The 72,089-nt window shown below is 41.8% G+C and overlaps 4 protein-coding genes across 4 annotated transcripts; 2 read left to right on the forward strand and 2 right to left on the reverse strand.

Annotated features, from left to right (window-relative positions):
• The first annotated feature begins 3,525 nt into the window (after positions 1–3,525).
• LOC124257366 (testicular haploid expressed gene protein-like) lies at positions 3,526–17,141 on the forward strand. Its single transcript, XM_046691410.1, is given in 6 exon segments — positions 3,526–3,610; positions 9,538–9,590; positions 9,592–9,605; positions 11,263–11,345; positions 13,524–13,590; positions 15,714–17,141. Coding segments are annotated over 6 exon segments (864 nt in total). The 3' UTR covers positions 16,276–17,141.
• Positions 17,142–17,709: 568 nt separating this feature from the next.
• LOC124257397 lies at positions 17,710–18,723 on the reverse strand. The gene is made up of 2 exons (XM_046691444.1): positions 18,516–18,723; positions 17,710–18,356 (listed from the first exon to the last, which is right to left on the reverse strand). Exons 1-2 carry the CDS (start codon positions 18,677–18,679, stop codon positions 18,023–18,025), a joined length of 498 nt encoding a protein of 165 aa, XP_046547400.1. The 5' UTR covers positions 18,680–18,723; the 3' UTR covers positions 17,710–18,022.
• Positions 18,724–18,792: 69 nt separating this feature from the next.
• On the reverse strand, positions 18,793–34,158 carry LOC124257367 (TAF5-like RNA polymerase II p300/CBP-associated factor-associated factor 65 kDa subunit 5L). The gene is made up of 15 exons (XM_046691411.1): positions 33,952–34,158; positions 32,343–32,500; positions 31,996–32,114; positions 31,508–31,637; positions 30,443–30,506; positions 28,371–28,425; positions 26,259–26,460; positions 25,634–25,816; positions 25,261–25,321; positions 25,186–25,219; positions 24,617–24,698; positions 22,102–22,213; positions 21,195–21,363; positions 20,519–20,699; positions 18,793–19,304 (listed from the first exon to the last, which is right to left on the reverse strand). Exons 1-15 carry the CDS (start codon positions 34,063–34,065, stop codon positions 19,187–19,189), a joined length of 1,782 nt encoding a protein of 593 aa, XP_046547367.1. The 5' UTR covers positions 34,066–34,158; the 3' UTR covers positions 18,793–19,186.
• Positions 34,159–39,660: 5,502 nt separating this feature from the next.
• Positions 39,661–49,175, forward strand: LOC124257368 (methyltransferase-like protein 27). The gene is made up of 7 exons (XM_046691412.1): positions 39,661–39,712; positions 41,472–41,532; positions 44,239–44,392; positions 46,346–46,474; positions 47,064–47,199; positions 47,686–47,784; positions 48,994–49,175. The coding sequence occupies exons 1-7, from the start codon at positions 39,676–39,678 to the stop codon at positions 49,173–49,175; spliced, it is 798 nt and encodes a 265-aa protein (XP_046547368.1). The 5' UTR covers positions 39,661–39,675.
• Positions 49,176–72,089: the final 22,914 nt, after the last annotated feature.

Consider the following 72,089-nt stretch of genomic DNA (forward strand, 5'->3'; position numbering starts at 1 on the left):
ACTATAGAACTGTCTTCTGTGTACATCACCGTGGACTATAAAACTTCCCTCTGTGTACATCACCTTGGACTATAAAACCTACCTCTGTGTACATCACCGTGAACTATAAAACTGTCTTCTGTGTACATCACCGTGGACTATAAAACCTACCTCTGTGTACATCACCGTGGACTATAACACCTACCTCTGTGTACATCACCGTGGACTATAAAACTTATCTCTGTATACATCCCTGTGGACTATAAAACTTACCTCTGTGTACATCACCGTGGACTATAAAACTGACATCTGTGTACATCACCGTGGACTGTAAAACTTTTTTCTGTATACATCACCGTGGAATACAAAACTGACCTCTGTGTACATCACCGTGGACTATAAAACTTACCTCTGTGTACATCACCGTGGACTGTAAAACTTTTTTCTGTATACATCACCGTGGACTATAAAACTTACCTCTGTGTACATCACCGTGGACTATAAAACTTACCTCTGTGTACATCACCGTGGACTATAAAACTGACTTCTGTATACACCTCTGAGGACAGGTAACCGGTTTATGTATACATCCCTGTTTACGACAAAACCTGACAGTGTGTACATCCACTGCAGTGGATGTGAAGTATAATAAAATATTTGGTTGAACTTCAAATTTGTTTTAGTTATATTTTATAACTTTTGAATGGTTTAGTAATATAGTAAATGCGAGTGAGTGACTGTACACTGTAGCTAACAAACTATCACATGTCATATACTGACAGTTACTAATACACTTACCCATATACACACATAGACTGACTGACTGAGTTTGGTTTTACGCCGCTTTTAGCAATATTCCAGCAACATCACGGCGGGGGACACCAGAAATGGGCTTCACACATAGTACCCATGTGGGGATTCGAACCCGGGTCTTCGGCGTGATGAGCCAACGCTTTAACTGGGCCAATGTTGACGCCGTTTCATCAACGTCAACGTCTGCTGTGGGCCCAACGTCACCTCCGATGGACCCAGAGAGACTGGAATCGAGTCGTCTTTAGCGATGAATCCAGGTTTACCCTCAGATTCGCGGACGGCAGGCATAGAGTCTGGAGACGACGTCTTGAAGGGTATGTCCAATGTTGTGTACAGGAAGTCGACAGATTCGGGGGCGGAAGTTGCATGGTGTGGGGTGCTTTCTGTGGGAACAACCGTTCCCGACTTCTGGTCATCCGTGGAAACCTCACAGCTGCTGCTTACCGCGACCAGGTGCTCACCCCTGAACTCGTTCCTTTCATGGTGGCTCATGGCCCATGTCTACAGTTCCAGCATGAAAATGCTCGGCCGCATACCGCGATGTTGACACGAAATTTCCTTCAAAACGCTGGAATCAACGTCATGGACTGGCCATCGAGGTCCCCTGACCTTAATCCAATAGAGCACGTTTGGGATGCACTTGGGAGAAGGCGTCGTGGTCTTAGGACCAACCTCAGAATTTGCAGGAACTTGGCGCTGCCTTGCAAGAGCAATGGCGCAGAATCCCCAACCACGTGTTCACAAGCATCAGGCAGTCGATGAGGAGACAGTGTTTGGCAGTGGTGAATGCGCGGGGCGGCCATACACGATATTGAACTGAGAAATTTCGCATTTTTATTCTTGTGACTTGACATTCTGTATACCCATGTTTTGGAACGGCGGTGTAGCCTAATGGAACTGATTATGGCACTGTCAGTGTATCGAGTACATCACACAGATCTCAGCAATGAAATAATAACAATTTAACCATCTTACCATCTCTTGTTCTTTTATAGTGCCCTGAAGAAAGAATGTGAAGTGTTTTTGACTCAGTATATATACACATTGCCTGACAAAATGTTGCACATGTAAACACATAGACAACACATTGTTACTTATATACACACTTAGACTACATTGTTACACATTCACTGTAACATACATGTGTGTGCGAGTGTTTGTGTGTGCGAGTGTTTGTGTGTGCGAGTGTGTGTGTGTGTGTGTGTGTGTGTGTGTGTGTAAAACCACGGATTATGTATAATCGCTGAAGTTTTCAGTGATTCACCTTATTCACATAGTGATTATATATAATCATTGAATTTTTTTTACATATTCACTATTAGATATGCACACAGACATTTGACTAGCACACTGCTACACACTTACCCACAGTGACTAACATAATTACGTATACACACATAGACGAACACACGGTTACAGTATAAACACAGAGACCAGCACACTGTTACACATACGTACATAGACTAACACACTGTTACAGTATAAACACAGAGACCGGCACACTGTTACACATACGTACATAGGCGAACACACGGTTAGAGTATAAACACAGAGACCAGCACACTGTTAGACATACGTACATAGACTAACATAATTACACATACGAAGACACGTAAGCACTGTTACATATACATACAATAACTCACACGCTTTCATATGTACCCTTGACGAACACCTATTTACTAAGACAGTCTGGGGCAGGCACACATCCATATATACACTTAACTAACACGCTGTCACATATGTACACACAGACATTAAGGCACATATTCACACATAGTTGTTGTTGTTTTAGTTGATTCACGTCGCTAGCACCAATATTTCAACTCTATATATGTAAATAATCGCGTCTGGACCAGACAATCCAGTGATCAACAGCATGAGCAACAATCTACGCAGTTGGGAACCGATGACATGTGTCAACCGAGTCAGCGAACATGACCACCCGATCAAGTTAGTTGTCTCTTACGACAAGCATGGGTTGCTGAAGACCAATTCTAACAGGCATCTTCACGGGTTCATTCACACATCGTCTGACACGCTAACACATACATGAACTCTCCTACTATTTACAGATAAATGGGGCGAGGTTCTCACAGTATGTTTTGCTATGAGAAACTAAAAGGTGAGGTCAGGTGATTTGCAAGAACCAATCGAACGCAGATGGGACTGCACACATGTTCAGCCGCTGGTTTGCCTGTGCTCAACTCGAATACATACAGACCCTATTGGTGTAGCTGGAACATTGATGTCTCACACGCCGTAAAGTTTCATAGCAAGGCAAACATATAAACACAGGCCAAAGATGACACTTTCACAAGATATCAGACATTATGAATGGTTGCATTTGAGAGCATTTAAGAGCAAAGGACGTAATGAGCGTACATGTATTTCCATTCGCATAGCAACCATGTGCGTGCACAAACGCTTCCCGTGGGTGTGGATTGCGTGCAGTTGTTTCCCGCAGTTTGTAACTGTAGCTGACACAGTCGTGCTCCCATAGGTAACGCACAACACGGCCACGGCACACCAATACATGCCACGTCGTATTGGTCTCTCACAGGTTCTGGATCCACGGTAACAGGTGCACAGGGTCGTCCAGGGTGTGAAACTGCTTTAAAAAAGTGCCAAGAGAGTGTGACGTTTGAACGGACAGCCTGGTCCGGCTAGGTTCGAATCCAGTTGGGAGGGACCTGTCGGAGATCTATATGTGACGAGGGAGTTATCTTGGAGATGGATCTACTGCTGAAGGAACTATCTTTTGAGTATCCAAAAGCAATCTTCAGTCATAGAGACGCCTTCACACAGACCGAACCAAGTAGGTGCTGATTGTGTTGTCTGTACAAACACTGATCTGAATCAATTGCCATGCTACAAATGCCAGTCCCGTTCTGTTTCAATGATGATTGATTGTTGTCATAGAATTTGTTGTTATTGAAACGGAAATCATAACGTGTCCGAAATCAAACTGTGAGCAATATTTACATGACGTGCTAAAGAGACTATCGTTCCGTTGTACACAGACTGAAAGTGATGAGGAAGATCAAAATTCACATCTGGTTTTTCCGGTCCAGAATCGGTTCCTCACAGGCCACCGTCAATACCAGGAATATTACGCATCGTGCCATTGTACCACAAGCAATCAAAATCAAATAACAACATTGACGAAGTAGCCTCGGTCAGATATTGTTTTTGTTAACAACTGAAAAAATGAAGAGGTAATTTGTACATATATAGTATGACCAGGAATTATTGAGAATTTTAGGAATATGTTTAATTGTATTTCTAGTATAAACAACCTTGACCAGCTATCAAGTGCTTGGTTTCATTCAAGAGAGACAACTCTGTTAATCCTTTTTCATTAGTTTGTGAAGAGTTATCCCCCTTTGGTTACTTGCTAGCAGACGACATTTTCAGTGATCCTCAGTATGGGTGATTTAGAGAAAAGGAAGTTGATTTTAGAGTATTATAACAAGGACATCAGATCAGCTAAAGTGATTTCAAGTTGAACAGGCATCCCTTTGTCCACTGTTTATCGTGTTTTGAAAAATATTGCAAATGGATATGGCATTGAGCACCAGGGAGGCGCAGGTAGGCCCAGAACATTGACTGCCGGTGACAGGAGGCGGCTTGGTATTCTTGTTTCTAAAAACAAACGAAAGAGTTTAGAAAACTTAAGGCTGGATATGATTGATAGAGGAACTGTGGCTGTCTGTAACGGACAATTAGAACTGAGCTGCATGCAAGGGGTTGGCAGAAAAGTCGAGGAATTCCATCACCGATCATGAAACCTGAACAAAAGGAGCGAAGATTGAACTGGTGCTTAGAGCATAGAAATTTTAACTGGGACAATGTGATTTTCTCAGATGATAGTTCTGTGTTGCTGTTTCCTAATACACTGGAAATCTGGACCAAACAAAGTGAAAAACCATTGTATCAGCCCCCAAAGTACAATCCGAAATTTAACGTGTGGGGTGGCATATGTGTGTTAGGGGCAACGCCCCTCTGTGTATTTGAAGGGAATATTAACAGTGAGCGGTACACAAATCAGGACAACGACCCAAAACATCGTTCAAAGCATTCACAGGCCTGGTTTCGGACCCAAAATATGACATTATTAGATTGGCCAAAGCTATAGCCCTGACCTAAATCCAATAGAAAATGTTTGGGGACTTATGAAGGAAAGTGTCAATAAGAAAAATCTGACAAATATTGCTGAAATGAAAGAAGAGGTGGTGGGATATTGGGACAGCATGGACCACGACTTTCTAACTTGCTGCATTGCTGCCTATGGTGACTTGACAAAATACTAACTGTTCACCTGTCTTTGAATCTGGAGTTATGTTCTGCTAATATTCACATTTAATACGTGAGTAATGAGTGAAAAAAATATAAAAATTACAATCTTTAAATTCTCGATAATTTCTGGTTGTACTGTACATCGTGCAGAGGAGTTGACCTCTGTTTATCATATATGTGGTCAAACACGACACATACACGGGATACTGTCCAAAATACAACTCTAAGGAACCAAGATGTAGTGGGACGAAACAACAGTGCTGTTATGTATATGGTCAACCCAAATATATGCATATCCCCCATACTAGGGATTGCATCAGGCGTGCTAGGGTCAGTCCATTACAAAACATCCCTGCTTGGAATTATTTACAATACTCAAAAGCAATGTTAATAATGTATGATAATGTCAGCAGTTTTACATTTTTGTCAACAAATAACAAACAATATGTCTGACTTGGTCGACAGGCTGCTAATGACTTCAACAAATCAAAAAGAGGGATTTATTGCGTTTTCATAGGCAAAAGGATGCTGATGATCGCCAAAGAATGGATGGCCAAAGTTGTGGACAGCGCCATTGCTTGCCTCGGTCAGCTGCGTCATTGGAGTCACACCATGCTCAATGAGGAGTCGAAAATTTAAAGAAAGTCAAATAATACCATATCAATGTATCTCACTTGAATACAAATTTCACTAATCTCACTAACTGAATATTTTGTTGATACAGACTATGGCTCATCTGGACTAATTGTTATCAAAACTTTAACCCTAGTCAGCCAAATCCCACTCTGGCTATGTGAGAGACCTGTTTTGACAGAATCTGGCTAAGTGAGAGGACACTGTCGAGCTGACTTCTCGACCTCACAGATTGCCAAAGTGGTGTTTGGCGACATGTTCGTCTGTGCTACCAGTAGTGTTCATATAGGACCACTGACATGGCGATGGTTCAGTGATACCTTCATCTATAGCATGTAGAGGACCGACTTCGTCCCTCTTGTCCAGTAAAGCGGATATTGTCGTGGTTTAATGTCAGTGGAGGTAGATTTTGCTGTTTTGCGAGTATAAAACAGATTGAACCCAACAGATTGACGTCCTGTGGTCCTGTGGTGCCTCGCAGTCTGGACCGGCGCCTTGCTGTCCGGCAACAGGAGTGGCTCAGGCACTGTAGACTACCATCAGGACCCTCATTCAGAACATGCCCTGCCTATGTGGGGCTGGTGGTATCAAGAACACGGCTGTCACAGTCCTTAACGGGTGCATTTGTGGTGTAGTTGATACAGCGTCTTTTCGGAGAATGTCGATGGTTAAATCCCTGCTATGAGATGAAGCTTGTTGTTACTCTGCCTCTTGCTCGGTATTAAGGGAATAACTAAAAGACTGGTTGTCTTGGAGATAAGTATGCTGTATCTATGTGGAACATCCATGTTAAATTGGTTGTTCATAGGAATTGTAATAGAAAAACGGCATTAGTCCGTAGCTGTTAGTTCTAACTAATGTCGGTATGGTGCCACAATAACACGAATGCACGTAAAAGACAAAAAAAAACACACACACAAAAACAAACAGAAAAACAAAAACAAAACAAAAACCACACGAGTACACAAACGTCCATGCAAATAAGAGCAAAAATCTTGAAAGCAAATTTAAAACCTATTTCACCCCACCTCACAGTGGTATGAGTGAGTGAGCTTAGGTTAACGCCCTTTTAGCAATATTCCAGCGGGGGACACCAGAAATGGGTTTCACACATTGTACCCATCTTGGGAATCGAGCTTGTGTGACGAGCTTTAACCATTAGGCTACCCCACCGTCCCACACACAGTGGTATGAACAAATTCGGAGTGTCATGCCACATCCTTGGCGTTTCATGCACGTCAACATACCTGAGTTTCTACCCAACCCCAATGTACTCACGTTTCTTTAGGTGCAGGAAGATTGTGTCTTCGTGTGTTGAGAATCACAATTCAATTCAATTCATTTGTTTCCACACATTCTCATAAGACATAGAACTGCTTAATTTCCATACATAACCTAAAACACGTTACTCATATTATTTAAATAGAAATAATTAATATGTGGTTATCCAGCAAAGAATGTTACAGAAAATATCTCTGCTAAAACCAGGATGCATTGTATCAAACATATGTCGGTTATGTCAAAAGCATTTGTATGAGAAATACACTACAGATGACACCAGGTGTCTCGAAAAGTCAGTTGTCCAACCCCCAAAACAAGGGATCACACGGAAATAGCAAAAATTTGGGAACTTCTTCAAGCATCGTTTTTGTTCATAGAGAATAGCACTGACCTCAGGCATTGCCATCTGAATCATGCACATAATTTATTCTGGACATGCAAACCATGCATACAAACTGGACCGCGTCAGCGATTCGCGCCATCTACTCACGACAACTCGTAATAAACAGCGTCACAGAGCTAAGCAACCAGATACATATTGGTCGGGTTATACAACAAGCACATGGTAGTAAAGACCTATCTCAGGGCCACGGGTGACATGAGCTACTGCAGATCTATACTTTGCGTCAAGACCTAATATTTTTGCCGGAATTCTACGAGGCTCCTCTGACAAGCTTGTTGCCCCATAAGAATTTGAATACATGTATTTTCTTTTGGAAAGGTTCTAACATCGAATCGGGACGGTCTGGTACTGCTGAAAACAGGTCATTTAGTTTAGGTTATATGAGTGATTTAAGGATAGTATTTCCCCCGAGAGGTGTAAAGTTTCTTACTGCCATATGGACATTAATGTTTCATATGTACTTAACTTATCTTTATGATTCAATTCAATCATTTGGGTTAGATAGTGTAAAATATTATACCTAGAAGATCAAAAGGTTGGTGGCTCCAATTTAATTTTATTCGGAGGCATAATTTCATTCTTGATCTTTTCTTTGAGCCAATCCATATTAATCTTGTTTTCTCTATATTAACTTTTAACCCAGAGAACCCAGCAAAGAATGTCAATACCTACAGAGAGGCAAATAAACATCTTTCTGAACAATCTAGAACACATGTATGTAGTATCATCTGTAAATTGGGAAAGTAAATATTTTGTATTCCCTATCGTTACTCCTTTTATATTATCATTATTTCTGATTAGCGTAGCAAGTATTTCGGCACATAGGAGGAATATATAAGGTGGTAGGATATCGCCTTGGAGACACCCTCTATGTAAAAACATTGGATCCAAATCCATTTACTATCACACAAGATTGAATTCCGTTGTAGAAGGTTAAATCCAGTTTGTGATGGAATTTCCAAGACCGAAAAAAAGTCATGGTTTCTTGTATAAATCACAAATCCACCGTATCGAAGTCTTTTTCAAAATCAATCTGCAATAGCAAACCTGGTACTTGATAGTTTTCTGTGTATTCCAATGTGATCATAAATTTGACGAGTTATTTCACCGATGTATCTTCCAGACATAAACCTTTTTTTTACCTTCCTTTATAAGTGTATCTAATACAGTCCTAATTCTATTTGCAATGGTCATGGATGCAATTTTATAAAAGTTTGATAGGAAAGAGATGTGCGCCAATTTTTAAGAAATTGTTTTGGTTTATTACCTTTAGGAATGCATGTTATAATTCCACTTTGTTGTGAAATTGATAGAAATCCCATCCTCGATAATCTCCAGGGTATTCGTTACTATCACTAAATCCACTATAGTGGAGAGTGATCGTAACGTATACCTGGAGATTATCGAGGATATAGAAACCCCTGTTCATAAGAATATTTGAAAGATCGCAAGAGGATATTTTCTAAATCATACCAAAAGAATTTTACAAATTAAGCTGTGAACTCATCTGAACCTGGACTTTTTCATTTTTTAATTTGTTTTTACTGCAGCAAGAACTTCTTCATATTTTTTAAGTTAACTCGCCTTCCAATTTATTTGACATATTGATTTTGACAGTGTATGCAGTATACTTTGTCTAATAAACTAACTTTTTAAATGCATGACATATGATACGAAATATCATGCTAATGATTATGATATTCGTAGGCAACGTGGAGAAGAAACTGCAACAAACACTGAAAACACCCTTTATAGTTGTCTAGTGAAAATCCGTAAACAAGGCTTAAGTAAAGCTATATTTTGGGTGCTGTTACAAACCATATGGCTAAGCCTTCAAGTTAGTCAACCGGGCACACAGAATAACATAAGCCATTTTGTATCCATTGACAGAACGTGTTATCTCATCAGCTTCGATAAGCTCCCACCCAGACCTGTGCATTCACTCGGGACCTCTCGGGTTGTTCCGCTAGACAGAGGAGCCCGAGCGTCCTTAGCAACGCCCTTATCGATGAAAGATGGCGACGGCATATGGTAACTTCAGTCTCGTTTCTTGTTGGATAGATTCACGTTTGTGTTAAACGCTCTTTGCACAATGGATACAGAGACTGAATATTCTATGTCTGTTTCAGAAAGCACGAGAAGAATAGACTTGTTATCGAGGCCTAAACCAGTACCTCCTGGTTTTTTTAGAGGATAGGTGAGTTTTTCATTGAATGTTTTGGGTTTGTTTTAGCAAATGTATCTGATAACAGCTGATTGTATTATGTCACAACATTAACAATTACCAGTTGTTGACCGCACACATAAACACACAGCGATTCTCTTGATTTTGAGATACGAAGTAAAGTATGTTTTGCAACCCCAGTAAAATTTACATATAATTTACAAGACGTTTTTTAACAATCATCTCAAGGAACTTGTTTTCATTATTTATGAAATAAACATGCAACTCATAGCCTAGTTCAATACTGACAGGTTTTGTGGATTACAACTTCTTTTATTTTGTTTGCATTTTAATACAGGCACCTGTATTGTAGTCAAGCAGAATTGCCACTCAAAGAATTTACATTGTAAAAATAAAACCTTTGAAGGAGAAAAATTAATGAACACCTGTGAACATTCAGGTTTTAATTTGACTTCAGCAACCCAAACATGTTGTAAGAAACAACTAATGTGATAGAATGATTATGCTCGCTGACCCTCCATTGATCCATTAATTAAAGACTGACGTCATATAGCTGGAAAATTGCTGCGTGTAGAGTAAACAACCAACAAGCATAACAAACATAAACAATGAAGTGTGTACCTGAAGTAGCTGAGTATTATTGTATAATGAAATAGACCACAAATTGAGTATTTCTTATTTAAGATAACAACTTTCTTCCTTCTGATTTAGAATTTTGACAAACCTGACACTATACAGGTGACTGAACTTTTAGTGTCACCCGATACATAAAAATCAGAAAGATATGTACACGTTAGTGACCATGGAGTTATATTGTTAATGTCAATGTCAACACACTATCACATAATTAACCATGGGTTCAGGTTGTCCTGTGGGTACCGACATCTTAGGACAAGGTTCACAGGGGACTGAAAAAACATGAAATTTGACTGTTTTACTCCGAAAAGGCCCTAAATTTGTTTAAGCTTGAAAAGGCCCAAATTGCCAGTGATTTACTCTGAGACCATAAATTTAGCAAAACCTGTCAAGTTATGATCTTAAAGGAAACTAATGAATAAAAAATGCTTTGCAATGACAATGTGTGTTAATTAATATCCATTGCAAAGCAAAACTATTGCTCCACAGCATTTGTAGCTAGAGTTACTTCCCTTTGATGGTTGTTCCAAAGTTCAACCAATTTCATGTGTATGAAAGTGTAATCCAATATATAACATATGTTACGATACGCAATGGTAATCACATATGCTGCGTAACATATGTTATATTTGGGATTACACTTTCTTAGTAAAGTTCAAATTCTAGTATTTTTTTTTAGTTGAGCCCCATCCGGGATTCGAACCCACACCCTCAGTCGAATTTGCGGTGGCTGAGCGGGTTAGTTGGCTGATATGTGTGCTGTTGGTTAGGTGCCTGACTCTGAGGGTGTAGGTTCGAATCCCGGATGGGGCTCAACTAAAAAGAGTACTAGAATTTGTACTTTACTAAGAAAGTGTAATCCCAAATATAACATATGTTACATTTCACCACTTTCTAAATGGCATTGTGTAATCATTGTGTATGACCATGAGTACAACACATTAGCAAGTGGCAATAACAATGCTGATGTGCCAATTTGCTGGTCACAAATATTAGTACCACTCTGAATGTCTGTTGTCTGTGTTTGTTGTAGGCGTTCCGTGTATTGGGTGGATTACGAACCCCAGCAACCACAGGGAGTGACTGAGGGAGGGACGTCGAAGATGACACTCTTCAGTGAGTGTATCCGCCATCTTCAATCACACATCCGTCCACAGTTGTCAGACAGTTAATTGTTTTTACAGCCAAATGACAAACCATGTTTCAGGCAATCTGATCAAAACACTGCCATACTAGGACCCCATTGTGTTTGTATTGGCTAGAAACAGCTGTCAAGAAACCAGTATAAAAAAATTGGGAGGAAAATTGTATGTTTCCCCCCTAAGTATTGTGTCTGTAGTTCTTTTGACCATCAAATAAAAGAGCATTGCTACTCACGTCAGTTAAATATAATACACAAATTAGCATATTAAAATACAAAACCTACCAACCCACATATCTCGAGTCCATGTCACCTGAAAACCAAGGATTATTGTTTTGTAACACACAAGAAGACTTACATTTACATCCATGAAATTGGAATTTATCTACACCCTCGACAAACATGTATTGTTAGCCCTGACCTTTGTTGCACTGGCCTGTTTCACTTGTTCTTGAAAACTGTACAGTGAACTGCAGTACCTTATCGGAACTGGACACTCCTGTCCTACAGTAACGATAACCTTTCAACAGATTTCCTCCCCATCCTTTGTATGTTGTAACACAGTTTATAGAAGGAGATTACGTTATATGATGTAAGTACCCACCATTGACTTTCTATTTGTACTCCCAATACAGGGATGCCTAGCGGTTAGAACAATCGAAAAAAATACATTATCAGACAATAAAGGTATAGTTTTTGATGACGTAACAACTGAATGACGTTATCCCGTCCACTGCGCCATTCTAGTGTGCCCCTTTGTAATCGAATTATTTTACATTACGTCACAATGTAACTGGCGTCCACGATGCATGTCAGTTGTCATCGCCTCGCACGGCCTCCTACAGTAAACTACTCCGTTGCATCCCGTTTCTTGGTTTGCATTTGCTTCGCTAACATCACTGGTGGAAACATTACGTTTATGTTTCACGGCGCGGTTAAAATGTGTAATTCATCACTGGTGGAAACATTACGTTTGTTAACATTTACAATGAATCGGGAATTAAAATGACTGTCAATCTGGATGTACATCTAAACTTACGTTGGTAGTAGAAATGCGACGTTCATATTGCCCCATATGGTTTACGTTAATGACAGATGTAATTAAAATAATTCAGAGAAGATATTTAATCCAAGCGTAAAACCGTCATCAAACTGTCATCATTTGTTTTTTCTGGTAACGTTAGGTCTTAACGTAGGAGAGCTGACACATCAATAGAACAGCGCACCAGTTAGCCCTGTGCGAGGATTCTTAACTTAGGCCACCGACACCGTCGTTTGTTTTCTGCCTTAAATTAATCGTAATTATCCTTAGAAAGTATTAAATTTAGCATCTTAGAAAGATGTAAAGTTAAGCTCTACCCCAATGTGTTTTGTAATCAAGTATAGTTTTGCCCTGAACTATTATAACATCAAAGCACTCGGACTACCGTTCTCGTGCTTTAATTATAATAGTTCAGGGCAAAACTATACTTTATTACAAAACACATTGGGGTAGAGCTTAACTTTATTTCCTAATCCCAATACAGGGATGAGAATTTTGTTCAAGAAGGATCTCTTTCATGGTACATTCCATTGCAATATACACTAGTGGTGTTCCGATTAACTGAAATAATCGAAGATTGGTCGCAGTGACCAAACGACCGAGCAATCGATCACATTTTCTCATAATCGAACATAAACGATTTTGAACTACTTTTTTAGTCTTTGAAATACATGACAATGGAACATATCGTTGAAGTTGTCAGTGCCTGAAAACGTGTTTAATTCTTAGAAAACTCACTTCACTAACTGAAATGCCATGACTGAATATTTCTTGAAGATTCCAGGAAGTTTATGTTCATGATATAGAAGTCATCACTTTAAAGTAGCAAGTTGCATCATGTTATACATATCTGCAATAACAACCTGGATAGGAAAATTTGAAAAATGACGCTAACCAATTTTTTTCGATGATTGTCCGTTGGTAATGAAGCAATCATCAATTGTGAGATTTCAACCAATTCCCAACACTAATATACACATAAATCATATCATAAGTCACCCAGACATTCAGATAATTTTCAGTGTGTTTTCTCTTTGAGAATTCTCATTGCATCAAATACAGTTTCTGCACTACATGACTTTGTGTATTTGAGAATGCTTTTGTGTTGTAGCCACCACGACACGACTGGAGGAACTGGCTCGTCACAGGTCTACCCATCATGAGTATAAGGAACACAGGTAGAGAGATTCTTTCAATGGTACTCTCAGTGACCAACAAACAATGGAGAAAATTATATAGAGGTGGCAGAAAGAACCCGTGTGTATGGGTGGAATAGACAAGGGTGGTGACAAGAGAGAACACGTGTGTGAGTGAAATAGACAAGGGTGGTGACAAGAGAGAACCTGTGTGTATGAGTGAAATAGACAAGGGTGGTGACAAGAGAGAACCTGGTGTGTATGGGTGAAATAGACAAGGGTGGTGACAAGAGAGAACCTGTGTGTATGGGTGAAATAGACAAGGGTGGTGACAAGAGAGAACCTGTGTGTATGGGTGAAATAGACAAGGGTGGTGACAAGAGAGAACCTGTGTGTATGGGTGAAATAGACAATAGTAATGACAAGAGAGAACCTGTGTGTATGGGTGAAATAGACAAGGGTGGTGACAAGAGAGAACCTGTGTGTATGGGTGAAATAGACAAGGGTGATGACAAGAGAGAACCCATGTGTATGAGTGAAATAGACAAGGGTGGTGACAAGAGAGAACCCATGTGTATGGGTGAAATGGACAATGGTGGTGACAAGAGAGAACCCATGTGTATGGGTGAAATAGACAAGGGTGGTGACGAGAGAACCCATGTGTGTGAGTGAAATAGACAAGGGTTGTGACAAGAGAGAACCCATGTGTATGGGTGAAATAGACAAGGGTGATGACAAGAGAGAACCCAGTGAATGAGTGGAAATAGACAATGGTGGTGACAAGAGAGAACCCATGTGTGGAGTGAAATAGACAAGGGTGATGACAAGAGAGAACCTGTTTGTATGGGTGAAATAGACAAGGGTGATGACAAGAGAGAACCCATGTGTGTGAGGAGTGAAATAGACAAGGGTGGTGACAAGAGAGAACCCATGTGTATGGGTGAAATGGACAATGGTGGTGACAAGAGAGAACCCATGTGTATGGGTGAAATAGACAAGGGTGATGACGAGAGAACCCATGTGTGTGGAGTGGAAATAGACAAGGGTGGTGACAAGAGAACCCATGTGTATGGGTGAAATAGACAAGGGTGAATGACAAGAGAGAACCTGTGTGAGGTGGAGTGAAATAGACAAGGGTGATGACAAGAGAGAACCTGTGTGTGTGAATGAAATAGAAAAGAGTGATGACAAGAGAGAACCCGTGTGTGTATGGAGTGAAATAGACAAGGGTGATAACAAGAGAGAGAACCCTGTGTGTGTGAGTGAGTGGAAATAGAAAAGGGTGATGACAAGAGAGAACCTGTGTATGGGTGAAATAGACAATGGTAATGACAAGAGAGAACCTGTGTGCATGGGTGAAATAGACAAGGGTAGTGACAGGATAGAACCCTTGTGTATGGGTGAAACAGTCTGGGGTAGGAAAGGATAGAACCCTGGTGTAAGGGTGAAAAAGTCTGGGGTAGTGAAGGATAGAACCCAATTGTGTGAAATAGTCTTGGATGGCCTCTAAAAATCCTCTCAATGTGAATTTCTTTTAATTAGAAGAGAGGCATCATACAATTTGAATCGCTTCTGCAATCTGTTGAGCCTCAAATTTTATCTTAGACTTTAGATATTCTCAAATTTTGAAGATCCTGAATTAAGACAAAATATGATTTTAAGTCTAAAGCTTAAGAGTGAAGACAAAGTGTGGATGTGAGTCATTTTCATAATCGTGGGGCCAGGAAAGTGAAAGACATGAACCTTGGGTGTGAATGATTTGGACCAGAGTGGAGAGAATTCATGGGTATACATGAATTCAGATGCCAGTTTTGTCAATGAGCTTAGTGAGCTGCATTTAACACTGTTCACCATATTATAGGCCTTACGGAACATACTGTTTGTTGAATGATTTTACTCAAGAAGTTGAACAATTAATTTTCACACATTTTGATATAAAAAAACAACATAGAGAATGATTTTATCCATACCTTCAAGTTCTCCCATACCTCACCCTCTATCAAAACAAAGTAACAGATGAATGAAGTTGTTTCAGAGAGCACACTTGCAGGCATTTAAAGATGAAACAATGGACACACAAGAAAATGACATTAACTATTTGGAACCATTGTCCAGGTAAAGTAAGAGATAATCACATTTTACTTTATAAGATACTTTTGTTATAGACCAACACCAATATGGCCAGTGAAGAAGACAGCTTTAGACGCCTCTGCAACAGAGCGTGTTGAGGTCTTGAGTCAGCCAAAGGGTCTCCATGGTGAGTTCAAGATAGAGAGATCTCCATACTCAGTGGTAACACAGGCGGCACGGAGTGTGTCGGCATCAAAACGTCTTCAGTCACTTGCTGTCCCCAAAAACAGGGAAGACAGATATTGTATCAATGACTACGAGTGGGGTCAACCAAGCGAAGTCTCTCCAGAAGCCAAAAAGGCCACTGCTTCATCAAGGGTGGAGTCACTAGCAGAAGCTAAGGGCTATCACGATAACTTCAAGGGAGAGAACCCTGTCCAGTGGCCAGTTTCGGATCAGGCTCTGAAGGCTATAGCATCCCTGCGTCTTCAGCAGCTAGCTCGACCACGGAGTCGCACGATGATCAAGGATGACTATGATCCCTATAAGGTAACCACAGCTGCAAAGAAGGCTAGAGCGACACCACGGATGGAGGAACTTTGTGCTCCAATTCCTCGCAAAGTGCGTCAGAAGAAGACACTTGCAGCTGGTCAGTGATCAACATTTGTATTGTATTTTTCATTTGTTTCAAGCAGTATCATACAGTTTGGCGCACTCGTTATCAGTATTACATAGAATCTTTGTTGTTGTTGCAAAGATTTGTTTCTGCAAATTTGCTGTAAGAACAAATCTCAGGATGTTCTGCATTTTATTTTGCTTCAATCAAAATGTTCATAAAATATATATGCGTTATGATGCAGCTTTGTTGTGATAAAGAAGTTACATGAATGACTGATAGTGTACAGTCAGACATATCAAAATACCACAGTTTTGTACCAACTCTTCCTGAGTGCAGATTTATTCAATATAAAATCAAAAGAATTGGATGGCCAGCAGGTGGTATTTTCATTAGTGTGTCCATACATATATACTGTATTTGAATATGGAGTACTGTATTGTTGTATTCACTCGAGTTCTGTGTCCAGATTACAATGTTTTATGCAGTAGCACAGAGGATACAGAGGTTAACGTCCAAAGCAGCTTGTATTATAATGCGTTCCATCATATGAGAATATATTTATTTTGAATTAACATATTTATCCACTTTGGATGTATAAGGTATCGTTCATAGATTTATATGATGATGGATCAGTCTGTTACGGAGTCTAACAGTTACAGATCTACATAGTCGATCACTCAGTATTAAAGAATTTACATATTGTTTTACATGTGCTATTTGCTTTATTTTGAATGTTTTCATATTGTGTATGTTTGTGTGAAGTTTGCCAGTATTATTATACAGATTACAGTATTATTCTATGTCTTTCACCAGTGTTGTTTATTGCACAAGTGTTCAGTGGAATATCCTTGTTGAGACTTTGAGCCGCATATATTCATTTTTTGTAATAAAAGATTTCACCAGAGACGTTGTGGTTGTTGCAATGTGTTGGAAGATGACAGTACCAAGTAACAGCAACATAGCAGTGTGGATCAGTATTGCTGTTTCGGTAACCAGTATTTTGTGCTATGGAGTCTGTCATTAGAGTAAACTACAGTTAAAACGAACTCACAGGGACCGATAATAGAGGATTCTAAGTTCTCAGCACAAATGAGAAAAGCATTACTTGACTTTCGTACATATGAATACATGACACGTTTTATAGATAACCTGATCTCACCTGATGAAGGAGCGAGAATTAGCTCTGTAAAGAATAACAAAGAAATTGTTATCTATAAAACATGTCATGTATTCACGTTCATCCAACTTCTAAATGCCTTTTAAAACTTCCATACATATTGAAGACCACTTCATCCAATTGAAGCTTTTTTCTGCTATTTATTGCTGCCTTTTATGTCAGTGTTACAAGTTAGATGACGTGAAAGATTGTTTTCTGTTGTGTAATGTGACACTCGGCTATGTCGTCCTCTCTCAGCGCAGCACTTCATCGACCAGATCACAGAGATGGTCCATGCATCAAAGAAACAAGGCTATGAGATTTACCAGTTGTATTCACATAATACATTTAAAAGGTACCAGAAATATGATTCACATGATCATGTTTGTGTATGAGATCTTTATGACCAGCTGGTGTTTTCAATCTTATTGATCAACACAGCTGAGGTTGTCTTTACATTGACAGGTAACTTGCCACACACACATTAAATAGAGTATTCTATCTACCACTGAGCATTCATATGTTCAACATATACTTTCATGCTGCAGATGGCAGTGTTGTAAAGTCAGACCTTATTGATATCATGTCCTGATGCCATAGTGTCCTGGAGATAGGGCAGCCATAGCGTGTCACTCCATAGCTGTTCTTGTTGTCCCAGTGTCCAAGTCCACCGGTAATGTGTCAGTCCCCAACATCCTAGTCAACAGATGACACAATTGTCCCAGCTGACTGATAGCATGGTTGTCCCAGTCCACAAGTCCACCGGCCGGTAATGTGTCAGTCCCCAACATGCTAGTCAACAGATGACACAATTGTCCCAGCTGACTGATAGCATGGTTGTCCCAGTCCACCGGTAATGTGTCAGTCCCCAACATGCTAGTCAACAGATGACACAATTGTCCCAGCTGACTGATAGCATGGTTGTCCCAGTCCACCGGTAATGTGTCAGTCCCCAACATGCTAGTCAACAGATGACACAATTGTCCCAGCTGACTGATAGCATTGTCCCAGTCCAGCAATGTGTCAGTCCCCAACATCCTAGTCAACAGATGACACAATTGTCCCAGCTGACTGATATGGTTGTCCCAGTCCAGTCCCCAACATGCTAGTCCCAACAATGATGTCAACAGATGACACAATTGTCCCAGCTGACTGATAGCATGGTTGTCCCAGTCCACCGGTAATGTGTCAGTCCCCAACATGCTAGTCAACAGATGACACAATTGTCCCAGCTGACTGATAGCATGGTTGTCCCAGTCCACCGGTAATGTGTCAGTCCCCAACATGCTAGTCAACAGATGACACAATTGTCCCAGCTGACTGATAGCATGGTTGTGGTTGTCAGTCCCAATCCACAACAGTGAATTGTGGCAGCTGACAGATAGCATGGTTGTCCCAGTACCCAACTAATGTGGCTATAACGCTATAGATTAATAACATGGTTGTCCCCAGGTCCTTTATAACTGTTAGCATGATTATCCAAAAATCCTGTAGACAGAAAAAGTCACTGACCCACAGTTTTGTGGACATAGTCCATCTTTGGCTCATAATCCTAGTAGTTTCTGATTTCATGTTTGTCCCAAAGTGCCATTGAGACAGCTATTCCAAGATCACAGCAGACATCTCTGTTGTGAAGATTCCACTGTACTTTAAAGCGAGTGACAAATAGGTTCCACTGTACTTTATAGCGAGTGACAAATTGGTTCCACTGTACTTTATAGCGAGTGACAAATTGGTTCCATTGTACTTCATAGCGAGTGACAAATTGGTTCCACTGTACTCCTGGGTGGGGGTCATAAGTTGGTTCCAGCAGCCTGAAGCACGTTGTGTTTAGAGAAGTGGAGGTATATGACAGACACCGACTTGGTGGGGAAGGCACTGAGAAGTTCAGGAGAGGTGGTAGACTCGGTACTGGAACACAAAAGACAAAAGGTCATCCGTGAAGTAATATAAAATAGATCCAGGTATTACCAGTATTATACAGTATTATACAGACCATGTAGTACTGACTACTGGTAAACAGGGACTTATGCATTGTTACAGGCATACCATAGTTCTTGTATACAAGGCGACACACTGAAATGTCCTGTTCTGTAACAGTTCCTTGGCAATAATTATATGACCTGCCCATCAATTGTTCCCTCACAGGTACTTATCACCTGGAGGAGCCTATACTGTTCTGTCATCCACTTTTCAGCATGTACCAGTGGCAAATGTGACAATTATCAAAATACACTCAGGCAAATCCAGTTTAGTCATAACAGGCGACTAATGGGATCGGGTGGTCAGGGTTGCTGACTTGCTTGATGCATATCATTTTGTTCCTATTGCATAAATTGCTGCTCATAAAATCAGTCAGGATTTTCAGGTCCAGATTCCTTCATTTATGCCATCATACAGCAGGAATATTGCTGATTTCGGCTTTAAACAAGAAACCAAACCATTAAAAATCGGATCAAAGCAATATGTACATATTAAACAGCTCAAGAAGGGAAGTGCTTAACTTTTTTCAGATAGATACATGAGTCATATAATGAATACAATCACTGCCTCACAACACAGTACTCACTTGTCCTTGTCTGTGGTCTTCCCGACATCCAGCACCCAGATACAGGAGTCATATAATGAATACAATCACTGCCTCACAACACAGTACTCACTTGTCCTTGTCTGTGGTCTTCCCGACATCCCAGCACCCAGATACAGGAGTCATATAATGAATACAATCACTGCCTCACAACACAGTACTCACTTGTCCTTGTCTGTGGTCTTCCTGACATCCCACACCCAGATACAGGAGTCATATAATGAATACAATCACTGCCTCACAACACAGTACTCACTTGTCCTTGTCTGTGGTCTTCCCGACATCCCGCACCCAGATACAGGAGTCATATCATGAATAATGAATCACAATCTCACTGACATCCCACACCAGATACAGGAGTCACAGAATACTCACTGCCTTGTCACATCCCGCACAGATACAGGAGTCATATAATGAATACAATCACTGCCTCACAACACAGTACTCACTTGTCCTTGTCTGTGGTCTTCCCGACATCCCACACCCAGATACAGGAGTCATAATGAATACAATCACTGCCTCACAACACAGTACTCACTTGTCCTTGTCTGTGGTCTTCCCGACATCCCACACCCAGATACAGGAGTCGAGCCCCCCAGAGGCCAACAGTGAGCTGTTGCGGCTGAAGCAGAGGGAGTAGACAGTGTCGGAGTGTCCGCGCAGCTCCTTGTACAAATGACCAGTGCTCAGGTCCCACACACGGATCCGACGATCTTCACCTGCAACATTCACAATGTACCTATATAACCATGAGGTGCTTTTATGTCACTTAATGTTCGTGTACCATCAGTGTTATCTGGAATACTGGGTGAACAAGGACCAAATATGGAAGTGAGATACAAAATCAATCACACAACATATGTTATATGTTCGAAGTTGAAGCCCTGGCGGCTGAGTGGGTTAGACGGCTGAATTTGTGTGCTGGCGATTACCGGTAGTTGTCAGACTGTAGTGTAGGTTCAAATCCCGGATGAGACTCAACCTAACCAAAGTACCAGAATCTTTACTTTACTGAGAAATTGTGATCATGAATATAACATACGTTATATTTGACCACTTTCTAAATGGCATTATTTCACAAAGCATGTACAAAGCAAAAAACCAAGTGTCGTACCTCTATAGAAAATAAGTTCAGAACACCAATTTTACTCATTTTAGATCATGCATGGTACCATTAGTGTGTTAAGTTATAGGTTCATTACTTTGCCACCTACCTGCTGATGCCAGTAGCCTGCCATCAGGGGAGAAGGCAAGGCACATAACGGATCCCCTATGACCTTGAAACAGGCGGACAGTCCGGCCACTTTGTATGCTCCACAGTCGGACAGTCTTGTCGCCAGATCCAGTTGCCAGGTAGTTGCCATTTGGGTGGAACTTGACACACTGAAACAACATGAAGATGACACACTGAAATAACATGAAGATGACACACTGAAACAACATGAAGATGACACACTGAAACAACATGAAGATGACACACTGAAACAACATGAAGATGACACACTGAAACAACATGAAGATGACACACTGAAACAACATGAAGATGACACACTGAAATAACATGAAGATGACACACTGAAATAACATGAAGATGACACACTGAAACAACATGAAGATGACACACTGAAATAACATGAAGATGACACACTGAAACAACATGAAGATGACACACTGAAACAACATGAAGATGACACACTGAAATAACATGAAGATGACACACTGAAACAACATGAAGATGACACACTGAAACAACATGAAGATGACACACTGAAACAACATGAAGATGACACACTGAAACAACATGAAGATGACACACTGAAATAACATGAAGATGACACACTGAAATAACATGAAGATGACACACTGAAATAACATGAAGATGACACACTGAAATAACATGAAGATGACACACTGAAACAACATGAAGATGACACACTGAAACAACATGAAGATGTCACTGAAACAGAATACATATGTTGAAAATATACAGTAAAATACATAATCTAACTACATTATCTCATTACTTTGTTCTTAGAAGCAGCTGTCTTCAGACAGTTTGAGTGTTCCGGGTCAACACTTCACACACATGACCATCCCACTCAATGGTGACATTGTACTCACATCTATGTCGAACGTGTGGCCAATAAACGATCGGAGGGGATATGTCCTCTCTGTGCACCACAACTTGGCTGTACGGTCCTGAGAGCTGCTGGCAAAATAGCCTGCAGTAGCACTGGAGTGAGAATCATGTCAAGTTAATGAAATCTAATTTATAACATTACATCAAAATAACAGCAGGGAGTCACTGCCTGACATTCGGTGGAGAGACTTGGATTTTGGCCAGGGAATTTTACTGGAATCAAATAGGCTGTCCAGCACTATATTTCTTAAACTTAGCCCAACTTTGTAACTTGGCCTAAACGTGTTAACATCAATTTATAGCTCTGTATTTCAGTTTATGCCGCTGGATCTACCACCTACAGCTATAAAATTAAAACAGAAATGTAGAGTTATTAAATGTCGTATCTCATCTCATGGTATAAACTCAGTTTGAAAATTAGACACTGCTGAATGTTACTCCTAATTTTGTTATCGCGTTAAAACAGTAAATTTCTCAGCTTTTTTTATCGCAGCACTGATAAAAGTACTGTGCTACTATATATTTTCAATTTGGCATCTTTACGGAAAGTGTGAGGCTAACAAAATTCTGCCTGATACCTGAATGAAATAGGTATGTGTTAAATTAGTTTGTGTGCTTATGTATAACGTTATACACTCAATCTTAAAAGTAGACTCGCCAATATGTGTTGAAAATGGATTTTCCCCATGACGTCAAATGGCTACATAAAGTTCACACGCTTATAAAGATAAGATGGCCCTCCTCCGGTATGCTTCATACTTAGTCATTGTAACTCAGATCACTTGGCGAGAATATGCTGTGAATAAGGACACAATATTTTCGTGATGTTTTTGTTCACGAATTATCGAAAACAATGATACTCAAAACATTTGTGACAAAACGCGACCTGGCCAATGATTATTATATGCCATTGTTTTGTCTATAACACAACATAAACAAATTCAATGAACAAGACATATCCTTTAAAACGTGTGCATATATACATTTCATTATTTACTTAGGTTTAAAATACTAAATGTTGATAATGAAATTAGTTTCATGAAACCATATGTGAACGATACATAATTAAAAGCATACATTAATAATACAAGTATAATCTGCAGGACAGTGTGATTGTGTTTACTCTTATTCAACCGACCTTCACCTCAAAGAAATTGCCACATATGTCCAACAATGTTGATGTATGACATCACTACCGATGACCCGATTTCTCATGAAATGGCGGTTTCGTGGATATGGGTGCCCACGATTTTCTGAGGAACCTTTGTCCATAAATGTATGATGTAAAGTAATCGGAAACATTCTGACTATCAGCCGCATGGTTGTTTGTTTTATTGTTTTCATTGAAAACGCCAGAACTGCCAATAATTGCCTATGTCGTTCTCCATGATTTTACGCCCTCACATGGCGCACGCTGCACAAAACTTCGTAAAAATATATCAAATTTCAGTATTGTATCTGTTTTAAGTTTTCTAGTTCTTGCTATACGATACTCTTTCCGTGCATATTCTAAAAATATTGAGCTCATGCATGCTACTGAATAGACGAACTGATGTCTAAAAATTGAGAAAATGCTGCACAGTATAAAATCTGATTTTTGCTTTGATTATATTTCTAGCAAGCTGTGTAATGAGCACAACGTCCCGTTTTCACACCAATATGTTTCGTTTTTTCTTAGACACATGGTTATAGTGACAAAGACATTTGGAATTTGATTTTTAAAATGTATGAGGAATTCAGCAATGCATTTATCACAACTGAATATGAAATATACATGATGTAATAGGTCCTGTGACTGGCCTTTTAGCGAAACTTGATTTTGTAAAATCACACTATCAAATATGGCTGAAAGCTCACTTCAGTGTTCATGTTCGGTGTATATTCCAAAACATCCCAACCGATTCTAGGTTTATCGGCGACGCTTCAGAATTATTTAGACATGTTTCTTCACAGCAGTCAGAAATGTTTGTTTTTGTTCCGAGGTTTAGCCCTAAAGATGCCATTTTGACAGATCGACCGAGAGTAACACTTACATGTTTACAGCGCTGAATTGTGGGAAAAATTAGGGGAATCCCGGATTTAATGAAAATATTTACATTAGGACGTCATTAGATAATGATATGCTAATAAGTGTTTGATACAACCGTTTTAATGTTGCCATTAACTAATGATGCATTAAGGATTTAATGTATCATTAGGGTTTAATGTTGACATTAGTTAATGAAGCAATGATACAACCGGATCCTGTATATTATCAGAATTTTAAGTTTTTTCATAAACGTCTCTAGATATGATAGTAGTATCATGATGAGAAGATTGTAATCACATTTATTTTATATCTCATTGCACCTGTTTGTTAATAATATCTATTTTGATTATGTTAATTAGCAATATAATCAGACATGTAAAACAAATTATGTTGAAGCATATTTTCAGACAGTATGAGGACTATTAGTCTGCCCTATGCATGTCCGTTGATCCTGCTGGAGTCCCTACCTGGCATCAATGTCCCACACTGGGTAGTTGTGTCCCTGGTAGCACACCCTGTTTGTGTGTGTCCTCAAATCCCACAGACGTACTGTGTAAACAAACATAGATGCAGTGAATAGACAGTCATTCTTTACATAGTAGTAGTGTTTGATTGAGAGTTTAATTTTTTGCCGCTTTTAGCAATATTCCAGCAATATCACAGGGGGATACCAGAAATGGGATTCACCATTTGTACCCATGTGGGGAATGGAACCTGGGTCTTCGGTGCTTTAACCACAAGGCTACCCCACTTCCCCTCTTTATATGGGAAGTGAGAATGGTGGTATGTTGAGAACAAGTCTGCTCAGCTGGATTTATTATGGCTATATGAGTGAGGTGCACAGGTCTGCTCATCACCTGTATGGGTACCTTTATACCTGATACACCTGTGTGGTACTACCTGTATAGTACACCTGTATGATGTACACCTGTGTCTACCTGTATAGTACACCTGTGTATGGTAGTACTGTGTCTACCTGTATAGTACACCTGTATAGTACACCTGTATGGTACACCTGTGTCTACCTGTAGTACACCTGTGGTGTCTTCTATGTAGCAGGACAGGAGTATGGGTGTAGTCGGGGTGCCTACCTGGGTTTTCTGAGCAGGACAGGAGATAGGTAGATCAAAGCAGACCCCATCAGTGTAAGTGTCTCAAGGTCACAGCTAGCCCTGCAGAACACAACAGTTACACAAGTGCACAACAGAACCTGGAAATGCACAATTCTTGAAATACATACAAGTTTTTAAGTCAAGGAACATAACCAGTATCATAATCTAGAGTCTGTGACAACCCAAGGAATATTTGTGTCTGCATCCAGACTATGTGGGCACTACCTAGAAGCCCTCTGGACAACAAGGTCACAAGCAAGGTACAAAAGTTTCAGCTGGGAGCCAAACCAGCAGGTTGGCACATGTATTTATCAGTCAAAAGTGGGATGTCACATCTACCTATTCCTATATTGTCAGCTGCAAGTGGGTTACCTGAGAGCTGCTTTGTCCTCTTCGACATTCAAGAGGTCAGCTGCAACTGCTATCTTGCTGGGGTCACCATCGCTGGCCTCGGAGTGGATGTGTCCGGGTGACAAGCTCCACAGAGACACAGTGGAGTCCTCGAACCCAGCCGCCAGACTCTCGCCATCAGGGGACACACATGTACTGCACAAACTGCAGGACAATCAGACAAAAATCACATCACAAAATGGAAACACAATTCTACTTGGCTTACAGTAGAACTAGAATGACAAAAAGGAAAACGGTAGACAAACTTCTGTATAATGATGAAGCATGTTTCTGGTTAAGTTCTCATTGATTTGACATGCATTGCCAAAGCCAAATGCACAATCTTTCAATGAAATTCAGACATCACAAGTTAAAACTAATGAGTCCACAACTGAAGTCAGACAAGTCAACACAAGTTTGGGGGATATGACAATTCTAGATCTCAGTAGCATTCACACTAACAGTAATTTTTAACCCTGATATGGCATGGAAATGTAGCGAGATTGTCTCATTCTGGCAAAAAAGCATTAGGAAATGAAATTTGTGGCAACCACTAATACTGTGCTAGTGCTTGTAAAGTGTGTACATTGTGAGCCCCTGTACATACCCTTGGTAAGCATTGAGGAATGTGTAGACGCATATGGAGGACATACACGGTGGTCCATCTCGAACCTTCTGGATGGACTGTGTGAGGGTGGACATACTGATATCACTGGATGCTGTGGTCGTGGTGGACTGCTTGTTGGTATGGTCGTCCGCCACTTTGTGAGTGTCAGTCAGTTCCATGTTGCTTAACTCTTTATGTTTCACTGAAAAAGTGATGTGGTACCCCATAATGGCAAAATACTCTTCATGATTATGTCTACGAGTTATGATTATGTCAAATATTTAGGTGTGTATATAGAAAAGTGGAAGGACAGTATTGAAAGGATTGTAAAGTTCTGCTGCAGAAAGGAGCACTATCACCAATTTCAGTCTATGTCAAACTTGTTGCCATGGAAATGTCAAAATATTTTATTCAGAAATCCAAAACTACCAAAGGCACCAGTACACATCCAGTTCTATGTATGTGCCAAGTTTGAGTGAAAGAAACATTTAGCGGTTTTTAGAGTTCTGCTCGGAGAAAGAGCACTACCACTAATTTCAGTTTTAAATTAGCACTTGTTGCCATGGAAGCGCCAGAAATATTTTATTCAGAATTCCCAAAGAACTACCAAAGGGCACCAGTACACCACCAGATCTATGTATGTGTACTTAGAGTTTGGTGAAGAAACATTGAGCGGTTTTAGAGTTCTGCTCTGGAAAAGAACAAATGTGCCTTGACGGACAGGAGTCCATTGATGTGGTAGCCTATATACTGACTGACTGACTGAATTTGGTTTATACTGCTCTAGCCCTTTTAGCAATATTCCAGCAACATCCCTTTGTTTCACAGGGGACACCAGAAATGGGCTTCACAAATCTGTTTGTTCAACCCCCATGTTGCCTATATACTGGCTCTAACCCTTTGTTCCACTGGTCTTGGTTGCCTATATACTGGCTCTAACCCTTTGTTTCACTGAACCACTATACTGGCTCTAACCCTTTGTTTCACTGAAACACATGATTGCCTATATACTGGCTCTAACCCTTTTGTTCCACTGAAACACATGGTTGCCTATATACTGGCTATAACCCTTTGTTCCACTGAAACACATAGTTGCCTATATACTGGCTCTAACCCTTTTGTTTCACTGAAAACATGGTTGCCTATATACTGGCTCCTAACCCTTTGTTCCACTGAAACACATAGTTGCCTATATACTGGCTCTAACCCTTTGTTTCACTGAAACACATGGTAGCCTATATACTGGCTCTAACCCTTTGTTTCACTGAAACACATGGTTGCCTATATACTGGCTCTAACCCTTTGTTTCACTGAAACACATAGTTGCCTATATACTGGCTCTAACCCTTTGTTTCACTGAAACACATGGTTGCCTATATACTGGCTCTAACCCTTTGGTTCACTGAAACACATAGTTGCCTATATACTGGCTCTAACCCTTTGTTTCACTGAAACACATGGTTGCCTATATACTGGCTCTAACCCTTTGTTTCAGTGACATATGATGCAGCATCTTGCATATAGACTCTAACCCTGGGCTTCACTGACATATGAAGTGGTTGCCTTTATAGTGACTTTAACCCTTGAAGTTTCAATCAAATACGTTTTTGTAGCCTTCATATTGGCTTTCACTCTTTGTTTCACTTTGGAAACAGAAACATAAAGATGGCTGTGGACTGACCCTTTTCATGTGACAGACACAGGACACTTTTTTCAGCTGAAACACTCTGGGGCCTACCTGGAATATACAGGCATAACTCCTTTTTTGTTAATATAATTTAACACAAAGAATTATAAAAGTATGTTCCCCTATAGCGATCTCAATTCAGGGTGGACATAAGTACAGACAGTATGAGCATATACGCCCACTTGAGTCACCATGCCACAGCGAAACACAGATGCCCCACTCAGGCACATTATGGTGAGTCAGAGCCAGCTACTTCTTGTTTCATCCTCAGGCATGGTAACATCAAGTACCACATTTTAACACATTTTCAGATGCTGCTGCAGGGATCAAACCACTGACCTCGACTCTCTGAGGAGGCACCCTATCCACTTGGACATGGCAGTGGCCAGAAAACACAAGAAGGAATTGAAAATTATGTTACTCACCTTCCACATGGAAGAATTGGTTGAAGATCTGTAGCATTATCATGTTGTCCTCCATCTGAAAACACATATAGAATATCAACCTCCCATTATCTGAAAAGGTTTCAGAAACTAAGGCCAGCGATCATAAAGCTGATGTTACGCAACTAGTCAGTGAATTAGAAGATGATCTATCGCCAGGTGATATCTGTAAATGGTCAAGTCTGCATGAGTGTTGATAAGCGCACTTGTCATATCTTCCTACTTAACCTCTGTTCTAGTGTTCTTGTAAAATTAGCGCAAGATCCCATAGATTATCTCTATCCAATCAGAACACGTGGTTACATCGACTTATAACTTGACTAACACAAGCAAATGGTCAAATCCCCCATCTGCACTGTTGATAGCACACAAGCTGATAAGCATAAGGGCAACTGAGTTTAACATGACTCAGAGACACGTTTGATCATCAGGGAGGTCTCAAGCATACGGAAATTACAGGCCTTGCGAATGATCACAAACACCAGGATCTCAATCACGAAGGTGCACACCATGAAAGGGCACCAGGTCACGCAAGATGCAGGAGTACTCTGTGGGAAGGTCTAAGCATAAGTGCAACAGTTTATGTCAGAGACCACCAGGTCTCACACTGCAACCACCAGGTCACACACTGCAACCACCAGGTCTCTCATTGCAACCACAAGGCACTGCAACCACCAGGTCACATTGCAACCACCAGGTCACACTGCAACCACCATTGTCCACCAGGTCACACATTGCAACCACCAGGTCTCACACAACCACCAGGTCACACATTGCAACCACCAGGTCTCTCATTGCAACCACCAGGTCTCACACTGCAACCACCAGGTCTCTCATTGCAAACCACCAGGTCAGGTCATTGCAACCACCAGGTCTCTCAACCACCAGGTGCAACCACCAGGTCTCTCATTGCAACCACCAGGTCTCTCATTGCAACCACCAGGTCTCACACTGCAACCACCAGGTCTCTCATTGCAACCACCAGGTCACACACTGCAACCACCAGGTCTCACACTGCAACCACCAGGTCTCACACTGCAACCACCAGGTCTCTCATTGCAACCACCAGGTCTCTCATTGCAACCACCAGGTCTCTCATTGCAACCACCAGGTCTCTCATTGCAACCACAGGTCAGGTCACATACTTGCAACCATGTCTCTCTCATTGCAACCACCAGGTCTCACACTGCAACCACCAGGTCTCTCATTGCAACCACCAGGTCTCACACTGCAACCATCAGGTCTCACATTGCAACCACCAGGTCTCACATTGCAACCACCAGGTCACACATTGCAACCACCAGGTCTCACATCGCAACCACCAGGTCTCTCATTGCAACCACCAGGTCTCACACTGCAACCACCAGGTCTCTCATTGCAACCACCAGGTCTCTCATTGCAACCACCAGGTCACACATTGCAAGCACAAAGTCTCACATTGCATCCGCTCAACATCATTTGACAGCTCTTATGAGAAGCAAAGTATCCTGAGAACCAGAAACCTTATGGTCTGTGAAACCACCTGTTGATGCTGTCTCCTTAAATTGAGACTTTTACTCTGATATACCTCTCTGTACAGAAAACTTCATAGGAAGTGACATAATTTGAACTTTCTGATCCTGCAATCGTCATCGAGTTGTCTAGATTTTCCATATGGGTGAGTGAATCATTCAGAGGAACATATTTCTGCATCTCAGAAACAAACATATATCCATATCATGATGTTTGTTGTGGATATGTTAAGCACATTGCCTCTTCTGATTCTGAAAGAGATGATACCTGCATCCAAATTGGAGTAGACCCAAAACATACTTGCATTTTTTGTACCATTTTTTTGTATTTAAGCTAGATTGTTTTTGAAAAGCTTGATAGGCTCAAGAACGCACACTTTCATTCCTATTGTGTAGTCAAAGTTTACTCAGGTTTCACCAGACAAGGCTTCCTGAGATGTGTTGTATCACAGTAAAAGATCTGGTTTGAATGAGACTGCCTTCACAAAGTAAAGAAGACCAAACTTCTCCATAAAAGTGACAAGAATCAACATTGTAACCCACCTTGAGGTGCCTCATTAAGTAATTCAGACAGGCTTCAGTCAAGGAGATGCTGAACTTGTTATCTCTGAAAGAAGAAAAATAATCACATAAGCGTTTGAGGTGGGTTTTGAAAAGTATTTCAGTCATATTACCATGTCACAAATGTGTACCAGTCATACCCTGCAGTATTTCAGTCATATTACAATGTCACAAATGTGTACCAGTCATACCCTGCAGTATTTCAGTCATATTACAATGTCACAAATGTGTACCAGTCATACCCTGCAGTATTTCAGTCACATTACAATGTCACAAATGTGTACCAGTCATAACCTGCAGTAATTCCGTCATATTACAATGTCACAAATGTGTACCAGTCATACCCTGCAGTATTTCAGTCACATTACAATGTCACAAATGTGTACCAGTCATACCCTGCAGTATTTCAGTCATATTACAATGTCACAAATGTGTACCAGTCATACCCTGCAGTATTTCAGTCATATTACAATGTCACAAATGTGTACCAGTCATAACCTGCAGTAATTCCGTCATATTACCATGTCACAAATGTGTACCAGTCATACCCTGCAGTATTTCATATTACCATGTCATATTACAATGTCACAAATGTGTACCAGTCATACCCTGCAGTATTTCAGTCATATTACAATGTCACAAATGTACCAGTCATACCCTGTATTTCACAAATGTCACAAATGTGTACCAGTCATACCCTGCAGTATTTCAGTCATATTACAATGTCACAAATGTGTACCAGTCATACCCTGCAGTATTTCAGTCATATTACCATGTCACAAATGTGTACCAGTCATACCCTGCAGTATTTCAGTCATATTACAATGTCACAAATGTGTACCAGTCATACCCTGCAGTATTTCAGTCATATTACCATGTCACAAATGTGTACCAGTCATACCCTGCAGTATTTCAGTCATATTACAATGTCACAAATGTGTACCAGTCATACCCTGCAGTTCTCATGTCTGTTGTCTAAACAATCAGCTGTTGTAAGCAAGACATGAATGAGAAACAGTGTTTGAAAAAAGACAGATTCAGACCAACCTGAAATTCCCGACCTCTTGTGAGTTGGCCACATCTAGTTTAGTGTCCATCTTCCGCAGCGCTTTGATCAGTGCCTTGTGACTGTCATCCTCTCTCAGCAGTGAAACATGTCGATCATGAAACTTATGGGCTAGAGAAACAATCAAATTTCTTTCATCACCTCAGTATGACCAAACATTACAGTCAGCAATATTCCACTTTCCAAGTAATCAAAGTGCGCAGTATCTTATCAAGATGGGGCATGTCTGTACATGTAACATTTTATGCTTATGTCATTAATATTTCGATTACTTTCATGTGTGGTCTGTAAGAATGGTGAACAATGGTAAGTAATCACATCTGGGCCAACATTAATAGTAAGGACAACAATCATCATCTTTATCATATTTGTATATATCTTTACGGTTTGCAAACACGATATACATGGACACACCTTGTAATCACTCTACACTGTTTTTTTCTGTGTTGACTTGAAGCTAATGGCATACCTGGAGTCTTATGTCCATTGCAGAGAAGTTCCAGGTAGACATGGACAAACATTGGGAAGAGAAGACCTCGAAGTTCTCCTTGGTATGGTTCTACAGCATCCAGTACAAAATGCTTCAACCTGGAAATCAAAATCAACAATATTATGATCATATACTTTTCACAAGCTGAACTACAGAACTAGTTTGACAACTGCAATTTCAGTCAATTTTTCATGACAATGTTAACTGCATTCATATGTTAAATTGTACCAGCTTGAGCAATGTTTACACGACAATGCAGAAACTATCTATTTACTACATGTTTCCTTTCTATCGAACAGTATCTCTAACATGTCTAATGGCCAAACCTTGTGAACTGCTGATCACAAGCTGTTGCATCTCCAGAAATGCTGCTGTAGGCGAGGACATTCTCGGTGTTGCCGTTGCAGTTGACGCTCCCATGGAGGGCCACCTCACTAAGCTCTTGTGTAGCTCCACACTCCCGTTTCCCACTAACCTCTGCATCCTGAAATATATAATATCAGCTAGAGTGCACTTTACCGGGTGCAGCCCTTGCGGCTCGCTGTGGGACAATTATCGGCTACTGCACAGTCTCCAGCACTGTCTCACTATATTGTGGTAATTGCTCTGTCTCTCTTCACTGTCAGTCAACCATCCTTAGGGTTTAGGGTTAGGTACCCTTTCTGATCCTTACGGAGCTGATGCATCTTTACAAACAACCCTTTATGATCCTTAGGATTAGGGTTTAGGGTTAGGGTATGGCACTCTTTACAATCCTTAGGTTTAGGGTTAGGGTATGGCACCCTTTCCAATTCTTAGGGTTAGGGCTTAGGTGACCTTTACGATCCTTACGGTTAGGAAACCTTTCTGATCCTTAGGGTTAGGGACCCTTTCCAGTCCTTATTTAGGGTTAGACCTTACCGTAAAGCAGTGTAATCCTATTATATCCAATTGAAACACATTTCACCCCATCCGGAACTCATCAGTACAGTCCAAGAAACAATGGCGCGAAAAGACAAAATGAATGGGAAGGGCGTGGCACAGTGAGGTGGAAGCGTGAGAAATGAAAACATACCACTGCTTTCAACAACAACACACCATTTTTTTCACTTCTCACGTTTCTGTCTCACTTCTGTACTAATGACCCATTGAACGAGCACTGGTTTACTGTGATGGAGCTCATGGTCCCGAGGTAGAACGTCTGCTAATTACGTCACTAATTCACGAAGTCTGTAATTCGGCAAAGCACGTTCGAACCCCAGCAGCACTGATTAATCTGAAAAAGTGCACCTGGTAAAGTGCACTACTCCCATAATATCTAAATATTTAGTGAAGACAAACATCATATGTGTCAGAACATTACAATGACTGTAATATCACGTAGTCTGTAGCACTCAGTGTTATACAACTCGAGAATGACACCTCCCTTCAACAGCGGAAGTTATGGACCGCTGCCTCGCGCAGAGGCATCTGCGATTGGCCTGACTATGGAGTCGCTTGTACTCCTCAATGATTAAACCTTTAATTCCAATCCCCAGTCCGTTATTCATCTAAAACACCACAATGACCATATAGGTATAATGCTTTAGACCAGGCAGATACACAATAACAATATTATAGGCTTGCGAACATAAATATTACTATCGTGTTAAAATATATACAATGAATGCAAACGGATACAATATCGACGTTCAACTGACACAAAGTGAGTTTCAAACAGCTTACAACATGGTCCCATGTTCTCAGTGTTCAAATTGTCATTGTTTTTAACACGTTTAAATCCGCCAATTTTAGCCAGGTTTACGATATATACGTCCGTTTGGGTGATCGCGGTGGCTACTTTTCTTTTTTTTATCACTTTTCTTGGATAACACAGCCAAGACTAATACAGACAGTCAAATGATTTCGGCGTGCACTGCTAGTGCTATTGTATTGACAGCGGACTTCCAAACCCACCATGAAGTGCCTCCTCTTTAAATAATGAGAGACAGTAGACTGTATCTGCTCATGTTTGATTCTTTTCATCTTAAGGAAATGTGGAATATCTGGCGTTGACATAACATCCCACATTTTGTTAGAACCGACTTAAATCAGCCACATCTTGTCATTTGCTTTGTGCTCAATGTGAAAAACACACATGTTCAAGCTTCCGGCTGCCATATTGATAAAGGGAGGTAATTCAAAATTATTACCGCGACGCAAAACCTTACCAGCGTCGACTGCTGCATGAGTTCGAAACCGAGAACTTGCACATGTTAAGGACGATCACTTTAAAGTGGCACGGGCCGTTCATCTTTTCGAAGGGTTTAATAGACAGTCTGAAATAATAGCATTCTATATGTATATTTATATGCATGATAATTTATATATTTCTGACTATATTTTCTGTGTGTGTAGTGCAGAGATCATGTACAGCTAGGTGTACGAGTTGCACGTGTGAAATTGACATTTCACTGTACACGATTGTTGATTACCTGGCTGTTTCACCAGCAAGTGGACCCCCCTCGTAGAAAAAAGCGAAAAGTGACAACAAAATAATAATCGTTTGTTAAACAACTGTTTTATTCGGGTGTCCAATATTATGAGACAAATCGTCGATCGAGTTGGTCTGTCGATTTCATGTGACTGTGCAAAATTTGGTTTTGTTGCAATTATTAGATTTTGTGTTTGTGAACAATTCATCGGTTTCAAATGAAATCAAACGGACTATAGCTGCATCTGTGTTATATTTCCTGTATTCTGTGTGTGTAGTGGATATCAGGCATTTTGTATATGTATCGTACTCCCTGTATTCTGTGTGTGTAGTGGATATCACGTATTTTGTATACGTATCGTACTCCCTGTATTCTGTGTGTGTAGTGGATATCACGTATTTTGTATATGTATCGTACTCCCTGTATTCTGTGGGTGTAGTGGATATCATGTATTTTGTATATGTATCGTGCACCCTGTATTCTGTGTGTGTAGTGGATATCACGTATTTTGTATCTGTGTTATATTCCCTGCGTTCTTTGTGTGTAGTGGATATCACATATTTTGTATCTGTGTTATATTCCCTGTGTTCTGTGTGTGTAGTGGATGCCACGTATTTTGTATACGTATCGTACTCCCTGTATCCTGTGTGTGTAGTGGATATCACGTATTTTGTATACGTATCGTACTCCCTGTATCCTGTGTGTGTAGTGGATATCAGGTATTTTGTATCTGTGTTATATTCCCTGTATTCTGTGTGTGTAGTGGATGCCACGTATTTTGTATACGTATCGTACTCCCTGTATCCTGTGTGTGTAGTGGATATCACGTATTTTGTATCTGTGTTATATTCCCTGTATTCTGTGTGTGTAGTGGATATCACGTATTTTGTATCTGTGTTATATTCCCTGTATCCTGTGTGTGTAGTGGATATCACGTATTTTGTATACGTATCGTACTCCCTGTATTCTGTGTGTGTAGTGGATATCACGTATTTTGTATATGTATCGTACTCCCTGTATTCTGTGTGTGTAGTGGATATCACGTATTTTGTATCTGTGTTATATTCCCTGTATTCTGTGTGTGTAGTGGATATCACGTATTTTGTATCTGTGTTATATTCCCTGTATTCTGTGTGTGTAGTGGATATCACGTATTTTGTATCTGTTATATTCCCTGTATTCTGTGTGTGTAGTGGATATCACGTATAGTATCTGTGTTATATTCCCTGCATTCTGTGTGTGTAGTGGACATCACGTATTTTGTATCTGTGTTATATTCCCTGTATTCTTGGTGTGTAGTGGATGCCACGTATTTTGTATACGTATCGTACTCCCTGTATTCTGTGTGTGTAGTGGATATCACGTATTTTGTATCTGGGTTATATTCCCTGCATTTTGTGTGTGTAGTGGATGCCACGTATTTTGTATACGTATCGTACTCCCTGTATTCTGTGGGTGTAGTGGATATCACGCATCTTGTATACGTATCGTACTCCCTGTATTCTGTGTGTGTAGTGGATATCACGTATTTTGTATCTGTGTTATATTTCCTGCATTCTGTGTGTGTAGTGGATGCCACGTATTTTGTATACGTATCGTACTCCCTGTATTCTGTGTGTGTAGTGGATATCACGTATTTTGTATCTGTGTTATATTCCCTGTATTCTGTGTGTGTAGTGGATATCACGTATAGTATCTGTGTTATATTCCCTGCATTCTGTGTGTGTAGTGGATGCCACGTATTTTGTATCTGTGTTATATTCCCTGTATTCTGTGTGTGTAGTGGATATCACGTATTTTGTATGTGTATCATATTCCATGTATTCTGTGTGTGTAGTGGATATCACGTATTTTGTCCCTGGGTTATATTCAGACATGAGGTAATTGTAATTTGTAATTGTAATTGAATGTAATTAATTACAAAAATCTATGTAACTGCATGTAATTTGTAATTGAATGTTCAAAATGTGATTTGTAATTTAATTAATTAATTTCTCAATGTAATTGAATTTTTCAATTACTTTTTCAATTACATCAAATTACATCTCACTTTTGTATTTTGATGGTCATCAGGCAACCCTTGCAATTATATTCTGTACAATAAGGAGGACAAAGCAGTGTTTTTCAATAAGATGCTTGTTGTCGGTATATACTCTAGCAGGTGTTAAGTTTTGAGGAGATTTGAATGTCTAAACCTTTGTAACTATCACCATCTGCACATTTGTGAAACAAAGGGAATCAGTAACGCATGACTGAATGTAGGTTGGTATTTGAGGAAATGGGGGATTAACAGTACTATTAGTCAAGTTCCTATCAAAATGGCCTCTTTGTTTATTTCTCATAGTATATGATATTCAAAATCTTACTGAACTGTAGTCCTATTTTTTATAATCATGAAAGGTAATAAGCCATAAATCCAAGTTGACAAGTCCTTTAGTATGTCAATGTGGATTATGTCAGATAGAGAGACCGGCTGATTATATATTGTAATGTAGGCCTGTAATGATTAGTCATGATACAGTACACCTAAGGTATATTATAACAGTGGTGGACAAAGTGCTTTTTGCAACAAGAGATGATAGAGGTGTGTATTTGATAATAAGCCCAAATAAATATGCAAAATACAAATTTGATCAAATAGTGTACATTGTAGATATAATCTAATTTTGCATTTCACTTTTTGATGACAAAAATATGAATTGGATTTAGTGACCACTGTTTACCAACATCGATATCTTGTTGATTAAAGGAATATATTTGTTTTGTTTTTGTTTTGTATTTTTAACAAAGTAATTTGTAATGTAATTGTAATTTAATTAATTACATTTTAATTTAAGGTGTAATTGTAATTGTAATTGAGGAAAATCAAAGTAATTGTAATTTAATTAATTACATTTCACAGTAATTGAACCCATGTCTGGTTATATCCTGTGTGTACTAGATATCATGTACTGAACAGCAAAAGAAACGCAAGTTTCGAAAAAATGAAATCTCATAAAAGTAAGCGTTCATGTTTATGGAACGTTCATGATAAAGTGACGTAATGATCCCAGATGAGATGATGTAATGCAATTTGACGTCCATACGAAACATTCGCACAAAAAACTCACAATGTAGCAATACCATAATTTTAGCACGTGCATCGACGGTTCTGGATGGAAAGCATGCATTTCACTCTGGGGATCCTTTATAAACGTTTGTGCCAAAAAACAGTTCAGTACAGGAAGTGTACACGTCACACAAACTATGCGTAGACTAACGTAGACTACAGCTCTGCAACCGCTGAAGCTAGACAACTGGGCTGTCATCCTACCACCATTACACGACTTGCTTATCGTCATTAGCAAACCGGGGTTGCTGCTGATCGTCCCCATCATTCATTCAAGAAATGATGTGAGTATTGTGAATTAAATTTTGGTCTTTTTTCTATTTTCTGTGTAGGTAGAATATCGTGTTATTTGTTACTGATTACGTAGTACATATGGGTTATGGGTTAGGCTGAAGTGATGATTGTTTAAAGCCTAGCATCTTCACACCAGAGACCAAGGTTCCATTCATGCATCATACCAACAGGAAACTTGAAATATATCTTCTGTATGGTCGAGTATTCATTGTATTTGAAGGAAAGTGTTCTACGCTGACATTAAATAGTTTTTATGTTCCTGGATACTGGGAATTAGAATATTTATTAATGTTCTGTCCGCTCCATCGTGCCCTGACGACACGGGCTGTTGTCCATGCTATCGATTATCTGTCTTCTTCAGGCTGTCGTGATAAATAACTGGAATATGTTTTACGCTGACAGCTGCGTGGTAAACTGTCACTCGCTGTAGTAAAATTTCGATGTACCGTTTTCTCGACACAATTCATCTGGCAGCTCGTCTTCTTTGAATTGTAAACGTGTGCAAGCCAACATTTCGTGTTCTGTTACTGTCTCTCCCGTACAACATCCCGTGAAATCCATGCTGCACGTCGAACTTTGACACACACGAGGGCGCGTGTCAGCTTGCATATTACATGATCTAGAGAACAGCCGATTCTGACTGAAGCACAGACTTCCTGTCTACGGAGTAAACAGTGTACTATTACTATAGAACTAAATAGTTCTGTATCAATCAACAGGTATATAGAAGATTTTGACCTACAGGTACACAAGAAGACACAGCGTTTCGAAAAAACATAGGTGTGAATTTTATGAGTCGTATGTTCGCTTTGAGTAATTGAGTAATTTTGCTGAAATACGTCCCAAATGGACTTATGTGCTGTGATTGTGAACGTTGCCGATCCGCCATATATGTGGCATTTGCGAATGTATACATATTTAGCATGCTTCGGATGTTTAGTATGTTAATAAGTATTTTAACCTGAATGCATGCGTCAAGAGTGGATCCAGCTTTTTGTTCAAGCAGATGTGCATTTAATCACCAGATACAGTCTGTCAACCGAACCTTTGGGACTGCATATGTTTGCAAATATCTTTTTTTCTCATTCGTTTTAATGTAAAAGTGTTTACATGTACCTTTATGTTTCTCCGTGATTTAACAGGAACCAATTTTTAATGTCACGGTGATCGCCTGTTAAAACATGTTACCTATATAACTATCACTATTTTTTCGTGATTGTTTTGATCAACTCATTCCGGATGTGGGTTCAATTGATGTAATGTCTGACAGGTGACGTCAGTATGTGTTTCACGTGCATGACCTCGGGTCAGATGTACTCTTGTGTCACCCTGTGTAAATCACAATCACTGACCCAGGACAGACACGTGCACTGTGTTGTCCCACGAGCATGATTTAAAGAAGCGGTTATAAGTTTTCAGGAAGGAAACTGAAAGGAGTGTTAACTTGTTATCAAGGTGTACAAACTCGATATCCGTAATAAATCTGACCCGAGGTCATGTACATATGCTTACGTCACCTGTCAGACATTACATCAATTGAACCCACATCCGGAATGAGTTGATCAAGACAATCACGAAAAAATAGTGATAGCTATATAGGTATAGGTAGGCGATCACCGTGACATTGAAACATAGGTTCCTGTTAAGTCACAGAGAAACATGAAGGTACATGTAAACACTTTTACATTGAAACGAATAACAAAAAACATATTTGCAAAAAATGCAGTCCCAAAAGTTGACAGACTATAAATGGCGTTCAATAATTTTGTTAAATATAGCACCAAAGAGAATTATCTCCATAGTATGAAGACCACCTATACCGTTTCCAAACGCATACATGGTGAGTTTTTTCAAATGGTTATTGTGGACACCATGGCGTCCCCACCTGATGACGTTGCAGCACGATCACGTCATTCACTCACTAACCCGGGTTATCCTTGTGCTCAAAGTGCCCTCTCGTCACCTCGAATTGAGTGAGTATGGTTTTAAGTCGCTTTTAGCAATATTTCAGCAATGTCACGGCGGGGGACACCAGAAATGGGCTTCACACATTGTACCCATGTGGAGAATCGAACCCGGGTCTTCGGCGTAACAAGCCAACGCTTTAACCATTATTCACACACACACACACACACACACACACACACACACACACACACACACACACACACACACACACACACACACACACACACACACACACACACACACACACACACACACACACACACACACACACACACACACACACACACACAGAATAAAAGGTTTAAAAGGGTTGATAAAATGACGGTACGAAAACCGAAAATACCGATTTTTTTTAATTGCACCACGGTATACCGAACCGAGGGCAAAATGCCGGGGTTCTACTTATAGCCTGCTGTTATATTGCTGAAATATTGGCAAAATCATTGTAAACCATTCTCACGCATTCATGTCGGTGTTACGAGTTGAGTCAAAGAAACAAATCCCAGAAAAAAACGTTAAGTATGAGAAAAAATACACTCCCCATAACAACTTTATTTCGTCGAAAATTGAGAAACAATTTACAAACAAGCCGGCCTGTAATGCGATCACATGAATAATTCTGATTGTGGTTCTTAAAAAACGGCAACCTCTCTACAACCTCCTTGTGTTATTATTTCCGGTGTGTGCAGCTACTGTAATAGTCAACGGGGCGGCGGGGTTGCAGAGTGGTTAAACGTTCGCTCGTCACGCCGAAGACCAGAGTTCGATTCCCCACATGGGCGCAATATGTGAAGTCCATTTTGTGGAGTGTACCCAGCCGTGATATTGCTGGAATATTGTTATATGCGGCGTAAAACTATACTCACTCGCTCACAAACTCCTATACTTAAAGGAGAGTGTCGAGGAGCTTTCGGCAGAGTCATCATCCAGTTACATTGTCTTAACAAGCTGGTATGCCTACATCATGAAGCTTCTTGCCATACAAGGGCTTTGATACCATTATATAGCTGTTACACATCAAGACTGTCAGTGTGCACGCTCACTGTCGACCCTCGTCGTTATGCGTATCCGTTGTATTATTTAAATCCAAAACTACTGAGAGACACGTATTCTCTCTGCATGGTAAATATGCAGCCACTGGCATGTCCCTATTGCGAGGTTGTATGGCGAACTCTGATGAGCCAATGAAACCATACAACAGTTAGACGTGTCCATCCGATAGAGATCAGTAGGGTATTGTGGAGGTGATGGGTTAGAAAATCGGGGGAGGGTCACCCAAAATATAACGGTTTGTTAGTGAAGGGTCATAAACAAACAATATATATGTGCGTGCGTGCGTGTGGACCCTCGTCGTTATGTGTATCCGCTTTTTCCAGCAATATCACGACGGGGGGCACCAGAAATGGGCTTCACACATAGTACCCATGTGAGGTCTTCGGCGTGATGAGCGAACGCTTTAACTATTTGGCTTCCCCCGCCGCCCCCAAATGTACAAGAACACAGATACTTGAACACTCACGAGCTGGCAAGTGAGCTTGCATAAAAAATCCGTGGACCGGCAGATTCTGACGAAAGGACACACTTCACCACCAGAGTAAATAGAACATTAATGACATAGTATTATCCTACAGGCATAAAGCAGTTCGCTGACCATCGGGTATTCAAGATGCGTGGCCACAACGTTTTGAAAAGGTAAATCTGTATATTGAATGATTCTTATGTTCGCCTTTAGCAATCTGGAAAAGTCACCAAAACGAATAATGCACTGATGTCCAAGATATTTTTATGGATTAAACTTCTTTATAATTTCCCTCACGACGTTTCGAGACCATTCCAGGTCCCTTCATAATGCACTGTTCATGTTACCGACTGCCTACATTAAGAAAATTTCAGAATGTATAGATGTTTAGTATTCTTCAAATGTTTAGTAGCCTTCAAATGTGAAGCATGAATCAAATGTTTAGTAGCCTTCAAATGTGAAGTATGAGTCAAATATTTAGTAACCTTCAAATGTGATCTATGAGTCAAATGTATAAGTAGCCTTCAAATGTGAAGTATGAGTCAAATGTTTAATAGCCTTCACATGTGAAGTATGAGTCAAATGTTTAGTAGCCTTCAAATGTGAAGTTTGAGTCAAATGTTTAGTAGCCTTCAAATATGTAGTAGCCTTCAAATGGGTAGTATGAGTCAAATGTTTAGCACAGCAGTATATTAACCAATAGGTATTCTTCAAGCGTGGCTACTGCTTTTTGGACAAGTCGATGTTCACTTTATCAGTAGTCAATCGCCATTGAGTAATCGCATGATATCACAAAGTAGAGTAATGCTCCCACTTGCACAAAGCGATCTTAACGATGATCATAACTTCCATACTCTCACACAGACTTAAGAAGTTCTTAGCGCTTAGATCGTTTTGTACACGTGGGTCATGTTAGTCTTAGTTTTAGGATTTACCTTTAATATTTCCGAATGCATGCGTGATTAGTTGTTTGAAATGGTCAGTGTACACTCCCTTGTGCCTATCACCTGATGACCGTAGCAGCATGATGCACCCACCCACCTGCTCTTTTTTCACTGAAGACATATATCTCGTTCTTTTTCATCATAGGTATGAATGTAATATTTCTGAATTTCTTCACATTTTTATAAATTTGAAACATACTTTAAGACATGCTGTTGTACATAAACATGTGTATTGTGACCTGAGTCTGTCTCCTTTCGCTGCATTGGGCACCCGACATGAGGTCCGAAGATGGACGTCGTTCTTTAAAGTCATGAATTATTTTTTTGTCACTTGAGTTCTGAAGGTACGAATTGTTGTGACATCACAAAATGGGTTACTTGTCAAGTTAGGAGAAAAAACATGGCTCGGGGTTACATATTAACCTTTTACATGTCCCCGGAGCCAACACGTGACGGGGTAATGACTGTTGAATGTATGTCAGATGTAGGGACGATCGACGCCGCTTTGTCTGAAACAGAGACGAGTTGTTAGATTTAGAAGTCTTGAGGCTTCGGGCGCTGACGGTTACAGAGGTATAACTCTAGGATCTTGCAGTCGGGAACTAGGAGCTACAGTGGACACAGGTGGGTCACGAGGAGTTGCAACTCGCAGTTGACCCTAAGACTGAAGTTTCAAGTTAACTAGAAATAGTTTCGCACTCAGTAAAGTTAGAATTCTGTGAGTTAATTCCGTTCATTTAGTATTCCAAAAGCTTGGATCAGCTAATCAAGGCACATAGGATTCTAGGAGCTGCTCCAGGCACATAGGATTCTAGGAGCTGCAGCAGGGACATGGGATTCTAGGAGCTGCTCCAGGTACATAGGATTCTAGGAGCTGCTGCAGGTACATGGGATTCTAGGAGCTGCAGCAGGTACATGGGGTTTTAGGAGCTGCTCCAGGCACATAGGATTCTAGGAGCTTCTCCAGGCACATATGATTCTAGGAGCTGCTGCAGGTACATGGGGTTTTAGGAGCTGCTCCACGCACATGGGATTCTAGGAGCTGCTGCAGGTTTCCAAGATCATTTCACGTCTTGTGTTGCAGGTTTCTAAGATCGTATCACGTCTTGTGTTGCAGGTTTCTAAGATCATATCACGTCTTGTGTTGCAGGTTTCTAAGATCATATCACGTCTTGTGTTGCAGGTTTCCAAGATCATATCATATCGTCTTGTGTTGCAGGTTTCTAAGATCATATCACGTCTTGTGTTGCAGGTTTCTAAGATCATATCACGTCTTGTGTTGCAGGTTTCTAAGATCATATCACGTCTTGTGTTGCAGGTTTCTAAGATCATATCACGTCTTGTGTTGCAGGTTTCTAAGATCATATCACGTCTTGTGTTGCAGGTTTCTAAGATCATATCACGTCTTGTGTTGCAGGTTTCTAAGATCATATCACTTGTGTTGCTTTCTAAGATCATATCACGTCTTGTGTTGCAGGTTTCTAAGATCGTATCACGTCTTGTGATGCAGGTTTCTAAGATCATATCACAGGTCTTGTCTTGTTTGCAGGTTTCTAAGATCATATCACGTCTTGTGTTGCAGGTTTCTAAGATCGTAAGATCGTATCACGTCTTGTGTTGCAGGTTTCTAAGATCATATCACGTCTTGTGTTGCAGGTTTCTAAGATCATATCACGTCTTGTGTTGCAGGTTTCTAAGATCATATCAAGTCTTGTGTTGCAGGTTTCTAAGATCATATCACGTCTTGTGTTGCAGGTTTCTAAGATCATATCACGTCTTGTGTGTTTCTAAGATCGTATCACGGTTTCTAAGATCGTATCAAGTCTTGTGATGCAGGTTTCTAAGATCATATCACGTCTTGTGTTGCAGGTTTATAAGATCATATCACGTCTTGTGTTGCAGGTTTCTAAGATCATATCATGTCTTGTGTTGCAGGTTTATAAGATCTTTCTGCTCAGCGAGGATGGCGGAAACGACCTATACTACCGTCAGTGAAGGGAATAAATTCCTGGATCACATCACTGAAAAAGGGATGGACAATAAGAGCATTATCAACAGATTCGACGAAGTCAGCAGCAAGTACAATGAGGTATAGTGCATGTCACAGACTGGTATTCGAGAGAGTTTGAACTATATTACCAATCAAAAGTTCAGACTCACTTGAAGCACTCACTATATGTTGTTTTGTTGTTGTTGTTTTTGTTGTGTGTGTGTGCGTGCGTGCGTGTGCGTGTGTGCGTGCGTGCGTGCGTGTGTGTGCGTGTGAATGGAAGATGAATTTCCCCTGTAACATGGGGAACCAACTGCAAACCTTGTGCAGATAAATTGCACGAGGATCATGCATCAGATTACTGAAAAGCATGTGCAAATATCGTCCATGTGAAGAGCTGCGTTTTGGTGTAAAGTTTTGTTAAGAATTCGCCAATTTTCAGTGAGTTTCATCATTTATTGAACGCATGACAGACATCTTTTCAACGTTACGAATTTGTTGTACAATACATCAGTTCATGTGTAAACAGTACCTATAAACAGTATGGGATATTTTGCAAAATCTAGTTTAGAACAGTTGATTGAAGTATGTGGCTACATTTACACTAGTGAGTCTAAACTTTTGATGGGTGGTATAGATGTAAGGAATGTCCTTATTTAACAGTGAATATGTACTGGTACTTGTAACTATGGTAATCTGGCCACTGGAAATAGATATCGTCATGTGAAACGTATTACAGTAGGACTAGGTAGCGGGAGGACATACCGTTAGAGGCAAATATGATCTGCCTATTTATTGTCAGTATAATAATCAGCATTATGTGTAACATTTCAAGTCGACTGCTTCGCCCTTATACAGCTAGTAACGTTTGGTATTAAACTATTATACGGTGCCACAGTGATGGAACAAATAGTCTCGGAATTAATTCTGTTTTCATAATGTAGCTATAGCAAACCAAGTTTAATACATATCATGAACATAGAGACTTTTCTGGGTTACATGTTCTTTTTATTCTTGAGTACAACGTTTCAGGCCTGTTCTGGCCCCATCATCAGGTACAACTGCACAGTAACTGTTAACTGCCCGTGACAGATGGTGCCAAGAAATATTGTATTTCTGACTGTATGTAGATTAGGCCTCAGGAGGACTTCTTGTACCTGTAACAGTTCCGTGAAGATCCGAGTTAGAAGAACTCGGTTGTAAGAGGCGACAACCGGATCCTGTGGTATTGTTCGCTGACTTGGCTGATATGTCCTCGTATCCCGTGTAACTGCCTAGAATGATACTCATTATTCCAGTCACTGGAGTTTCTTGACTACAATCGATTATTTACAGTCCGCTGTCATTTAGCTGGAATATTGCTGGGTATCGCGCTAAACAACATACAATCAAACCTGTTATATGAATCCTTGTAAATAAAAGCTCACCATCTGTTATCCCTGCAAATGAATGCATACACCATCTGAATACCTGTTACCCTTGTAAATGAATACCTTCTGTTATCCTTGGAAATGAATGCATACCTTTTGTTACCCTTGTACATGAATGAATACCTTTTGTTACCCTTGTAAATAAATGAGTACCTTCTGTTATCCTTTCAAATGAATGCATACCCTCGGTTATCAATGTAAAGGAATGCATACCTTCTGTTATCCATGTAAATGAAAGCATACCTTCTGTTATCATGCAAATGAATGCATACCTTTTGTTACCCTTGTAAATGAATGAATACCTTTTGTTATTCTTGTAAATGAATTCATACCTCGGTTATCCTTGCAAATGAATGCATACCCTCTGCCATTCCAGTGAATGGAATGATAAAACAACCAACCGCAGTTCACTTAGTAACTCAATGATGATCACAAATAGCGTAATGATTGTAGAAGTTTGCCTTCCCTTTAATTTATGCCATCTCGTTGAATTCGTAGAACTGAGGACTGTGGCCAGTTCCATGTGTGCCAGTACACGGAAAACTCTGAAAGTTGTTATGTTATCCACATGTTTGATTGATATAATGTTGCATAGAACAGATATTTTCACATCTCTTTACAGGCACTAGGGTCTGTGGATTACATGGGTCCCAGGACGCTTGCAACAATTCTGGCGGAATTGCATCCCAGCGGCCGAGAGAATGTGAGAGTGTTGGATGTGGCGGCAGGGACAGGACTGGTCGCTATCGAGGTAGAGACATGTTATACATGAGGTAGACGTGTGATATATGTACACTATACCTGAAGTAAATCAAGTAGAATCATGTAAATCATGTGATGTGATGTAGGTCCATGCACGCATCAAGCAGAAACTTGATTAATCTAGACATACAGGAGTAACATCAGGAATGCTGAGAGTCAAGGTGAGACATGTTCTAATTATATACAAGTACAGTCACGTTAAAGTTACCCTCTCAGTAAATAAGGGCTATGCTGTTATTAGGCATGGCTGATGAGATAGTTGAAGGAGGTTATTGCAGTGTGCCGCAGTGGAAGAGTTATAAAGATTCATTGACAAGAATAGTCAACAGCTTTTGCTGGTATTCTAGATCACTTCCCTCCCTCCCCAGGAGGCAACGCAGCCTGCAAGATGTATCAAATGTTTTACGTCGGCTAAAGCAATATTTCAATATTTCAGCAATATTACTGCGGGAAAATGGCCACATAAGCCATGGACCAGGGCGATGAGACGGCGCAATATGCGTTAACTTGTTGGGTTTTCATACATAACGACTGTTACAATAGTTACCAGAGGACATAGAACACACGTCTTGTTTCAGCTGAGGAAGAAGGGCTTCGTCAACAATGATGGACTGGAACCGTCGGAGCAGATGCTGGCAGAAGCAAAACGAAACAATTTATACGGACGTTACATCTGCGACCTGGTTGGGGAAAACACCTTTGATATTGTGAACGGTGGGTTCAGTGTCTTGGGGAAGTAAGGGGTAAAACGCAGCACATAACGCAGGTGGTCAGGTCGGATGAGTTAATAAACGGATACATTGTATCAGTGATACGGGCTGGGTTGTTGGGAATAAGGTGGGGTAGCTACATACTTTATATAGTGCGGGTGTTGTTGTCGGAAGTATTAGTACGTGTCAATGTTATGAATAAACTGTTAGTGGTTGTAACAGAATCATCGATGCATAACTGCCGATGATATGTGAAGAAACTGACTTGCATCTGCAGGTGCACCTCTTTCGCGAACACCTGGTGTGGTCAATATTTGATTCTGATTCATAAACACATGCTCATATTACAGTCAAATGTACTCGTTCGACTCTTTTATCACGGGTTTCTTGTGAATATTGAAATGGTTTTATCGCATTAGCGTTATAATCGTGGAAATGGCTATATTCATTATGAAGTATTTCGTGTTAACACCATGTCCATTCCTTTCAGATACCTATTCCGCAGTGACTATGTCTGCGTTGAGTTTAGAGATTTTTAAGAAACTCCCCGTGAAGGCCCTGGAGGAGCTAGCGCGTGTTGTGAAGCCAGGTGAGCTACAGCCTAATACTCAGACTTCCTGGAAGCAGCTCACAGGGATTGTGGAGAAGGATCAGCATTCCCACCGCCCTTTGTTTCTCGAGGGATGACAATAGGCTTCTAATGTCTGTCGACCGCCTCCGTGGTGTAGTGGTTAGAGCGTCCGCCCGGAGAGCGGAAGTCGCGGGTTCGATCCCCGACCCCGTCATACCAAAAGACGTTAAAATATGGCACTTGTTGGTCCCTGTCCCTCGCTCGGCATTAATGGGTACAACAAGGACTGGTCGGCCTGGAGATTGAGCATTATGTGTCTGAGTGGGGTATTCATGCTTCACTGCGGCATGGTATCTCGGTGGGCTAGCACTCTAAAACCAGCTTTAGTCTGGGCTAGTACAAGCAGCCGCACATACACATACACACGCATGCACGTCGTCATATGAGCGAAATATTCTCAAGCACGACGTTAAACCCAATTTCACCTCACCTCTAATGTCTGTCGATGACCCGATGTCGTGGGTCAAGGCTGATCCTCATAATCATTGAACTCTCTGGCAGATGGCAGATTCAAATATAACAGGATGCTGTCGTATAGCTTGCAAATGGCTGACCGTAAACAGGATTCACTTATAGTCACTCACTGTTTCCTGAATAATGTAGACCGGCTCAACGGACAGATCGTCTGTCCTGAGAGAGCAACACTGCTTCGAAAGCCCACAGGGCATACTGAAAAATGCTAATAATTGCACTTGTTTTCTGTATTGTAACCTAGTGAACTTGACCCAGTTAACATGTTATCTCATTGACTCATTTGCCCCACAATTAACGCTCATACATCTGTGATACTTTGTGTCAAACTTCAGGGCCATCTGAATTGGACTAACATACGGCGTACTGAGTACTAGATATACGTCCTAGGTATGAGACAACATATATCATACTTGAAAATACTTGCCTTTCAGATTCCAAGATTGTGCCTCCGCCTATATGTGACGCTCTATATGTAGTTGAAAAATGTGTATAATATTGTTACAAATACGCACACGTCCACGCACACACGCACGCACGCACGCACATGCACACACAGGCAGTCAGGCAAACACGCGCGATAATATATTTGCAATGACCTTGAAGGTGACGTTAAACTCCACATCACACGACCTTATATAGTGGCACACAACGATATTCAATCAATTTTTCGCTGATTGTGTTTCTGTTCGACAGGAGGGCACATTCTGATGGGGCATTATGACTTCGCCTTCGACAGTGAGGTTCTCAAGGCGAATTTCAGCAGCCTGGAAGGTCGAGGCTTGTGGAAGTTGATTGAAAAGAGACCGACTCCTGACTTCACTCAGGGCAAACACGGAGACACGCAATTCTACGGTCTTCAGCAGTCAGCCGGATGACGGATACAACATTTGAATTCAGTACGAGTTTGGTAGACTCATTCCATGCGATGCCTGCAATATGATTTGTGGTGCAGACAGCTTCCATAATAGAAATTTTAAGAATATACCGGACGAAATAGAGGCCCCGTATGAGTACTACTATACATTACACAAAAACGCTAAAACTGACCGCAAGGCAGTAATCATATTGGACCTCCATCAAAATGTCTAACCTTCTCTGTACACAAGTGAATTATCCGAGTCCAACTCCCGTCCCTGTCTTGTCACTATTAGCCTATCACCTATCAAGGTATTCCTCAATCCCGCCGGCCCTCTTCAATACAGATAACCTGAATTCTTTCTGACGTCAACTGATTGTTGACGTAATGGCTCTGTGATGTCAACGGTTTAGAGAACACAATAGGCCGTGACGTAGCTCCATTGTCGGCGTCGCCGGTTACTGCTGGGCGACTACACAGTTCCGTTCTTGGCCGTTTCCCAATCCCTGCATATCTGATTTTACTGTCGCCCTAAGCATTCTGGTCAGTCAGCCGGATAGGATACAACATTTAATTTAAGTCTCATTCCATGCTGCCTGCAATATATTTGTGGTGCAGACAGCTTCCATAATAGAAATTTTAAGAATATACCGGACGAAATAGAGGCCCGTATGAGTACTACTATACATTACACAAAAACGCTAAAACTGACCGCAACGCACCTATAGCTCTTATCACGCACCCATGTAATCATATTGGACCTCCATCAAAATGTCTAACCTTCTCTGTACACAGTGAATTATCCGAGTCCAACTCCGTCCCTGTCTTGTCACTATTAGCCTATCACCTATCAAGGTATTCCTCAATCCCGCCGGCCCTCTTCAATACAGATAACCTGAATTCTTTCTGACGTCAACTGATTGTTGACGTAATGGCTCTAATGATGTCAACGGTTTAGAGAACACAATAGGCCGTGACGTAGCTCCATTGTCGGCGTCGCCGGTTACTGCTGGGCGACTACACAGTTCCGTTCTTGGCCGTTTCCCAATCCCTGCATATCTGATTTTACTGTCGCCCCTAAGCATTCTGGTCAGTCAGCCGGATAGGATACAACATTTAATTTAAGTCTCATTCCATGCTGCCTGCAATATATTTGTGGTGCAGACAGCTTCCATAATAGAAATTTTAAGAATATACCGGACGAAATAGAGGCCCCGTATGAGTACTACTATACATTACACAAAAACGCTAAAACTGACCGCAACGCACCTATAGGTCTTATCACGCACCCATGTAATCATATTGGACCTCCATCAAAATGTCTAACCTTCTCTGTACACAAGTGAATTATCCGAGTCCAACTCCGTCCCTGTCTTGTCACTATTAGCCTATCACCTATCAAGGTATTCCTCAATCCCGCCGGCCCTCTTCAATACAGATAACCTGAATTCTTTCTGACGTCAACTGATTGTTGACGTAATGGCTCTAATGATGTCAACGGTTTAGAGAACACAATAGGCCGTGACGTAGCTCCATTGTCGGCGTCGCCGGTTACTGCTGGGCGACTACACAGTTCCGTTCTTGGCCGTTTCCCAATCCCTGCATATCTGATGTTACTGTCGCCCCTAAGCATTCTGGTCAGTCAGCCGGATAGGATACAACATTTAATTTAAGTCTCATTCCATGCTGCCTGCAATATATTTGTGGTGCAGACAGCTTCCATAATAGAAATTTTAAGAATATACCGGACGAAATAGAGGCCCCGTATGAGTACTACTATACATTACACAAAACGCTAAAACTGACCGCAACGCACCTATAGCTCTTATCACGCACCCATGTAATCATATTGGACCTCCATCAAAATGTCTAACCTTCTCTGTACACAAGTGAATTATCCGAGTCCAACTCCCGTCCCTGTCTTGTCACTATTAGCCTATCACCTATCAAGGTATTCCTCAATCCCGCCGGCCCTCTTCAATACAGATAACCTGAATTCTTTCTGACGTCAACTGATTGTTGACGTAATGGCACTGTGATGTCAACGGTTTAGAGAACACAATAGGCCGTGACGTAGCTCCATTGTCGGCGTCGCCGGTTACTGCTGGGCGACTACACAGTTCCGTTCTTGGCCGTTTCCCAATCCCTGCATATCTGATGTTACTGTCGCCCCTAAGCATTCTGGTCAGTCAGCCGGATAGGATACAACATTTAATTTAAGTCTCATTCCATGCTGCCTGCAATATATTTGTGGTGCAGACAGCTTCCATAATAGAAATTTTAAGAATATACCGGACGAAATAGAGGCCCCGTATGAGTACTACTATACATTACACAAAACGCTAAAACTGACCGCAACGCACCTATAGCTCTTATCACGCACCCATGTAATCATATTGGACCTCCATCAAAATGTCTAACCTTCTCTGTACACAAGTGAATTATCCGAGTCCAACTCCGTCCCTGTCTTGTCACTATTAGCCTATCACCTATCAAGGTATTCCTCAATCCCGCCGGCCCTCTTCAATACAGATAACCTGAATTCTTTCTGACGTCAACTGATTGTTGACGTAATGGCTCTGTGATGTCAACGGTTTAGAGAACACAATAGGCCGTGACGTAGCTCCATTGTCGGCGTCGCCGGTTACTGCTGGGCGACTACACAGTTCCGTTCTTGGCCGTTTCCCAATCCCTGCATATCTGATGTTACTGTCGCCCTAAGCATTCTGGTCAGTCAGCCGGATAGGATACAACATTTAATTTAAGTCTCATTCCATGCTGCCTGCAATATATTTGTGGTGCAGACAGCTTCCATAATAGAAATTTTAAGAATATACCGGACGAAATAGAGGCCCCGTATGAGTACTACTATACATTACACAAAAACGCTAAAACTGACCGCAACGCACCTATAGCTCTTATCACGCACCCATGTAATCATATTGGACCTCCATCAAAATGTCTAACCTTCTCTGTACACAAGTGAATTATCCGAGTCCAACTCCGTCCCTGTCTTGTCACTATTAGCCTATCACCTATCAAGGTATTCCTCAATCCCGCCGGCCCTCTTCAATACAGATAACCTGAATTCTTTCTGACGTCAACTGATTGTTGACGTAATGGCTCTAATGATGTCAACGGTTTAGAGAACACAATAGGCCGTGACGTAGCTCCATTGTCGGCGTCGCCGGTTACTGCTGGGCGACTACACAGTTCCGTTCTTGGCCGTTTCCCAATCCCTGCATATCTGATGTTACTGTCGCCCCTAAGCATTCTGGTCAGTCAGCCGGATAGGATACAACATTTAATTTAAGTCTCATTCCATGCTGCCTGCAATATATTTGTGGTGCAGACAGCTTCCATAATAGAAATTTTAAGAATATACCGGACGAAATAGAGGCCCCGTATGAGTACTACTATACATTACACAAAAACGCTAAAACTGACCGCAACGCACCTATAGCTCTTATCACGCACCCATGTAATCATATTGGACCTCCATCAAAATGTCTAACCTTCTCTGTACACAAGTGAATTATCCGAGTCCAACTCCCGTCCCTGTCTTGTCACTATTAGCCTATCACCTATCAAGGTATTCCTCAATCCCGCCGGCCCTCTTCAATACAGATAACCTGAATTCTTTCTGACGTCAACTGATTGTTGACGTAATGGCTCTGTGATGTCAACGGTTTAGAGAACACAATAGGCCGTGACGTAGCTCCATTGTCGGCGTCGCCGGTTACTGCTGGGCGACTACACAGTTCCGTTCTTGGCCGTTTCCCAATCCCTGCATATCTGATTTTACTGTCGCCCCTAAGCATTCTGGTCAGTCAGCCGGATAGGATACAACATTTAATTTAAGTCTCATTCCATGCTGCCTGCAATATATTTGTGGTGCAGACAGCTTCCATAATAGAAATTTTAAGAATATACCGGACGAAATAGAGGCCCCGTATGAGTACTACTATACATTACACAAAAACGCTAAAACTGACCGCAACGCACCTATAGCTCTTATCACGCACCCATGTAATCATATTGGACCTCCATCAAAATGTCTAACCTTCTCTGTACACAAGTGAATTATCCGAGTCCAACTCCCGTCCCTGTCTTGTCACTATTAGCCTATCACCTATCAAGGTATTCCTCAATCCCGCCGGCCCTCTTCAATACAGATAACCTGAATTCTTTCTGACGTCAACTGATTGTTGACGTAATGGCACTGTGATGTCAACGGTTTAGAGAACACAATAGGCCGTGACGTAGCTCCATTGTCGGCGTCGCCGGTTACTGCTGGGCGACTACACAGTTCCGTTCTTGGCCGTTTCCCAATCCCTGCATATCTGATTTTACTGTCGCCCCTAAGCATTCTGGTCAGTCAGCCGGATAGGATACAACATTTAATTTAAGTCTCATTCCATGCTGCCTGCAATATATTTGTGGTGCAGACAGCTTCCATAATAGAAATTTTAAGAATATACCGGACGAAATAGAGGCCCCGTATGAGTACTACTATACATTACACAAAAAACGCTAAAACTGACCGCAACGCACCTATAGCTCTTATCACGCACCCATGTAATCATATTGGACCTCCATCAAAATGTCTAACCTTCTCTGTACACAAGTGAATTATCCGAGTCCAACTCCCGTCCCTGTCTTGTCACTATTAGCCTATCACCTATCAAGGTATTCCTCAATCCCGCCGGCCCTCTTCAATACAGATAACCTGAATTCTTTCTGACGTCAACTGATTGTTGACGTAATGGCTCTGTGATGTCAACGGTTTACGAAACACAATAGGCCGTGACGTAGCTCCATTGTCGGCGTCGCCGGTTACTGCTGGGCGACCACACAGTTCCGTTCTTGGCCGTTTCCCAATCCCTGCATATCTGATTTTACTGTCGCCCCTAAGCATTCTGGTCAGTCAGCCGGATAGGATACAACATTTAATTTAAGTCTCATTCCATGCTGCCTGCAATATATTTGTGGTGCAGACAGCTTCCATAATAGAAATTTTAAGAATATACCGGACGAAATAGAGGCCCCGTATGAGTACTACTATACATTACACAAAAACGCTAAAACTGACCGCAACGCACCTATAGCTCTTATCACGCACCCATGTAATCATATTGGACCTCCATCAAAATGTCTAACCTTCTCTGTACACAAGTGAATTATCCGAGTCCAACTCCCGTCCCTGTCTTGTCACTATTAGCCTATCACCTATCAAGGTATTCCTCAATCCCGCCGGCCCTCTTCAATACAGATAACCTGAATTCTTTCTGACGTCAACTGATTGTTGACGTAATGGCTCTGTGATGTCAACGGTTTAGAGAACACAATAGGCCGTGACGTAGCTCCATTGTCGGCGTCGCCGGTTACTGCTGGGCGACTAGACAGTTCCGTTCTTGGCCGTTTCCCAATCCCTGCATATCTGATTTTACTGTCGCCCCTAAGCATTCTGGTCAGTCAGCCGAGTCATTCCTGTGGATGAACAACATTTAATTTAACTTGTCTCATTCCATGTGTGACAGAAAACGTGATGTAGGGAACACTGTAAGGATAATGTGGATCGCACTAAGGAACGAGGGACACATGAGCATGTGTAGTGACGGCACGGGGGTGAGTTAGCCTTCGACTCATTACTTTACAAAATTTATGTTGCGTGTGAAAGAAGCTTGAGTGCAAATTCCAGGCCAATTTTCATTAGCCCAAAATTTCTGCATAAACCCATTTCATAATGTACTTTCGACGTTTTTGGTTTCCCGTTTTTGTGTGAAAAAAAAGTGTTCAAATGCAAAAAGGAAAAACAACAAATGGTACTCACGTTTTACACCGGACATGTACCTGCTATATTGGATTAGGTCCCTAACCCTAACTCTAAACCCTAAACCCTCAGCCCTAACCCTAACCCTAACCCCTTGAAATAATCCTAATAAATAGAATGCATTGACCGAACCACCGGACATGTACCTACTATATTGCATTAGGTCCCCAACCCCAACCCTAAACCCTAAGCCCTAAGCTCTAACCTTAACCCTAGTCCTAGTCCTAGCCCTAGCCCTAACCCTAACCCCAATCCCTTGAATTAATCCTAATAAATAGAATGCATTGACCGAACCGGCACAAACACGACTAATGTGTCTAGTGTAATGCATTATTACCGCTTCGAAAAATAAAATTCTAATAAAACACTTTTCTATGTAATGGTGCAAATTACTGAATGACAAAAATATATATGTAAATTAAAAAAAATACAAAATACAAAATACACAAAACATAACACCTCTGCAGCCCGTTATACAAATAAATATGTGCGTATTAGTGAAAAAAGAAAAATATTTCAAACTGGTGCTTGCAAAATATTGCGCATCCGCCGGTATACAACTACTGGAAACTCTCAACATCGTTGGGCGTATGCAATGACATAGCTCGTAGAGATGAAACATCAGTGAGCGGAGCTTATACGCACTCGCTGAGCCAGACAACCGTGTTGCCATGCAGGCGTCATTGGGCATTGTTTCGAGAACGTGCTTTCGAACAAAATCACATTACATTACGTAAAAGGGTATTATGACGTATTTTTAAAGTTTGTGGTGCTGTATTCTAAAGGCAGGCCGCTGCCTGCAATATATTTGTGGAGCAGACGGCTTCCATAATAGAAACTTTAAGAATATACCGGACGAAATAGAGGCCCCGTATGAGCACTACTATACATTACACAAAAACGCTAAAACTGACAGCAATGCAATCACAGCTCTTATTATGCACCCATGTAATCATATTGGACCTCCATCAAAATTTCTAACCTTCTCTGTACAGAGGTGAATTATCCGAGTCCACTCCCGTCCCTGTCTTGTCACTATTAGCCTATCACCTATCAAGGTATTCCTCAATCCCGCCGGCCCTCTTCAATACAGATTACTTGAATTCTTTCTGACGTCAACTGATTGTTGACGTAATGGCTCTGTGATGTCAAGGGTTTAGAGAACACAATAGGCCGTGACGTAGCTCCATTGTCGTCGTCGCCGGTTACTGCTGGGTGACCACACAGTTCCGTTCTTGGCCGTTTCCCAATCCCTGCATATCTGATTTGACTGTCGCCCCTAAGCATTCTGGTCAGTCAGCCGGATAGGATACAACATATAATTTAAGTCTCATTCCATGCTGCCTGCAATATATTTGTGGAGCAGACAGCTTCCATAATAGAAACTTTAAGAATATACCGGACGAAATAGAGGCCCCGTATGAGCACTACTATACATTACACAAAAACGCTAAAACTGACAGCAATGCAATCACAGCTCTTATTATGCACCCATGTAATCATATTGGACCTCCATCAAAATTTCTAACCTTCTCTGTACACAGGTGAATTATCCGAGTCCAACTCCCGTCCCTGTCTTGTCAATAATAACCTATCACCTATCAAGGTATTCCTCAATCCCGCCGGCCCTCTTCAATACAGATAACCTGAATTCTTTCTGACGTCAACTGATTGTTGACGTAATGGCTCTGACTGTGATGTCAAGGGTTTAGAGAACACAATAGGCCGTGACGTAGCTCCATTGTCCGCGTCGCCGGTTACTGCTGGGTGACCACACAGTTCCGTTCTTGGCCGTTTCCCAATCCCTGCATATCTGATTTGACTGTCGCCCCTAAGCATTCTGGTCAGTCAGCCGGATAGGATACAACATATAATTTAAGTCTCATTCCATGCTGCCTGCAATATATTTGTGGAGCAGACAGCTTCCATAATAGAAACTTTAAGAATATACCGGACGAAATAGAGGCCCCGTATGAGCACTACTATACATTACACAAAAACGCTAAAACTGACAGCAATGCAATCACAGCTCTTATTATGCACCCATGTAATCATATTGGACCTCCATCAAAATTTCTAACCTTCTCTGTACGGGTGAATTATCCGAGTCCACTCCCGTCCCTGTCTTGTCACTATTAGCCTATCACCTATCAAGGTATTCCTGAATCCCGCCGGCCCTCTTCAATACAGATTACTTGAATTCTTTCTGACGTCAACTGATTGTTGACGTAATGGCTCTGTTATGTCAAGGGTTTAGAGAACACAATAGGCCGTGACGTAGCTCCATTGTCGTCGTCGCCGGTTACCGCTGGGCGACCACACAGTTCCGTTCTTGGCCGTTTCCCAATCCCTGCATATCTGATTTGATTGCCGCCCCTAAGCATTCTGGTCAGTCAGCCGGATAGGATACAACATTTAATTTAAGTCTCATTCCATGCTGCCTGGGAGCACCTTTAGAATACAGCACCACAACTTCTCGTGAGGACGATCCCTGCCGTAGGTCACGTGTCATTAAGACAAGCAACCAGTTTGTGAGAACCCGTCGGACGCGAACCCGCCACCTTCGGATTGTTAGCCCGACAGCTAACCGACTGAGTTACGTCCACGCTGTTGCACACTGTGCAAATTTATCGAGTCATTCCTGTGACGTCACGAAAATGAACGGAAAGAGTCGAATAGGTCACGGACAATTACGAAGGTTACGGGTAGACTTGGTGTCTCGTGATTTTATTCTACGGACAATTGCCGAATGGATCCTATGCCATTTGGCACACTCGTCCCATTCCGTAATCTACAAATTAACGTGTGGCGTGGAATGAGCCGATATGCCTCAAACTGAAAAGGGTTGTTGACGTCAGGCGTCAGACGTAGATTTCACGGTGCATGCATGAATGACGCACTTTTATATAAATCGGTGATTTTGTGACAGAAACGTGATGTAGGGAACACTGTAAGGATAATGTGGATCGCACTAAGGAACGAGGGACACATGAGCATGTGTAGTGACGGCACGGGGGTGAGTTAGCCTTCGACTCATTACTTTACAAAATTTATGTTGCGTGTGAAAGAAGCTTGAGTGCAAATTCCAGGCCAATTTTCATTAGCCCAAAATTTCTGCATAAACCCATTTCATAATGTACTTTCGACGTTTTTGGTTTCCCGTTTTTGTGTGAAAAAAAGTGTTCAAATGCAAAAGGCTGCCTGCAATATATTTGTGGTGCAGACAGCTTCCATAATAGAAATTTTAAGAATATACCGGACGAAATAGAGGCCCCGTATGAGTACTACTATACATTACACAAAAACGCTAAAACTGACCGCAACGCACCTATAGCTCTTATCACGCACCCATGTAATCATATTGGACCTCCATCAAAATGTCTAACCTTCTCTGTACACAAGTGAATTATCCGAGTCCAACTCCGTCCCTGTCTTGTCACTATTAGCCTATCACCTATCAAGGTATTCCTCAATCCCGCCGGCCCTCTTCAATACAGATAACCTGAATTCTTTCTGACGTCAACTGATTGTTGACGTAATGGCTCTGTGATGTCAACGGTTTAGAGAACACAATAGGCCGTGACGTAGCTCCATTGTCGGCGTCGCCGGTTACTGCTGGGCGACTACACAGTTCCGTTCTTGGCCGTTTCCCAATCCCTGCATATCTGATTTTACTGTCGCCCCTAAGCATTCTGGTCAGTCAGCCGGATAGGATACAACATTTAATTTAAGTCTCATTCCATGCTGCCTGCAATATATTTGTGGTGCAGACAGCTTCCATAATAGAAATTTTAAGAATATACCGGACGAAATAGAGGCCCCGTATGAGTACTACTATACATTACACAAAAACGCTAAAACTGACCGCAACGCACCTATAGCTCTTATCACGCACCCATGTAATCATATTGGACCTCCATCAAAATGTCTAACCTTCTCTGTACACAAGTGAATTATCCGAGTCCAACTCCGTCCCTGTCTTGTCACTATTAGCCTATCACCTATCAAGGTATTCCTCAATCCCGCCGGCCCTCTTCAATACAGATAACCTGAATTCTTTCTGACGTCAACTGATTGTTGACGTAATGGCTCTGTGATGTCAACGGTTTAGAGAACACAATAGGCCGTGACGTAGCTCCATTGTCGGCGTCGCCGGTTACTGCTGGGCGACTACACAGTTCCGTTCTTGGCCGTTTCCCAATCCCTGCATATCTGATTTTACTGTCGCCCCTAAGCATTCTGGTCAGTCAGCCGGATAGGATACAACATTTAATTTAAGTCTCATTCCATGCTGCCTGCAATATATTTGTGGGTGCAGACAGCTTCCATAATAGAAATTTTAAGAATATACCGGACGAAATAGAGGCCCCGTATGAGTACTACTATACATTACACAAAAACGCTAAAACTGACCGCAACGCACCTATAGCTCTTATCACGCACCCATGTAATCATATTGGACCTCCATCAAAATGTCTAACCTTCTCTGTACACAGGTGAATTATCCGAGTCCAACTCCCGTCCCTGTCTTGTCACTATTAGCCTATCACCTATCAAGGTATTCCTCAATCCCGCCGGCCCTCTTCAATACAGATAACCTGAATTCTTTCTGACGTCAACTGATTGTTGACGTAATGGCTCTGTGATGTCAACGGTTTAGAGAACACAATAGGCCGTGACGTAGCTCCATTGTCGGCGTCGCCGGTTACTGCTGGGCGACCACACAGTTCCGTTCTTGGCCGTTTCCCAATCCCTGCATATCTGATTTTACTGTCGCCCCTAAGCATTCTGGTCAGTCAGCCGGATAGGATACAACATTTAATTTAAGTCTCATTCCATGCTGCCTGCAATATATTTGTGGAGCAGACAGCTTCCATAATAGAAACTTTAAGAATATACCGGACGAAATAGAGGCCCCGTATGAGCACTACTATACATTACACAAAAACGCTAAAACTGACAGCAACGCACCTATAGCTCTTATCACGCACCCATGTAATCATATTGGACCTCCATCAAAATGTCTAACCTTCTCTGTACACAGGTGAATTATCCGAGTCCAACTCCGTCCCTGTCTTGTCACTATTAGCCTATCACCTATCAAGGTATTCCTCAATCCCGCCGGCCCTCTTCAATACAGATAACCTGAATTCTTTCTGACGTCAACTGATTGTTGACGTAATGGCTCTAATGATGTCAACGGTTTAGAGAACACAATAGGCCGTGACGTAGCTCCATTGTCGGCGTCGCCGGTTACTGCTGGGCGACCACACAGTTCCGTTCTTGGCCGTTTCCCAATCCCTGCATATCTGATTTTACTGTCGCCCCTAAGCATTCTGGTCAGTCAGCCGGATAGGATACAACATTTAATTTAAGTCTCATTCCATGCTGCCTGCAATATATTTGTGGTGCAGACAGCTTCCATAATAGAAATTTTAAGAATATACCGGACGAAATAGAGGCCCCGTATGAGTACTACTATACATTACACAAAAACGCTAAAACTGACCGCAACGCACCTATAGCTCTTATCACGCACCCATGTAATCATATTGGACCTCCATCAAAATGTCTAACCTTCTCTGTACACAGGTGAATTATCCGAGTCCAACTCCGTCCCTGTCTTGTCACTATTAGCCTATCACCTATCAAGGTATTCCTCAATCCCGCCGGCCCTCTTCAATACAGATAACCTGAATTCTTTCTGACGTCAACTGATTGTTGACGTAATGGCTCTAATGATGTCAACGGTTTAGAGAACACAATAGGCCGTGACGTAGCTCCATTGTCCGCGTCGCCGGTTACTGCTGGGCGACCACACAGTTCCGTTCTTGGCCGTTTCCCAATCCTGCATATCTGATTTTACTGTCGCCCCTAAGCATTCTGGTCAGTCAGCCGGATAGGATACAACATTTAATTTAAGTCTCATTCCATGCTGCCTGCAATATATTTGTGGTGCAGACAGCTTCCATAATAGAAATTTTAAGAATATACCGGACGAAATAGAGGCCCCGTATGAGCACTACTATACATTACACAAAAACGCTAAAACTGACCGCAATGCAATTACAGCTCTTATCATGCACCCATGTAATCATATTGGACCTCCATCAAAATGTCTAACCTTCTCTGTACACAAGTGAATTATCCGAGTCCAACTCCCGTCCCTGTCTTGTCACTATTAGCCTATCACCTATCAAGGTATTCCTCAATCCCGCCGGCCCTCTTCAATACAGATAACCTGAATTCTTTCTGACGTCAACTGATTGTTGACGTAATGGCAATGTGATGTCAACGGTTTAGAGAACACAATAGGCCGTGACGTAGCTCCATTGTCGGCGTCGCCGGTTACTGCTGGGCGACCACACAGTTCCGTTCTTGGCCGTTTCCCAATCCCTGCATATCTGATTTTACTGTCGCCCCTAAGCATTCTGGTCAGTCAGCCGGATGGGATACAACATTTAATTTAAGTCTCATTCCATGCTGCCTGCAATATATTTGTGGTGCAGACAGCTTCCATAATAGAAATTTTAAGAATATACCGGACGAAATAGAGGCCCCGTATGAGCACTACTATACATTACACAAAAACGCTAAAACTGACCGCAACGCACCTATAGCTCTTATCATGCACCCATGTAATCATATTGGACCTCCATCAAAATGTCTAACCTTCTCTGTACACAGGTGAATTATCCGAGTCCAACTCCCGTCCCTGTCTTGTCACTATTAGCCTATCACCTATCAAGGTATTCCTCAATCCCGCCGGCCCTCTTCAATACAGATAACCTGAATTCTTTCTGACGTCAACTGATTGTTGACGTAATGGCTCTGTGATGTCAACGGTTTAGAGAACACAATAGGCCGTGACGTAGCTCCATTGTCGGCGTCGCCGGTTACTGCTGGGCGACCACACAGTTCCGTTCTTGGCCGTTTCCCAATCCCTGCATATCTGATTTTACTGTCGCCCCTAAGCATTCTGGTCAGTCAGCCGGATAGGATACAACATTTAATTTAAGTCTCATTCCATGCTGCCTGAAATATATTTGTTGTGAAGACAGCTTCCGTAATGGAAATTTTAAGAATATACCGGACGAATTAGAGGCCCTGTATGAGCACTACTTTACATTACACAAAAACGCTAAAACTGACCGCAATGCAATTACAGCTCTTATCATGCACCCATGTAATCATATTGGACCTCCATCAAAATGTATAACCTTCTCTGTACACGGGTGAATTATCCGAGTCCAACTCCCGTCCCTGTCTTGTCAATAACAGCCTATCACCTATCAAGGTATTCCTCTATCCCGCAGGCCCTCTTCAATACAGATAACCTGAATTCTTTCTGACGTCAACTGATTGTTGACGTAATGGCACTGTGATGTCAACGGTTTAGAGAACACAATAGGCCGTGACGTAGCTCCATTGTCGGCGTCGCCGGTTACTGCTGGGCGACCACACAGTTCCGTTCTTGGCCGTTTCCCAATCCCTGCATATCTGATTTTACTGTCGCCCCTAAGCATTCTGGTCAGTCAGCCGGATAGGATACAACATTTAATTTAAGTCTCATTCCATGCTGCTTGCAATATATTTGTGGTGCAGACAGCTTCCATAATGGAAATTTTAAGAATATACCGGACGAAATAGAGACCCCTTATGAGCACTACTATACATTACACAAAAACGCTAAAACTGACCGCAACGCACCTATAGCTCTTATCATGCACCCATGTAATCATATTGGACCTCCATCAAAATGTCTAACCTTCTCTGTACACAGGTGAATTATCCGAGTCCAACTCCGTCCCTGTCTTGTCACTATTAGCCTATCACCTATCAAGGTATTCCTCAATCCCGCCGGCCCTCTTCAATACAGATAACCTGAATTCTTTCTGACGTCAACTGATTGTTGACGTAATGGCTCTAATGATGTCAACGGTTTAGAGAACACAATAGGCCGTGACGTAGCTCCATTGTCGGCGTCGCCGGTTACTGCTGGGCGACTACACAGTTCCGTTCTTGGCCGTTTCCCAATCCCTGCATATCTGATTTTACTGTCGCCCCTAAGCATTCTGGTCAGTCAGCCGGATAGGATACAACATTTAATTTAAGTCTCATTCCATGCTGCCTGCAATATATTTGTGGTGCAGACAGCTTCCATAATAGAAATTTTAAGAATATACCGGACGAAATAGAGGCCCCGTATGAGTACTACTATACATTACACAAAAACGCTAAAACTGACCGCAACGCACCTATAGCTCTTATCACGCACCCATGTAATCATATTGGACCTCCATCAAAATGTCTAACCTTCTCTGTACACAAGTGAATTATCCGAGTCCAACTCCGTCCCTGTCTTGTCACTATTAGCCTATCACCTATCAAGGTATTCCTCAATCCCGCCGGCCCTCTTCAATACAGATAACCTGAATTCTTTCTGACGTCAACTGATTGTTGACGTAATGGCTCTGTGATGTCAACGGTTTAGAGAACACAATAGGCCGTGACGTAGCTCCATTGTCGGCGTCGCCGGTTACTGCTGGGCGACTACACAGTTCCGTTCTTGGCCGTTTCCCAATCCCTGCATATCTGATTTTACTGTCGCCCCTAAGCATTCTGGTCAGTCAGCCGGATAGGATACAACATTTAATTTAAGTCTCATTCCATGCTGCCTGCAATATATTTGTGGTGCAGACAGCTTCCATAATAGAAATTTTAAGAATATACCGGACGAAATAGAGGCCCCATATGAGTACTACTATACATTACACAAAAACGCTAAAACTGACTGCAACGCACCTATAGCTCTTATCACGCACCCATGTAATCATATTGGACCTCCATCAAAATGTCTAACCTTCTCTGTACACAAGTGAATTATCCGAGTCCAACTCCGTCCCTGTCTTGTCACTATTAGCCTATCACCTATCAAGGTATTCCTCAATCCCGCCGGCCCTCTTCAATACAGATAACCTGAATTCTTTCTGACGTCAACTGATTGTTGACGTAATGGCTTTAATGATGTCAACGGTTTAGGAACACAATAGGCCGTGACGTAGCTCCATTGTCGGCGTCGCCGGTTACTGCTGGGCGACTACACAGTTCCGTTATAACTTGTAGAGTAACGCTTTGGGCGGCGTGATTGCATATTGTCTTTACTGTTAGAAGTTTGCTATTGTTTATAATAAATTTGCTGTTGGTAACTTTTATGACTTGTGAAATCATTTACTAGTTAAAACTGTTGTGTTGCCGTGGCGGGAAGAGAGTGATCCACATACCCACATTGTCGTAGTAAATACCTCTCCAGCCACCCCGTCGACCGTTACAGTTTTATATCCCCTCTTTTATTCTTAAATCGTCTCGATTTACTGACATAAGAGGATATACATATATACAACGGTATGGTAATTATGATATATACAGTACATTCATACAGATAATAATACTGGCATAATGTGGAATTCATATAGCATACAATCAATAAAACTTACCTACTTACCATTCCCAAGAATTGTTCACAATCATCACAAATATACATATATCTTCCACAATTCCAGACTAAATACAGTTCAAAATAGTAAGGTCCACCCAGTCCAGCAGATCCACAGATAGTTCCAGAGAGATCCAGAGATCAGGAGATAGTTTCAGAGAGATCCAGAGATAGTTCCAGAGATAGTTCCAGAGAGATCCAGAGATCAGGAGATAGTTCCAGAGTTGCTAAGTATAACGGCAGCTTACTTGGTCATTATTCGGATGTAGGCATCAGCTTGTCTGCGCAAAGTTAACTGCTCGTTGAACCGTCTATCCTCTGCCTCGTGAAGGACAGCCATAGCTTCTCTGCCAGACCGGATGAAATCATCCAGTGTCGGTCTGGTCAGAGGAATGTCGAAGGTGGTAGGCCAGCTCGGAACTGACCTGGCTATCTGTCTCTCCAGCTGGGAAACCTGACATTTCAGCGCCTGTATCTCAAGCTGGGCCCGATCATAGGCCAGTTCCCACTGGTTCGAAATAACCTCACCAACGGAAACTGGTCTACTCTCTTTCTCAGTCGGCTCAGGAGCGGACTGGACATCTACTGGTTCTGCTGGTAACTCCTTCTGTGTTGATTGGGAAGGTGCCGGTGTAACTTTGGCTGCCTTCTTTGACTTCCGAGCCGGGAAGGTCCATTTCCCTGGGTCCATGAACCCCTTGTTCGTTGCCACAGTTGTCCTAGCCTTCCTGCAAGCCTGTATCATGTTCTTTGGGTTGGCCCGCTTGCCGGTGTGATGCCTCATATAGTGCCGGGTCAAGTCCGGGAACATTTGGTAGGTCGCTCGGCAATCCAGGACAGGACAATGGAAGATGGTCAACTGGGGCCTATGTCTCATTGTCCAGTGGCGCTGAAATGCCGGAAAGTGTGTGAATATGCTTCTCTCCGGACATGCCGGGCAATCCATTCCAGACTGGAACTGTATATCCTGCTCTGCTTCTGCCGGAAGGTCCATGTTTGTGTCGATGGTTGTGTTCTCATCCAGGATGAGCACCTCCTCCCCTGGGGAGGGTGAGGTGACAGATTTTTCGGTCCTGAAAATTAGAATTTACATATTACATAGTAGGTAGGATGATATAATATAAAAATGTCTGTTATGAACGGGGCAACAAGAGAGAGAGATCCATTCCCCATGTTATTCCAACAACAACATGTCTTTTAGGCTTTTAGGGTACTATTGGTTGATCCATCATCTACAATTTAGTCCCGCTATTAAGCCTATGAACCAGTCATTCTATTTCCTCAATCAACTAATTTCTATCAGACAGCGTCCAACACGCCTTAATTTTAAATCTTGATAGATATCTAGATAACTGAATATACAGAATTCATTCGTGGCGTCAGCAATTCATATCTTCTTAAGTTTACACCCCACTATTATCAAATGGGTATAATGTTTTATCTCTCAGTGTTTCGGGACAATGGACCATAGAGGCAGTGAACTCAAGCATTCTGCTTGGAATGGAACCAGTTTGGTGGTTCCTTCCCTAGGTATGGCAGTAGACGGTCTACATGAACCACCCGGGAGGATTGTTGATGTCGTTTTGAATGCGGTAGGTGATGTCATCAATCACCTTGGTGACAACCCAACCTTTCGACCATTTTGGAGTCAGTTTATAACTTAACTTGGTACTTCTGTGGGGGTTATACAACCACACAGGTTGACCAACTTTAAGTCGTGACTCTCTTGTTCCAACATCATAGCGCTTCTTTCGCACCTCTGAAGGCTTAAGTGCTTCCGTGCCGATTCGAAAGCTTTTTCCAACTGCTGCTTGACCTCATCTACATACTCATCCCTGGTGAGCTGCTGGTCATTAGGATCACCAGTAACCAGGTGGAAGGGCATGCGCACTTGCTTACCTAACATGAGTTTGTTTGGGGTTTGGCCAGTTGACTCATGCTTTGAGCTTCTGTATGCCGCCATCACAAAGGGAAGATGTTTGTCCCAATATCGTGGTTTCTCGTCTGTGTAAATGCTCAACATGGCAGCTAGGGTACGATTGAAACGCTCGACCTGGCCATTTGTCTGAGGTCGGAGAGAAGTGGTTCTTGTTTTCACCACTCCTAACAATTTGCATAGTTCCTGGAACAAATTGGCTTCATACTGCCTACCCTGATCACTATGTATGAATTTAGGGGTACCATAACGACACACCCACTCCTCAACAGTGTTCTTGGCCACTGTCTTTGCCTCAATATTTGGGATGGCAAAGGCTTCTGTCCACTTAGTGAACGAGTCAGTAACAACAAGTATATACTTGTTGCCAGCTGATGTTCGGTCCATTGGACCCATGGTGTCAGTGGTTAGTCTCTCCATTGGGGAGCCGGTGGTATACTCCTTCATAGGAGCTTTTTGTTTCCTTGGACTCTTCCTGGCGACACACTTGTCACACTGAAGGCAGTGATCTCGGACAGCCATCTTCATCCCTACCCAGTAGTAGGACTGCTCAGCTTTGGCGAATGTCTTCAGGACGCCAAGATGCCCTCCTAAAGGTGAGTTATGACAAGCTTCAAGGATTGCTCTCGTCCTGATGGATGGTATAACTATTTGCCATCGCCACTCCTTTCCATCGTTGCTCTCCCATCTCCTATGCAACACACCATGCCTAACTGACAAACGGTGGAACTGACCCCATAGGGCTTTGCATGCTTCAGACAGTGCAGAAACTGCCTCCCACTCGGGGCGCTTGTTTTGTTGTCTAGCTTTCAAAATTGGGCTGATATCTGGGTCTTGGAGCTGCAACTCTCTCATCTCTTCACAACTGAAACCCATATCCTTTTGTTTTGCAGATTGGGATCTGGTGATAGCAGAACAGAAAGCCTTGATGTCAGGAACCTCTACACTGCATGGTCGTCCACTCTCCTGCATTGTGGGCATTGCTCACAGGGACGGCGGCTCAAGGCATCAGCATTCCAATGTTTCCTGCCAGGTCGGTGAACCTCGGTCAAATCATAATTACCAAGTTCTTGAAGCCAACGAGCCATTTGGTTCACTGGTCGCTTTATTCGCTTGGCCCGACTACCGCTTAGAGTTGTCTGTTCTCACAGTCACTGGCCTGCCAAAGACATAGGGATGCCAGTACCGACATGCTGTAACCACAGCTAGGAGCTCCCGGCTGTGTAACACAGTAGTTTTTCTCTGCGGTGAGACACTTGCTGTAGTAACCTAAAACCACTTCCCTGCCATTCTGATCTTGGGACAGGACTGCTCCAATTCCCTCACCGGAGGCATCTGTGTCCAAGGTCATGGCACCTTCCTGGGCAGGAAAACCAAGTATGGGTGCTGAGGTGAGAGCCTCTTTCAGATTCATGAATGCTCGGTCAGTACACTCAGTCCACTCAAAATCAACTGAGGGACTGGTAAGCAAGGTAAGGGTTCTTGCAATTCTGGAGAAGTCTTTGATAAATCTCCGATAATAGTTTGCAAGCCCCAGGAATCGTAAAATCTCTTTGCAAGATCTAGGAGTAGGCCACAATCTAACAGAGTTTATTTTCTCTGGCTGGGTGTGAACCCGTCGCCAGGAAATTACATGGCCGAGAAAGTTGACTTTCTCTCTGAAGAGATGACACTTTTTAGGCTTTAACTTAAAACCTGCTACAGTCAGCCTGTCCCAAACAGATTTTAGTCGTGAAAGTGCCTAATCAAAGGAATTTGCAAAGACAATTATATCGTCAAGAAAACAGAGACATTCACTCCACTGTAAGCCTCTCAGGACTGTTTCCATTAGTCTCTCAAAAACACTTGGGCATTACAAAGTCGAATGGGAGGACATTCCACTCGTGAGAGTCCTGAGCAGTGACAAAGCTGTTTTCTCTCGATCTCGAGAGTCCATCTCCACTTGCCAGTAGCCTGCTTGAAGGTCCATCTTGCAGAACATTGTTGCCCCTCCTAGACAGTCAATACAATCGTCTATTCGAGGAAGGGGATAGCTGTCCTTACGAGAAACACCATTGAGCATCCTAAAATCACAGCAATATCTCCAAGCGACCATCCAGCTGCACTAATACCGTTGGGGAAGACCAAGGACTATTCGGTTGTGAATAGCGCCTTGCTCTAACATTCGGGCAACCTCTTTCTCCTCCGCTTCTTGCTTAGCAAGAGTTTGGCGACGATGGAGCTTGCTTGATGGGTCTAGCATCCCCAGTATCGATACGGTGTTTCACCAGACCTGTCTGACCTAGGTCATCATCGTTCTTAGCAAAAATATCTCTGTAAGTATACAGGAGATCTCTGAGTTTTCCTGTTGTTCCAGGGTAAGATTATCTTGGCTTCTCTCGAACAAATCTACTAAGTGTTCGGGAACCTCGGGATTTGCAACCCTAACCTTAGAAACTCTCTTTTGCAGGATTATGTTAGGTTCTATGACTTTAGTCCCATAACATTGACCTATAATTCTCCCCTTAGTTAAAGTGTATTCGCTGTCTAAAACATTAATGACTTTAACTGTGGCTGATTTAGTTTCATTATGAACTACGGAGTTACTCATCATTAAACCTTGTGTAAAAGTATGTTTTACAGGGTTCAACAAGGACTGAGGACGGTTTTGATTAACTCCCGGCAAGGAAACTTGGGCGTAGGAAACGGAGTGAGGTGGTAGGTGAACGTCATCAGCAATGCTGACAGTGGTTTCTGATCCAACCATTGGCAACTAACTGCCAAGCAACCGGATTCTCGACCCAGCGGCGTCAATCAGACCTCAAGTCTCTCCAACACATCTACTCCAAGAATACCATCACATTCATGGGAATTATCCACCTCTGCAATCAGGAATTCCTCCACAGTGGGGTAAATATCATCACTCACATGAACAGGTGCTTGAAAAAGACCATGGGCTTTAAACAGACTTCCATTTACAGCTTCAAGCATGAAGTCCACGGAACTGACAGCTACAGATGAAGACAATCGTTTACTCGCGGCAGGGGACACTAGAGATACCTGGCTACCGGTATCCACTAGCAGGGTGAAGTAAGCCTTTCCAATCTTAAGATTGACAAGTTGGCCTTTATCGCCAAATTGAAACAGGCTCGGAAATTGGCCTTGACAGGAATCGGGTCAGATGGAGTGAGTGTTGAAGGAGTTGTCCCCCCTTGATCAGAAACCAAACAAATCTCTCCCTCCATATGACCTCTTGTTTTTGTTATTTTAGGATTTGCGGCTCCATTTTTATCAGACTCCACCAAATCCCGACTTAAACCCGGGAAGGTGGATGATCGTTTCCCGATTGCTCGGTAATGTGGCATTTACTTGGACATTCGGATGCCCAGTGTCCAGTCCCACTGCATTTATAACAGGTACTGGAGTGTCTGCCTGTACTCGGTGAACGAGAGAGAGGAGTGCCTCGTTCCCCTGATCTTTTTCTCTCTCGGGAAAAAGGCTGTTGATGCTCTGAACCATTGACATGTTTATTCTTATCTCCAGATCTTTGGTGACCTGGGCGGCCTCTAGACTGATACTGGTGACGTCTTGAATACGACTGCTGCTGCTGTACAGAGGCCAATCGTTCAACTGTCTTCTGAAGCTCCGACAATTGATCAGTCAACATCTTAAAGAGCTGGTCCTCTGAATCCTCCTCCGCCTTGAAGTGAACTCTTCTCCCAGAAGAAGGATGAGGACTGAGAGCTCTCACCGGTTTGTTCTGACCGGGCTTCCCTACGATGGACTCGTACATCTCAGCAACATCAACTGCCTCTTGAAGTGTACTGACCCCACGGTCCATGAATCGAAGTCGTAATTCCTTCCCTACAGCTCTCTGAAACGCATCAAAAGCAAATCTTTCTTGTAGTTCATCTACGACAAATCCGGGTAAGCACCTTGAGCAAGACACCAGATTTCATCACGCAAATCAGCAATTCGTTCTCCTGGCTGGCGAACACGGGTGAGCAATTCTTCTTGCCTCACATCCGGAAGAGAGCTAGCATATCTTCTTCTCAAACATTGAGAGAGCCACAAAAAAATCACATCTTTGTCTCTCAGTTAAGCCAGAATAGAATTTCTGAGCTACACCCTCCAGGCGCCAACCCATCATCTGGGCTGCTTGAGCATTACTCCAGTCGGACTGGGCTGCAAGGTTTGAGAACTGTGACTCAAACACACGGTGGTAATCACCGGTACCATTAGAATTTTTGGCAGCTGAAGCGAAATTCTTCCCACAGAATTATTCTTAGCAGAGCGATCTAGAGAATCAATTCTCTCAGATAGACTTATCATGCAGCTTGACAGCTGTGACACAAGACCCAATAAGTTTGAATCTGAGCTCACCATGGCAGGTGGTGTGTTTGGTGGTGGTACAGGTTCAACAAAAGATTGTCTATGAACAGGAGAATTGTTCATGTAACCAGGAGAATGTTCCCGAATTTAACTCAGAGTTTAACTCTGGATTGATTTGCATCCAACGAGAACGTAAGTTTCCAGCAGGACCATCCAAAGGATCAGCACTACTCAAAGGACTTGCCAGGACTAATATATTCAGTACTATACAAATGATTTAATAAAACTACAAATTACTCACTATATTACTTGACATTTATAATAAATTAATTTACTAGTCACAATTTACTAGGTGATCCAAATGGATCCCACCGCTGCCACCATAAAACTGTAACGGTCGACCGGGGTGGCTGGAGAGGTATTTACTATGACAATGTGGGTATGTGGATCACTCTCTTCCCGCCACGGCAACACAACAGTTTTAACTAGTAAATGATTTCACAAGTCATAAAAGTTACCAACAGCAAATTTATTATAAACAATAGCAAACTTCTAACAGTAAAGACAATATGCAATCACGCCGCCCAAAGCGTTACTCTACAAGTTATAAGGTACAGTACAATTATATATAGTTACAACAGTAGAAAGATTTTACATGCGCTTCATCGAGTAGAGTGCCTCCGGCAAGCCGGGTGTAACTTACAGGTTATTCATGGTTTTCTTCCCTGCGATGGAGATGCAACCATCCAACTCTCAGTGATTCGTCTGTCTCTCCCAACCGTTAATCGAAGAAAACTCTCATCCCCGTTATTTCTATTGTGACGTAAAATCCTAGATACGAAACCTTCTAAAACACCTCGCTATGACGTCACAACATGGCGGTCGTACTGTCGCCCCTAAGCATTCATGGTCAGTCAGCCGGATAGGATACAACATTTAATTTAAGTCTCATTCCATGCTGCCTGCAATATTTTATTTGAGGTGCAGACAGCTTCCATAATAGAAATTTTAAAAATAGATTTATATGCCGGACGAAATAGAGGCCCCGTATGAGAGCACTACTATACATTACACAAAAACGCTAAAACTGACCGCAACGCACCTATGGCTCTTATCACGCACCCATGTAATCATATTGGACCTCCATCAAAATGTCTAACCTTCTCTGTACACAAGTGAATTATCCGAGTCCAACTCCGTCCCTGTCTTGTCACTATTAGCCTATCACCTATCAAGGTATTCCTCAATCCCGCCGGCCCTCTTCAATACAGATAACCTGAATTCTTTCTCTGACGTCAACTGATTGTTGACGTAATGGCTCTGTGATGTCAACGGTTTAGGAACACAATAGGCCGTG

The sequence above is a fragment of the Haliotis rubra genome, unplaced genomic scaffold (genome assembly GCF_003918875.1).
Source record: "Haliotis rubra isolate DU_JTF1 unplaced genomic scaffold, ASM391887v1 Scf66, whole genome shotgun sequence".
Classification (NCBI taxonomy): Eukaryota; Metazoa; Mollusca; class Gastropoda; order Lepetellida; family Haliotidae; genus Haliotis; species Haliotis rubra.

What these genes read in the sequence shown, in the direction of transcription:
- LOC124257368 (XM_046691412.1), top strand. Translation starts at nt 39,676, where the DNA reads ATGAAGACCACCTATACCGTTTCCAAACGCATACATG. An exon ending in CAGGACTGGTCGCTATCGAG is followed by an intron (nt 46,475 to 47,063) that starts GTAGAGACATGT and finishes GTCTTGTTTCAG; the next exon opens with CTGAGGAAGAAGGGCTTCGT. An exon ending in AGCGCGTGTTGTGAAGCCAG is followed by an intron (nt 47,785 to 48,993) that starts GTGAGCTACAGC and finishes TCTGTTCGACAG; the next exon opens with GAGGGCACATTCTGATGGGG.
- LOC124257397 (XM_046691444.1), bottom strand. Translation starts at nt 18,679, where the DNA reads ATGTTGGGGACTGACACATTACCGGTGGACTGGGACAACCATGCTATC. An exon ending in CAATTGTGTCATCTGTTGAC is followed by an intron (nt 18,357 to 18,515) that starts ATCATTGTTGGG and finishes TCATCTGTTGAC; the next exon opens with TAGCATGTTGGGGACTGACA.
- LOC124257367 (XM_046691411.1), bottom strand. Translation starts at nt 34,065, where the DNA reads ATGTGGGATGTTATGTCAACGCCAGATATTCCACATTTCCTTAAGATG. An exon ending in CCAATTCTTCCATGTGGAAG is followed by an intron (nt 26,461 to 28,370) that starts GTGAGTAACATA and finishes TCACTTTTTCAG; the next exon opens with TGAAACATAAAGAGTTAAGC. An exon ending in TTCCTCAATGCTTACCAAGG is followed by an intron (nt 25,817 to 26,258) that starts GTATGTACAGGG and finishes ATTGTCCTGCAG; the next exon opens with TTTGTGCAGTACATGTGTGT.